Source organism: Perissodus microlepis, chromosome 9, assembly GCF_051167445.1.
Source record: "Perissodus microlepis isolate ML-2025 ecotype Zambia chromosome 9, ASM5116744v1, whole genome shotgun sequence".
In the NCBI taxonomy this organism is placed as follows: Eukaryota; Metazoa; Chordata; class Actinopteri; order Cichliformes; family Cichlidae; genus Perissodus; species Perissodus microlepis.
In genome coordinates, this window is record NC_140469.1 from 10338171 (window position 1) to 10410259 (window position 72089).

The 72089-nt window shown below is 42.2% G+C and overlaps 4 protein-coding genes across 4 annotated transcripts; 1 reads left to right on the forward strand and 3 right to left on the reverse strand.

Annotated features, from left to right (window-relative positions):
• Positions 1–10504: 10504 nt before the first annotated feature.
• On the forward strand, positions 10505–20262 carry LOC146380026 (uncharacterized). Its single transcript, XM_084938969.1, has 2 exons — positions 10505–16958; positions 17044–20262. The coding sequence occupies exon 2, from the start codon at positions 18417–18419 to the stop codon at positions 20259–20261; it is 1845 nt and encodes a 614-aa protein (XP_084795095.1). The 5' UTR covers positions 10505–16958; positions 17044–18416; the 3' UTR covers position 20262.
• Positions 20263–28369: 8107 nt separating this feature from the next.
• Positions 28370–29211, reverse strand: LOC146380027 (cystatin-A5-like). Its single transcript, XM_084938972.1, has 3 exons — positions 29072–29211; positions 28872–28967; positions 28370–28700 (listed from the first exon to the last, which is right to left on the reverse strand). Exons 1-3 carry the CDS (start codon positions 29144–29146, stop codon positions 28539–28541), a joined length of 333 nt encoding a protein of 110 aa, XP_084795098.1. The 5' UTR covers positions 29147–29211; the 3' UTR covers positions 28370–28538.
• Positions 29212–50799: 21588 nt separating this feature from the next.
• LOC146380028 (cystatin-B-like) lies at positions 50800–52888 on the reverse strand. The gene is made up of 2 exons (XM_084938976.1): positions 52212–52888; positions 50800–51356 (listed from the first exon to the last, which is right to left on the reverse strand). Exons 1-2 carry the CDS (start codon positions 52311–52313, stop codon positions 51228–51230), a joined length of 231 nt encoding a protein of 76 aa, XP_084795102.1. The 5' UTR covers positions 52314–52888; the 3' UTR covers positions 50800–51227.
• A 1739-nt stretch (positions 52889–54627) lies between these two features.
• Positions 54628–56505, reverse strand: LOC146380029 (uncharacterized). Its single transcript, XM_084938974.1, has 2 exons — positions 55080–56505; positions 54628–54988 (listed from the first exon to the last, which is right to left on the reverse strand). The coding sequence occupies exons 1-2, from the start codon at positions 56436–56438 to the stop codon at positions 54824–54826; spliced, it is 1524 nt and encodes a 507-aa protein (XP_084795100.1). The 5' UTR covers positions 56439–56505; the 3' UTR covers positions 54628–54823.
• Between the last annotated feature and the right edge of the window lie 15584 nt (positions 56506–72089).

Here is a 72089-nt window from a genome sequence, read left to right on the forward strand (position 1 = left end):
GCCCACCTCTCCCTGTTAATGCCCTATCTGGGCCCCCTGGCAAAACTTTGCTAGATCCGCACCTGCACAGTTACCAGCTGTCAGCTACCTAAAAAAGGATCCTGGGGTTATTTGTCTCTCAGAAACAGTTCATAACTTCCCTTCAACTCATTTATGTCACCTAAAAGGTAAACCTGTTTCTCCATCACCTGTTCAGCTCTGATGATTCAGTAAGGACATCTCCTGGTTTCATCTTCATGTTTCCCTCTCACCAGATAACCAAACCGATATCATGACCAGCAGCTTTTTTGCAGCTGTGGCTCCAGCAAGCATCAGCTGATACTAGAAATTAATATTAAATAAATTCTAACAACAGCTGATCAAGCTTAAACGTGCTGCTGTTGTTTAGCGCGACATCCGCTGGTTTCCTCTTTCGGCGCAAAGTGGGCGATAAACAAACAAGAGAGAAAAGCCGATCAGCTGATCATTGATCAGTTTTCATGATTGAAGTAGAAACGGGAGAGGGAGGGGGGAGAATGAAAGAAGAAGAGGCAGCTGTGCAGCAAAGACACAGAATAACTCCAGCTTTGTGCCTTTTTCATTGTAGCTGAATTACGGGACAAACTGTTCCTTTTCACCTCAATAAGAAACGCGTAATATTTTCTCTGAATACCAGACGGGACGGTTGGCAACTCTAATAACTTATGAACAAAATAGAGTTCAACATCATTAACTTCATAGCACCCACCCAGCTGTATAGAAACTCCGTCATGCTAGCTAGTACGCAGTACGGAAAAAGTCAGAATAACGAAAATAAACTCCACCTAAACTTGGTTTATATCTGACCCAGATAGACTGCAGGACATAACTTCTTACCTGAAGTTCAGTTCACACTTGGACCGGCGGCCGCCTCGGGTCTCTTTTCCTTCTGCGTCCCCTTTCCCTCCTCCACCTGCTGGCCTCCACCACTTGCTAATGTTACTGAATCTGTGGAAGCTGCGCGATAGCCACCACACGAAGTAACGAGTAACGACCCTATCTAAATCCCAGTAACGACTAACGCGTTCCTGATTTTGGCATAATAACTAGTTACCGTGCTCGTTACCACAATAATAACGTAGTTACTGTAACACGTTACTTAATAACGCGTTAGTCCCAACACTGCCAATAGATGATAAGAAATATACTCTTACTAATTATTAGAGTTGAAAAGTACTTTGCTAAGCAAAATTCAATGAGGTTAGGCTGGAGATTGAGACGTTAACATAAAAGGTTCAGTTGGTGATGCATGAAAGAAAAATAATTTTCTTCTACAAATCTATTGGAAAATTCTGATTGTAAGGAATGAAAAATATTCAAAGAGTGAAACTGTTAGAAAAGTGAAGGTTTTGTGCAGCTGGGTGTTGCAGCCCCTTTAGAGGAAAATGTAAACTTGGTTTAACGAGGTTAAAAACAGAAACTGGGATGATCCAGACACATTTATTGTTTCTTTAATCCCCACAATAGTTTGAGTTTGTGCTAAAATTTCTTAAAAAGCTGTTTTGAGTGATAAGTTAGGCTTTTAATGTGTTAAACTTGCATTAGATAAGACAATGTACCACTGAACACAGGAGGGATTATTGCTGAAAATGAGTTGAAAAGTACTTTGCTAAGCAAAATTAAATGAATTTAGGTTGGAACTTGAACTTTTAATATAAAAGTTTCAGTTGGTGATGTATTTAAGTTTCACACATTAGAAATCTCTGTTAATCATTTTTTTTGGTTTTCTTCTGAGTTTAGTGTTTATTTGTGAGCGTTGTTTTTATTTGCACGATTTTACTCTGTTTGTATCACCTGTTTTTAGTCTTTTATTTTTACATTGTTTAAATCCACTGTGGATTTGCTGGGCATGGGACAAATGAGCTGATAGTGATCACCTGCTGAGGCATGTGTGTGTCCAGTGGTGTCCTTTCTGCAGGATCTAGGACTGAGCAGCTCCCTCTGCAGCTGGATCCTTAGCTTCCTGTCTGACAGACTCCAAGTGGTCAGACTGGGCAGCATCACCTCATCCCCCATCACACTGAACACTGGTGCTCCACAGGGGTGTGTACTGAGCCCTCTCCTGTACTCACTCTACACCTACGACTGCACGGCCACTAGAAACTCCAACATCATTGTAAAGTTTGCAGACGGCACTACAGTGGTGGGTCTTATCACCAACGATGATGAGACGGCCTACAGGGAGGAGGTGAGCGCCCTGACCCACTGGTGTCAAGACAACCATCTCACCCTCAACGTCGCAAAGACAAAGGAGTTGATAGTGGACTTCCAGAGGTGCAGAGAAGTACACACCCCCATCACCATCAACGGCGCTGCTGTGGAGAGAGTGAGCAGCTTCCGCTTCCTTGGTGTACATCTGGCTGAGGATCTTACGTGGTCAGTACACACAAACAAAACAGTGAAGAAGGCGCAGCAGCGCCTCTTCTTTCTCAGGAGACTGAAAAGATTCGGCATGAGCCCCCGCATCCTCAGGACCTTCTATCGCTGTGCCATTGAGAGCATCCTCACTGGATGCATCACCACCTGGTACGGCAACAGCACCGCTTACAACCGCAAAGCTCTCCAGAGAGTAGTGCGGTGCTCAGAACGGATAATTGGAGGTGAGCTTCCCTCCCTCCAGGACATCTACAGGAAGCGGTGCCTGAGGAAAGCAGGGAGGATCATCAAGGACTCCAGTCACCCCAGCCATAAACTGTTCAGACTACTTCCATCAGGAAGGAGGTTCTGCAGTATCCGGTCCCGTACCAGCAGACTGAGAGAAGCTTTTTCCATCAGGCCATCAGACTGCTGAACACTTCATAGACACCTCACCTTCAATACTGGAACTTCAACATTATGCACTTCATACTGTATATAAATGCCACTTGTTTTGCACAATATCCAACTACCAACCTCTGTATATTTTATATATTTATTTTATTTTTACTCTATTTAATTTGTAAAATATGTATACACACACACACACACACACATATATACACACACGTAGACATACATATTTAGTATACACATTCAGTAATATGCATACACTCTTATATTGTACATATATTTATTCATATAATTCTCAGATTTAGCCATTCTTATATTTGCTTGTTCTTATGTTATTGTACTTTGCACACCTCTGTTGCTTGCGAAGCTCGCACACAAGAATTTCACTCACATGTACTGTACCAGTGTACCTGCACATGTGATGTGACAATAAAAGTGATTTGATTTAAAGGTCGTATTAAAAGGAAGCAAGCTGAGCACTGGAAGGAGAGAGGCCCTAGATTGGAAGAGGAACGCATGAAGGCCAGGTGGAAAAGAGGGAGCCGCTGTGTGATCGTGGGGGTGCGACGCCTCATCTGGAGACCCGTCAGCGTGATGTGGTCACCCAGTCCCGACAGCAGGAACGGCGACAGTAGGAGACAACGCGTGTGATTGACATCAGAGCAGATGTATACCACTGCCTGCATTTGCGAGTAGTGTCTCACTGTTGTTCACTGGGTGCAGCCGTGTTGGGAGAGGGTCGCCATGGCTATAAGCCAGGGCAGCTTCCGGGATGATGGTTCTGGCTTGTATTTGTTTTAACTTACAGGTGATGGCATGAGGGGAGCCGCGGTGGTATTGAGCGACAGACTCCAGTGCAGAATGCGAACTGGGCTGGGATGTGATGGGCCCAGTGGACGGACGAGACTGGGACAGGAGGCTCCTCGTCTGCCTGGCACGAGGCTGGCGTGGAGCCCGCTCAGCAAGAGGAATTTCTGTCCAGCTCAAGAACACACAAGGAATATTCATCCTGGGTTGTGGGACTGGGTGGGATTTCTGTGCATGAAGAGAATTGTATTTTTACCAGTTTTAGAATAATCTTATCTAGTCTCGGTGGGAATTTTAGCATATTGAGAAAAATGTTGTTGTGAATTGGCTTGATTTAAATCAAATTGAACTGCATTCAATTAAAGCCAAATATAACTTGTAATCAAATCTATTCAAATGTAAAGTCATCTCACTCAATTTGGACAACTAGCACTAAAAAATACACTGACATCCTCTGTTTCCCAATTAGCAGATCAGAGGTTGCTGTTTTATTTGTGACTCAATACTTGAATGGTTTTATCCTGTTTATAAATAAACATTTAAAAATGACATTACTTCATTGTATGATTAATTCTTTGTCTGTGTCAGTCCTTTAAATGTTGTTCCTCCATAATTATTCTAGAGTCTTTACAGTGTTCAGTGACTGCTGTGATTTGGTGCTACATACATAAACTTGAAGTGAATGAATCCACCTGTTCACAGGAGATCACAGGAAGATGACACCAAACATCAGAAGATGTTATCGTGCGCCACAGTAAAAGGGTGGTTTCTTTGGGATTAAAAGCACATAATAAACTACAGCAGAAGCTCACATAAAGCAGGAACTAAGCAGGCAGCACTTCATCTGCTAATGCACGTTTTGCACTTTTATTGTTGTCTCATTCACTAACAGTTCAATGGTGCAAGATTACCATACACAGAATTAGGATATCTGCATGACACATCTATGCTGTACAGCGAATGGATTATAATTATTACAAATACAGTAAACATATTTACATTTTAGTTCAAGCTCCATACAACATAGATATTTACAAAGTATGAAAATGAAACCGGTCTGACAAGTAATAAACAGCGTTAATGACGTTTTTTTTTCTTTTCTTTTGGTGAACAAATCTGAAAGGGGGCGGGGTTAACTGATATTAATTGTCAGAGGGGGAAAATATCATGGCTAGTTTTGTTTGAAAGGCATCAGCGGAAAAACAAACACACACACAGAAAAAAGTGATGAGGTGAAGAAAGACACATTAAGTCTGCTGTCGTTTTAAATGTCACAAGCTACTTTGTATAGTCCTATATCCCTGATATTAGAAAAAATTAATGAGTTAAAATACACCTTTATTTTGATAGTGTCCAGATGGATGCCTAGCATGACTAATGAGTAGAACCCCCCCCCCAAAAAAAAAAAAAAAAAAAACCCAACAGACTTCTAATTCACTCAAATCGCTTTCTAATAAAGAGGAAGCACTAATGTAACTCACCTCCTCAGTCGAGGTGCAGGGGGTTACATTTTAGGTCTCCCCCCCCCCCTTGATTGATTGATTGATTGATTGAATCTTTATTTTGAACATGTTGAAAAAGTACAACAAAATAGAATTAAAAGAGACAAATGAACAAAGCAAAACAAAAGGAAAACGAGCAACCACAACTCCAAATAACGTTCATGTTCAAAAAGGAGCAGGAAGAAGCATAAGCTTATTTAATCCCACCACTTTTCCACTATCTAGTATCAATAGAATACCTCCTTGCAATTACATTATATGTTATGTGTAATTTTTTTTTTTTATATATGTACATATATGTTTCTATCTATCCATACATACGTGTATACACATACGCACATATACACATTTTCAATAACCCCATTAACACCTCAAGGATACACAACCTACAAATATATATATATATACCCATACCAACATACCCGTGCACCCGCACACACATGAAAATGTTAGACAAGAACACCCTATCAAATCTCTACCTTTTCCCTGTACCCTGTAAAAACCATATCCTTAAACCGCTTTTTAAACTGCGCCATGCTTGGACATTGCTTCATATCTTTACTTAGTCTGTTCCACAGCTTCACTCCACACACAGAGATGCAAAAACTTTTTAATGTTGTACGGATACGAGGATGTTTTAAATTTAATTCCCCCCTCAAATTGTATCCCCGTTCCCTTTTAGAAAACATTTTTAGAATATTGTCAGGAAGCAGGTTATTTATTGCTTTATATATAATTTGTGCAGTGAGAAAATGAACCAGATCTGTGAATTTTAGAATTTTTGATTTTAAGAATAGTGGATTTGTATGATCTCTGTAACCAGTTTTATGGATTATCCTTATGGCCCTTTTTTGTAATATAAAGATTGATGATAGCGAACATTTGTAAGTATTGCCCCAAACCTCTGCACAGTAATTCAAATACGGTGCAATCAGGGAACAATAGAGAATGTGGAGTGATTTGTGGTCCAGAATGTGTTTTACTTTACTCAAGATTGAGACACTTCTTGAAATTTTGTTATGTATATGATTTATATGAGACTTCCAGTTTAATTTATCATCTATAATCACACCAAGAAACTTATGTTCAAGTACTCTTTCAATTTCCACACCATCTAAATGAATCTGCACTTGTGCATTTCTAAGGGAATTCCCAAATAAGATAATTTTAGTTTTACTTAGATTTAGCGATAGTTTGTTCCTGTTAAACCATTTTTTAATTTTGCACATTTCTGAAGTAGGACATATCTCTTTCTGAAGAGATATGTCCTCTCTCTTACATTCAAACCCTCTCTTAGTTCACACTAGAACAGCCACACCATCATTTGGTTTAATATGAGTGGAACAACTAAACCGCACAGACTTTATTTGACCAGTTAGTTGAACCTTTTATTAATATGTGCAAAGAGCTGCAAACTAACATATATACACTGCAAACAATAAATACACAATCCAAAATAAAAACACCTCTGCAAATGAAGTGGAAACGTTTGCTCTGGCAGCACTTCGCATCAACATGTATGTGAGGTACTTTTGAGACTTGATCTGTGCATAGGTGCATCTTTGATGTGCAGCTCAGAGATCCACAGTCCAGCACGTTTCTGTTTCTCTGACCGTCAGGCTGGCTGACCCGAGGTCACGTCAGAGCTTTGTTTTTTATCTATATGTAACAGACAGTTGGTTCCTCTCCTTCCACGCATTTCATACGACACAGCAGGCAGACTGCTGGTTGGTTGACCAGAGTATTTTAATGTCTGTCATTAACACATCTCGAGAGGCGTAGGCGCCAAAAAGTGAATCCGGAGCCAAATGTAGCAGCTGCAGCACGGCACACAGAGCAAATATTTTCATGGGGTAGTATCAGAAATAAGACCTTTGAAAATGTATTCCCTTTAACTTCTTTCCTTCTATTAAACCCTTTGAGAAACAGCTATCCAGTGTACTCCTGATATGAGCTCTTATCATTTGTTCCTGATGCTCAAATACAATCCAGGACTCAACATATGTGGCTGTGTCTCTGTCCTTGCTATAGATATGTGTTAATGTGCAAAATAAGTTTAAAAAAATTAAGAAATAAATGTGAGTTAGAGCAAGCTAGAGGAGCAGAGAGGAATGTGTTAAATGAGGGTTAACTACCACAACAGACCGCATGTACAAATCAAGTTCTCCCTCTAGTTCGTTTTCATCCTCCTCGTCCTCCTCCTCATCTCCTTGTAACCCTGTTTTTACTCCTTGGGATGAAAAAGCAAAAAGGGGCCCGAATCTACTCCTGCAGGAACAATCGGTCATTTTTTTTTTAAACTGCTGAGATATGAAGCGATCCTCGCTTGTTTGTCTCTAGTTAGTCTGCAGTATTTATGTTAACAAGAATGCATGAGTATTTTACTGACTCACTAACTGACACTGGCACTATCGGGGGTTTAGAGGCGGCGTATGTACACAGATTGAGGAGGATCTAAGTATGACGTGGATGACAGTGGAAATCGGGCGTGGCCCTCCTGTCAAATTTCATTCCCACTTTGAGTTTTTGTTTCAAAGATGGTGCAAATCTCACTGCGAGAAGAAAAATACCCTATATATCTATTAGCAGCTATAGTTTAGGTAGCAGAGTATAAACTAACACGTCACTTGGAGAGATCTGTAGATTTTTCCTTCATGGTTTCAAATGTAAGCTGGCTGATTTGGTTAATTTTTGATTGTATAGGAATTTCTTTTATTTATGTATTAATCACATTATTTTATTGTACAATGTCTTGGTGCCACTGGATTTTAACATGTCTGACACCCATACTGTAAGACAAATGGTGGGGGTGTAGTAAGGAAGTTGGGGGAAGCAGACCACTCCACAAGGGAGTGTGAACCTTAAGGTGTGAAACAGCTGTGTACTGCCTTTTGTTCCTGGAGAAGGTATTTAACTGAGAGCCATGTTAGGCTCAGTGAGACTCTGCTGACCCTGCCCCGTGGTCATGTAGGCTCTCCACAAGCTTGGTTTTCTGTTCTTTGTGTGTTTGGATTAAAAAATGTTAGCTACCGCTCACCGCTTGTCTGCAGGCTTTATTTAAGCATGGCCTGCTGGTCTTCGCTGTATTCCACCTGTGCTGCGGAGAGGTTGAGGACGCCTCGCTCCACGGGGTCCTTGTCACCAAAGACCTACAACATCATCTTGCAGCAGATGGAGTCACTGTGCATCGTTCAACCATTCGGCACACTTTACACAAGGAGATGCTGTATGCGAGAGTGATGCAGGGGAAGCCTTTTCTCCGCCCACAGCACAAACAGAGCTGCTTGAGGTATGCTAAAGCACATTGGACAAGCCAGCTTCATTCTGGAATAAGGTGCTGTGGACTGATGAAACGAAAATTGAGTTATTTGGGCATAACAAGGGGCGTTATGCATGGAGGAAAAAGAACACAGCATTCCAAGAAAAACACCTGCTACCTACAGTAAAATATGGTGGTGATTCCATCATGCTGTGGGGCTGTGTGGCCAGTGGAGGGACTGGGAATCTTGTCAAAGTCGAGGGACACATGGATTCCACTCAGTATCAGCAGATTCTGGAGACCAATGTCCAGGAATCAGTGACAAAGCTGAAGCTGCGCCGGGGCTGAATCTTTCAACAAGACAACGACCCAAAACACTGCTCAAAATCCACTAAGGCATTCATGCAGAGGAACAAGTACAACGTTCTGGAATGGCCATCTCAGTCCCCAGACCTGAAAATTATTGGAAATCTGTGGTGTGAGTTAAAGAGAGCTGTCCATGCTCGGAAGCCATCAAACCTGAATGAACTAGAACTAGATGTTTTGTAAAGAGGAAAGGTCCAAAATACCTCCAACCACAATCCAGACTCTCATTGGAACCTACAGGAAGCGTTTAGAGGCTGTAATTTCTGCAAAAGGCGGATCTACTAAATATTGATTTCATTTCTTTTTTTATGGTGCCCAAATTTATGCACCATCGCCAAGATCTTTCCGTTTACACAGACCCTCAAGACCCTCTGTGAACACAGCAAAATGCCTTTGCATTATTTCTTTTAATCAAGTCTTATCTGATCATTTGAGGAAGAAAGAAAACACAAGCATCCTCAGTCTGTTTATAGTAAAACCAGAAACGATAAATTAACAATTCACTTTAATCATGCATTAACAATTCGTTGGCCGCTTAGAACAACATTTAAAAAACAAAAAGCCCATAAATCAGAGTATAAATCCCTTTGAGGCAATAATAATTTTAGGTTACTTTACAAAAGTAAAAAGAAAAAAAATGGTACATTTTAAAATCCTTTGTTTATGGACATAATTCTTCCTGTTGGACACAAGAAGCAGACTCCAAAAGAACTTTGAGACTCTGCAGAAGTCTGATTAGGCTGGTGTTCATGCAACTGGCTCACTGTGGTGTGATAATAGTGTGTTTCTCAAAGCATAGGGTGTAACAAAGAAATGGATGCCTCCTGATGGGAACAGTGAAGACGGTTTGGAAGTCCTAAAACCTCTTCCTTTGTAATGGGCAGCAGTTGGTGACTCCTCTTGTTACAGGCCAGTTATACCACAGACAATCCATTTAAAATTTTCACAAAATTGCTCACAATTGAGAAAGTTTCTTATTTCCTTCTGACTTTCCCATCTTACTCTTGTTTTTATGTTTTAAGTACATTTCCTGAAAAGTCCACCATTTCTATGATCAGAGATGTGAGCCTGATCTCACAGGTTAGGGTTCGGTAAATGAACAGTCATACCATTTATTTTTTTCATTCACAACATACTAGATATTATTCTTTGGTTCCCAAGGTGGACCAGCTCTACCAAGTTTAACCCTTCAATGCCTGTAACAAAAAACTGAATGTCTTTCACATGATCCAAAGTGGGGCCTTCAAACAGTCCAGCACCTGGAACTGTTTGTGTACTTAATAATATATTGCTGAGTTACAGTAGCTTGTGTTAGTATGTGTACACAAAGACATAAACATTCAATGATAAAAACACACAGTAGAATAAAATTGTAAGAAGTCATCAGTTGATGCAATTTAAGGACACTTGTTGTTCTGTGCAGTCTCACCTGGAGCTCACGTTTCTAGTTCATGCCATCATGACCAAAGATTCTTAAATTAATAGTTTAAAGATGTCCATGAATGCACTGCTAACTGCTCTTCAACCTTATAAAAATCAACATGCATTTTGAATAAGAAACACTTTTACAAAACCAAAAGCTTCACTATGTTTAGTGATTTATCTGTCTAAAAAACAGGTTCAGTTTGTAACTGAGAGAGCGGCTCGGTGGCGCTGAATTATATTTCCAATAGAAACACAATTTCATATGTTGTAGTAACAACAGACTGCCACTAGATGGCACCCTAGGCCTACTTTACTATGCTGTTCCAGTAAAAAAGAAAAAGTGACAGAGCCTAGTGTGGACAAGAGATATTTTATTTTGTATTCTTATGGTGACGATTTATAATCAGAACTATCATTGATCAATCATTCATCATTGTCGAACCAGTGGACAGAATAATCTCTGAATTATATCTATGGTAATCTGAGCAAAATATTAATGTATGTATATTATCATCACTTTAATTAGTCTATTGTTGTTCTCTATCATTCTTTCTATCTGCTTAAGCTGTTGCAAATGGTATCCATATCAGTGTATTCACACCTCTCGAAGCTGTGGGTCCAGTAGGGCCTTCTACATTCACTTACACACATATTCAGGCCTACACCAACATGCACATAGAGAGTCATGGAAAGTACGCACGTTCACTCCCGCACGTACTAAGAACAGGGAGGTCGTCTCAGGACAATCTCTCGGTTGGACACACAGTCTCACAAAATTGCACAACATATCACAAACTTGTTTGTTTCGAAAGTAGTATCGGATGTCTATATAAGGAGAACTTTGGAACTGTTATCATTTCCAGTAAGATCTAGCTGTGATGTCATCAGGGTAATATAAGGATGGAGAGCGGTCTGCTCGAGGAAGATTGGAAGATTGTAGGGTGGCTGTTGCAAGTTTCTTCCCACACTGTACTGTGTGTTTTAATAAAATAATTTGTGTTGACCCACTATGGACTTCCAGTCGTATGTCTCTTCCTCAAAAAAATCGAACCACGACAGTTTTGGTGCCGAAAACCCGGTTTGAGGAGGGACAAATGGAGTTTGGCTGAGGTATAGTGGTGTCAAACAGACGGACAGTCCGGAGGTCGACTGAGTGATGGGCCCCGAAATAGGAGGTAAGCACCACCTGTTGATTCAAGAAATATCCAAAGGTGCTAAATTGGAAATTAAGCTAAATTAAATGTTCACTCAGTAGAGCTTCTGGTCTGTGTCCGTGGTGATTTTGGGGTAATTAGTGATAAAAGTTTGGGGAATATTGGACTGACTAAATTTATTGCTGTTTATTTTGGGGGTGAATTTTGAGTTAAGAGGTTATGTGTTTAAGTCAATACGGTGTGTGTTTAAAGTGATGTGGGTTGACTGGGGAGGCCAGCCAGCCAACCAGTAGTTTAGGGTATTCGGTCTGATTGATCAGCAGAACGCGGTTCGGGCGTCGAAATAACCGCGGGCTAAGACCCGGGAGTGATGCTTATAATACACTTGAATAAATTGTCTTAGGACTGGGGCGCGGCCCCTAAGAGTGCAGTTGCTCAGCGTGTGGCGGCGACCCCTGATCGTGGACCCACGGTCAGGTTAAAAGCTCGGGTGGTACCCGGGGGATTTCGAGCCCCCCTTAAAAACTAAAGTGATCAAGGGGATCACTTTCCTTACTGCGCTGTTTGATTGACAGGGTGCGACCCGGCTGCGACTATTCAACGTCGGGGACTTGTGAACTTTAAGTAAAGCCAAAAGCGTGAACTGTGATATTTCACGTGGCTGGTGGAGGTCCTTGTTGCCTGGCGGGAAGCAGTTATAAATTAAGTAGGGCTTAGGAATCTGACCGCTTTCGGCGGGGGCGTCCTCGAAGCGGGTTTAATTGATTAGCAAGGCGCGGCCCTGGGCTGAAAGATGCTTTTAAATTAGTCGGTAAAACTTAGGAACACCGGTAGAGAAATGAAGAAGATAAGTTGTTCTGGCATATGGTGTTTTCATACGTTTATACGGGCCCGTGTATGTAAATAGAATGTAAATTACCCGTGCATGTAAATTACCCGTGTATGTAAATAGAATGTAAATTACCCGTGCATGTAAATTACCCGTGTATGTAAATAAAGTGTAAATTACATTGAGAGCGCTTATATTGTTTAAAAGCTTGCATGTACAGGCTTGCTTTTGTTTGTGGTAGAGAAAAAAGGAAAAGCGTCTCTCTCTCTCTGTCTCAAGAAGCTGCAGAGAGGGGGGCTTGGTGAAGTGCATGAGAGCCGCGTGGCTCTGTGTTCCTGAAAGAAAGAAAAGGTGGGGGCTGTGTGTGTGTGTGTGACAGGAAGTTTGCATGCCCATATAAGGAGTGAGCACCCAGAGAGAAAAACAGAAGAGGCAGACTCTGGCCACATGAAGCAATGGAGGCTTTAAGGAAAGAAATGAAAATGATATTAATGCTATGGTTTAGTGTGTCAATATATATAGGCCCCAAATAGATAAAGGTGGACTTTTCTCAACCTAGAATTGTGAGCATAGCAGCAAAACCATAGATTAACATAATTGGGAGAAAACAAGCCAAAGTTTGGTTTAAAATTTTACAGCTTGACCTCCCACTTGTCCCCATCCTGAGAAGAAGCTCAAAGGACAGTTAATCTTCTGATGAAGACCAACAGAACATCGTGGATTTGGGAAGAATTAATAGCAGGCAAAAGATAGTGCAACCGAACCGTTAACACCGAAACCAAACTGACGGGACCAGCAGCATGGAAGGAACTACGAGATGGAAACGTGCACTGTGAATGACAGGCTGGACAGTTGAACGGTGGGAAAGCACTGGACACTGATTGTCAGATTGACCATGCTTGGAGTAATCTTGAAAGAGACGACTGAAAGGATCAACAGAGAAGAAGAAACCACGTGATGAAACATGGACGGCGAAAGTGCAGGCTGTTCTTACCCTCCTCGACTAAATTGGTTTCAGTTATGTACTGAAATATAAGAATGGACACTAGAGGCTTCTTTCAAAGAAAAACTCAGGCTGGGACTTAATCCAAAAAGGAAAATACTGAAGAGAAACAGAGAAGAAACGGACTGTGTTTGCTGGAGACTTCAAGACAACAAAAGGACACTGAGAAAAGAGGACAGGGACCAGTGAGAGGTGAAGCCAGACGAGTTCGACTGCAAGAATACAGGGTATAATTGGATTGAAATGAAACCCTGAACTCATGATGGTGTTTAGAGATGTCCACCAGAAAAAAGGGAAAATGAAGAAAGAAAATAACTGACAACTACGTGAATGAATGGAAAACACACATACACAAAGTGTTACATGTGAAATTATTTCTGGAAAGAATCAGAAGTGAGATAGTTTTGAATTAAGAAATCAGTGAAATGATGTATGAATTAAACCTGATTATAACATACAGAGGCAATGAAGAAAGCAGCTTACACTCATTGAACATTAACAAAAATACATAGGAAAGCAATGAAGACCTGCTTACACTTATACACATGACATAAGCTGGTATTTCTGACCAGAGAGAGGGAAACGGGTAGTTTAAGTACTCACGATAATAATAAAATGTCTCAGTTGTGTTTCTTCAGGGGCGAAACAGACCTGGATCAATTCTCCACGTGCAGCGGTCGGAAGAAACCTATAGGTTAACTTGACTGGATATGATAAGGCAAGTTTCTGGTTGAATTGTCCACAGCGCCATGTCTCCATAAACCTGACAAGTGGGCCCTAACTTCTGGCTGAGGACCAGGAATGCTGTTAATAAGGTGGGAACTTAAAATTTGGGTTAGCAAATTTGGGTAGGAAAACTGACGGCTTAAGTGGAGAAATGTGCAGGAGTCTGAAACACTGCAAAAGCAACATATGCAAATTCACATACACAAGCAGAAAATGCATTAGCCTTACAAGGACAAGCTCATAATGATTAATGCATAGACATTGATTAAACCTGGCTACGAACACAAACATACGCAATGAAGAACAGCTTGCTGTTTGTATGAGTGATAGAATGGTGTGAATGTTTAATAGAATACATTTGAGTTTGAAGTAGAGGAAATACAAAGAAGCTATATGACAAAGGGAGTGAGTTATGAACAAAGAAAAAGTGATTAAAGTAGTTTTAACCATAGCAGACAGAAGAGGAGTGCAGATTTGCATAGGAAACTTATAGTTTGGTGATTATGTGTTGTCGTACGGGGGCGATTGTTGTGTGCAAATTGTGTGGTTTTAACAAGACTTTCGGTGTATTGAGGAGGTGTAATTATGTGAGTTGACCCGGGAGTGTCAGGACTGCGGGGTCAATATTTGTGTGTGTGAGGTTGTTGAGGTTGTGGTGATGGGTTGATTCTGTCAGTGAGGTTCGGGTTGTTGTTGTTTTTGTTTTTAATAGAGGGAGTTTTAGGAAACATGGACATGTCTGAGAGGGGCCCATTATTTTTGTAACAGTGCACTTAGAGAAAACCTGTCAGGTGATTTTGTTTTGTGTTTTCATGAGCTAATAATCAGCTCTCTTTTTATTCCTCATTTTTGTTCTAAGCAGGCCTGTAACAGTGGATAACAGCGCTGATAAATTCTCGGGAAGAGCAAATATAAGGTGGGCTTTCCAGATTACAACTGGCCAAGGGGAAAGCTACCTGTGGGGATCTGATCAGGTCGTAAGTCCCTGTCGAAAAGGATTGTAGCGATTCAATCCAGTCCAAAACATAAGGAATTATTTTCCTATCGAAAATAAAAAATGAATGAGCTAATTTTGCTGAGGGTGGAGAATCTGACGCGGGAGGCTCCACTATTAGCAAAATATGGTGTGACTACAGGTCAGTGAATGTGTGTCAAAATAAAGGGGGAATTTAGGGTTTAATAATTTAATTGTTAAATAATTTAGGATCATTCGATGACTTTTGGGTTTTTTGGTCATTTGGATATGGTAAACAGAAACTGTTATTTTTATGTTAAGGTTAAAGGATTAAAGTGAACTGAATCCTGTTTAGAAGATACAATGCCAGTGTTTTAAAGCTGTGTACAAATTTTAGAGGGAAATTGTGGGACACGTTGACAAAAAGATATGCTTTGGGGAAAATTAGTGAGGGTTGTAGGAGTTGAACAGGTTTGATTTCTTTTTTGATTTCTAGGAAGTAGTGGTTATAATGTAGGCTTACACATACAGATATTACATAGATTTATTTTTAGGATAAAGGGGAGAGCTTATAAGTAGAAATGATTTTTTATACATATTGCATTCTGTGCCTTTAAAGGAGTTGTGGCTCAATTCGTCTCTTGAGGGTCACGAGCTTTTGGCTAGCGCTATGATTGGCCAATCTACTGTGAGGAGGATATGAGTTACTGAGGGATTGCACACGCTTACAGACACAGAGTCCAGAAACACACATGAGAGTATTGATTCCAGGCAAAAGGCCTGAAATTCGTTTAGCTTTTAACTGAACTTAAAGACGGACCAAAGAGGAAGGAAAGCATATATTTTGGTTACGTCTGATAAATTAGAATTAGAAGGTATTTTTACATTAAAAGGAGCAAAATGAAATAAAAAGAGTTATATCAAAACAGTTTATAACATAGGAAATGTGAGGTTAAAGGGAAGTTAGTGTCAACACACAGGAGTTGTGTCTAGGCAGCATTTAGCTATGATCAAAGTTATGCAGGAGTAATTGCTTATATGCTTAAACTCAATTGATTAGAGGGGAAATGGGGTTTTGTTTCCTTTGCAGAAGATCTCTGGACCACGAGAGAGGGTCAGAGCGAGGACACAATGTATTGCGACCTCTGGTGTTCCAGAGGGCGAGAGAGGGAGTGTGGAGCAGGGAAATTATTTTACTGCTATTGCTAAATAATAATCATCATCACCATTGCATTAATAATATAATTTACAGCACAGATATTGCATTCGGAGATTTATACAGTGTGTGTCTTTCAGAAAGACTAAGTTGCATTCTTTTACTAAGCTCTTAGTAGGGGTTCTTTTAAAGTTTTACTGTTGATTTTTGATTTATATTTTGAACAGTGCACTGATTTTTGTTTGAGAGAGTCTTTTCTTTAAGCAGATCTGCACATCGGAAATTACAAGCATTACACGTCGGCGAGAAAATTGTTGCAAGTGAGTTTCTCCACATTAAAATGGGCTCTGGAGAAAGCCACTTATTGGGACAATTAGAAAATAAGGGTCCCTGCCTAAAAAGGATTCAGCGAGGTAATCCGATCTAAAGTTCTTGTTTTTCTTTTTGAAATGACGTCATTTTGCTGAGGGCGGAAATCTAAATGCGGCGATGGTTTCCACTATCAGTTTTCTGGTTTTCTGGTGCTTGGCTCTTGACCTTTGTTTGAATAAAATAAAATTTGATATGAATCCAGACTGAAATTCAGAGTGAAGAGTTTTGTGTGTAGAGACTGCAAAAAAATTAAAGTAGACTAAAGCTCACCTGATTACAGATCTTCCAGATCTCTGGAGTGGCAGGCATCGTCTCTGTGAATCCTCCACTTAACACTTTAGCCATTCTGAAGGTTTGTTCAAATAAAGAGTAAAATATAAAAATCTGATAACACAGCTCCAACTACTGTATAGTCCAGTAAAGTCACACTACTTACATTTGGCAACCTTTTTATTAGGTACACCTGTTCCACTACTTGTCAGAGGAATCAGTCTTTACATCAGCAGCAACTCAAAGGCATGTAGACATGGCCAAAACAGCCTGCTGAAGGTTGAACTGAGCATCAGAATAAGGAAGAAGATGTCTAAGCGTGGCATGGCCATTGATGTCAGAAGCATGTGAGTATTTCAGTCACTGTTGATTTACTAGGATTGTGTGCAGGCTACATTTCGCACAGACTCATCAAAACATTTTACTTAACAGCCTCCATAGTCACCATGCCACAGTCCCAGTCCAGCAGAGCATCCTTGGGATGTGCGTGGAAGGGAAATTTGGATGAACAGCTGTGACACAAGACTGAGACCATGTATTTCTATTTGTTGCAGGTAAACCTCTTACAGTGTGTTAGTTTAATTGCTCTTTCATACATATTAGAATATACGATTGAAAACATTAATGCAATGCTGGACAGTATTCCGAAAAGTGAGCAATCTCAAATTGTGACTGAAAAAAGTACAAACTGTTCTGATGATTTGTCAGTGTATAAAAGGCCCCAAAGTTCATAGGATAGTTTTACTGGTGTTTATAAGTTCATGTAATAGCCAGTCTTCTGTCAGTTTGGGCCAGCCCACCTTCTAGTGACATCATCCGGTTAGTAAGGTGGGCAGTTTAATGTCGGATGAGCAGTGCTGGTCCGGAGGGGGTGCACTGATTCCTGGGGAATGTTAGGTGTGTGTAAATGACAAGTAAGTAGTGACCTGTGTTGTATTTTGCCTTTGTTTGTGTCAGTACTGTAGTATGTTACCATTTAGGAGCTAATGTAGTCCGTAGTTGCAGCGGTAGGCCACGCACGCAACGCGTGAGTTCACCCTCATTTCATATGCTAATTTATGTTGTTAGCTTACCCCGGTTTAGCTTTGTTGACACATGTACGGTCGCTCATATGTCCATAATGTCATTCCTGTGTTATCAGACCTTCTCTGTATGTTGTATGTGATGCTTGTGATTGTTTACTTTGAAGTAGCGGAGTTTGTAGCGAACAATTAGGTACGTGGATTAATAAAATAGCGAACGTAGTTTGACCGGAAGTATAGCGTCCCGCTTCCCCTTCACAATAAGAGGATTATAATGGTGGGCGCTTTTATTTTGTACAACTACCGGAAGTAGTTCCTGTGTACTGACGGTTGCTTAACCTCGAACTAATGCTATTTAGTTGCATAGTGTGAGCAGTTTGAAGTGTATTATATTTTTCTGATCTTTATATGTGATTATGTTAACTATGTTGTATTATGTTTATATTTGAGTATTTGACTTGTCTATTCTCTTTAATTATCGTTATTTCCCTTGTTTATTTCCTTTGTAGGAAACCACACACACACACACACACACTTATGTACACCCGCTGTGTTTACAGCCCCAGAAATTGAGTGGTGACAATAAAGTGCCTCAAACGGAACCTCAAGCTCCCTCCTTCTTTCATACTCTGGGACAATTTGGCCTTAAGTGGTGTTCTGGCCGACACACCGGGGTGACCGTAGTGCTCAAAGACTGAATCAGTGCCACAGCCGTGCCTATCTTTGATATCTCCACTACATTAATTGGTCCTTCGAGCCGGAGGCACTAGGTTTGCCTCAGAGATGGAATCAGGCCCAGAGTACGAGGCTCGTGGCGCACGCCCCAAACGACATGCTCGCCCACCTGTGCGCTATGCAGATTATGAGGTGGAGTACCCAGGCTACATTAGCCAGGCATATAGAGAGGATGTAGAGCTCAGACACCAAGAGGACAAGGCCAGGATGACCTCCCTCATTTCCCCCTTTAGCTGCAACCTAGCCAGCCCTCAGTGGAGGCGGGATGCTATTCTCCATGAGACGGCCTCGCGCTATGGAGCTCAGAGCCAACAGCACATCCAGGAGAATCAGCTAGCCCCCCAGCTGTATCCAGAGAGATGGCATGGGGAACAAGCCTATGATCACTCTACTCCTCTACCCTTCGTGCTCCCCTATACACATCCAAATAAGGAAATAAGTGCAGAGTTAGAGGATATCCGTCAGGAGCGCCACCTCATCCAGCAGACCCAGCAACGTATGTCCTCAGATCTGGTCGAACTCAAGGCACTGCGGGCAGAAATGAGACAGTTAGTGGAAGCTGTCCAGAGCATGCAGGGCCCATCTTCTCTCCAAACCAGTAAGTTAATGCAGTCACCGCTACCGGGTGATGCACCAGAGATGGAGGAGGATGATGACTGGCCTGCCCCACCACCGTGGCCAGATCCAATTGAGGAAGCACCACTGCCTAGTGACCCACCAGTGTTGAACCCCCATCACCAAGATGCATGTGTGTTTCCAGCCATTAAGACAGAGGCAATGGCAATCCCACCTGCTAATATGGTCGTGGACCACCCAGGACAGAGTCTGTCATCAGATCCTCCACCAGCTCTCAGGTTTCCAGATAAAGCCTCCCATAATTCACCTCCTTGGTTCAAGCCGGTTCATCTTCCACCTCGCTCAGGCAGTTTCCCACTGGGTGGGTCCAAGCATCCGTGCGCCGCTTATGGGGACAGTAAGACTGAGCATGACTGTAATCCAGCATCCCCTGAGCAGCAGTTCAATCTGTCCTCTCCACAGCCACTGCCGGACAGACCGAATCCGGGCAGGACTCCTATCACCTCAGAGACAGTTTACCGTGGTCCCCGCCCAACAATTCCCAACTTCTCAAGTCGAGACCCTAGTGAGTTTGCTAGGCTTAAGATGGCATTGGGGAATCTTCTACCTGAGGACGCGACTGAGCTGTTCAAGTATCAAGTGTTAGTTGATCACCTGCACCTAGAGGAGGCCAGATTAATAGCCGATGCTTACCTCAACTCTACCACACCCTTCACTGATACTATGGAGGCCCTCAATGACAAATTCGGCCAGCCACATCAGATAGTGCTGAGGCGTATTGCTGCGATGATGGACTCACCTGACATCAGACGTGGAGACGTCTCAGCATTTGAGAGATTTGCCCTCCAGATACAGTCACTTGTGGGGATGTTAAGGACACTAGGCCCAGAAGGAGAAGTGGAACTACACTGTGGTTCACATGTTGCTCGTCTGCTTAGTAAACTACCCCCTGAGCAGAGAGCAGAGTTCCGCCGCTGCATGTTCCAACAAGGTGTGAGGATGCATACCTTGGCAGATCTCGCAGGGTGGCTTAAGTACGAGTCCTGGTGCCAAGACTCTGAAGGGCAGCTAGCAGTGAAAGGGACAAAGGAGAAACAGTGGCCCAGGCCTGAGGTGCGCCAGGGTAAGAGATCCATCACAGTCCTTCATGGTGCTAAGGAGGTACCGACAAAGCCACAGGCTGTGAGGCCAGGTAGTGTGGCCAGTAAGAACAAGCCATACTGTCCATTCTGTAACACAGAAGAGCACTATCTCAGTCAGTGCACAATGGTATCCAAGGTTGACAAAGGACCAGCTAACAGAGTGGATAAAGAGTAACAAGAGGTGCTGGGGCTGCGCACGGTCACACCAGGCGGCCCAGTGCAATCTGAGGAAGACGTGCAGCCTCTGCCAAGGGAAGCACCTGCAGGTACTGCATGATGTCAATGTTAGAACACCTAAAGGGTCACTAACAACAGCGGTGGTGAGCGGTGACTCGAAGGCAGCGACCGACGTCCTGTATCTAGACAGACCCACTGAAGGCTGCAAAGTCCTTCTAAAGATCGTCAAAGTCTGCATTCATTATGGCAAGCGAACAATCAGCACTTACGCTGTACTGGATGACGGGTCAGAGAGGACAATGCTTCTGCCGGAGGCTGCCGAGAAGTTAGGCATGCAAGGGATCGCAGAGGATGTCCCACTGCGCACGATTAGGCAGGACGTGCAGACTCTCAGAGGTGAGTCAGTGTCGTTCTCTGTTTCTTCTCCATCAAGGCCCAGGACCAGGTTCAAGATTGCTGGGGCCTTCACTGCTGCACGCATCGGACTTGCAGGCCACACTTATCCCATGGAGCAACTCAGAGACAGGTATAAGCACCTGATTGGCCTTCCGATCCACACCTTATTAAATTTGAAACCTTTGCTACTCATTGGCAGTGACCATCCCCATCTGGTTACCCCCGTTGAACCAGTCAGGCTTGGACCTCCAGGAGGGCCTGCTGCTATTCGTACCAGGCTAGGTTGGGCGCTACAAGGGCCAGCAAGTATAGTTGGCCAGCTTACCCAACCGCAGCAGTGCTTACTGACGACTGTAGCACCTCAGGTCAGTGAGTTAATGAAACGTGGAGAAACTGTGGCAGGTCGACATCGTTCCATTCCGAAACGAGAAGCTTGTTACTCGTTCAAGGCAAGACCAAGAGGCCATACGCATTCTGGAGACCAGAACTGTCCGAATAGAGGTTGAAGGCATACGTCGCTATGCCACCCCACTGCTTCGCCGGAGGGGGATGCCTCTACTGCAGGCAACTAAAGACGCCGTCATGCCAAGTCTACGGGGTGTGGAGAGAAGGCTGGCCAAAGACCCAGAACGAGCTGAAGCCTACAAGGTGGAGATGGAGAAGCTTATCAAGGCTGGCTCCATCATTAAATGTGGCTCTGGGACACCTGTGACAGAAGGTCAGGAGGCGTGGTACATCCCTCATCACATGGTGAGCCATAATGGCAAGAACCGATTGGTTTTCAACTGCTCATTTCAGTACAGAGGACAGAACTTGAACAACTACCTGCTGCCTGGGCCCACCTTAGGTGCGTCGCTTCTGGGAGTCCTATTACGCTTCCGAGAGCATGCAGTTGCAGTGAGTGGGGACATTAAAGGCATGTTCCACCAGGTTCATCTCTTACCAGAAGATCGTGCCCTGCTCAGATTTCTCTGGCGAGACATCAGCGACGAGAGCCCTCCAGCAGTCTACGAGTGGCGGGTGCTCCCGTTCGGAACCACGTGTAGCCCCTGCTGTGCCACATTTGCCCTGCAGCGTCATGTCATGGATAACAGCCAGCCAGATGATGACGTGAGACTCTCAGTCGAAAGGTGTTTTAATGTGGACAACTGCCTTCAGAGTTTCCCAACCGTGGAAGAGGCAAGGAACCTTGTCGACAAGTTACGGGCCATCCTAGCCTCAGCAGGGTTTGACCTACGACAGTGGGCCAGCAATGAACGTGACGTCATCAGTCATTTACCAGAAGAGAGCTGCTCCGCTAGTGTGGAGCTATGGCTGGCCCAGAACAAGGTAGATACCCCAGAATCTACCCTGGGATTGAGTTGGCTATTCCACACAGATGCCCTAGGCTACAAGCATCGTCAAGTTCCATATGCAGTCCCCACGATGCGCAATATCTACAAGGTCCTGGCCAGCCAGTACGACCCCCTAGGGTTCATCTTACCCTACACAACCAGAGCGAAGGTAATCATCCGCCATCTTTGGGACAAGCAAAGGGGTTGGGATGATCCACACCTACCTCAGGAGCTTATGCAGCAGTGGACAGCCTGGGAGGAGGAGCTGCAATTTCTACCTAAAATTACTCTTCCCCGACCATATGTGCCTAAGGAAGTGGACCCCTTCGGCTGTCAGAGAGAGGTGCACATATTTTGTGATGCCTCTGAAGAAGCTTATGGCTCAGTAGCTTACCTCCGGACCACTGGCAGAAATGGTGAAGTGCATCTGTCATTTTTGGTGGCCCGTTCCAGGGTTGCCCCTAAGCGGTTCCACTCCATGCCCCGATTGGAGCTCTGTGCTGCACTCACTGGGGCACAGCTCTCACAAGTGCTGGAAAGGGAGCTCACCCTTAGAATCGACCAGACGGTCCTATGGTCTGATTCTACAACAGGGCTGACCTGGCTGAGGTCTGAATCCTGCCGATTTAAGGTCTTCGTGGGCACTCGTGTAGCCGAGATACAAGAGCTGACAGACAGGCACTCCTGGAGATACGTCGACTCTGGAAGGAATCCAGCCGACGATGTGACACGTGGGAAGAAGCTGAAGGAGCTCACTGTACCAAATAGATGGAGCCAAGGACCATCCTTTCTCCTGCGCAGTCCAGACTCCTGGCCAGAGGATCTCACGGTTGACCAAGATGGAGATGCCTCGGAGCTGCGGAAGGCTGTGTTCTGTGGTACCACAGCAACTACTCCGTCAGGTCAGCCAACTTCAGATTTGAGCCGCTACAAAACCTGGAGTGAGATGTTAGAGGTTACAGCGCGGGAGCTACATGGGGCGGCCCAACCAGATGGTCATCCCACTGTTGAAGACTATCGCAAGGCGGAGAGGCTGATCCTACAGAGGGCCCAGATGGATAGTTTCCTGGAGGAGTACAACCTGTTGAAAGTCGGTAAGCCAGTTCCCAGGAGCAGTCGTCTTCTCTCTGTGTCACCCGAGGTGGATGAGACCAGACAGCTCATTTGTGTTGGAGGACGACTTCGTCGATCTGAAGATTTGGCTCTGGAGACACTCCATCCGATTATCCTAGACCCAAGCCATCCAGTGACCAAACTCCTGATCCACGACTTTGACCGCCGCCTCCATCATCCTGGCCCGGAGCGGGTGTTCGCAGAACTTCGGCACTCCTACTGGATTCTGCGAGGGCGTGAAGCTGTCCGGCGCTACCAACACCTCTGTGCTGATTGTCAAAGGTGGAGAGCTAGGCCTACAGTGCCAAGGATGGCAGACCTGCCAGCAGCCCGGCTACGTCTATATAAACCGGCTTTCTACTCTACGGGAATGGACTGCTTCGGGCCATTTGAGGTCAAGGTTGGTCGGCGTATTGAGAAGAGATGGGGAGTCATATTCAAGTGCCTTACCACCAGGGCAGTCCACTTGGATGTTCTTAACACCATTGATGCAGATGCATTTCTGATGGCTCTTCGGCGATTCGTCGCCCGTAGAGGAACACCTGCCGAGTTGTTTTCAGACCAGGGGACCAACTTCAGGCAAGGTGAGAGGGAACTGCGTGAGACCTTTCTGAAGATGGCCCCGGAACTACAACAGCTTCTAGCACCCCAGAGGATCAGCTTCCGCTTTAATCCCCAAGGTGCCCCACACTTTGGGGGAGCATGGGAAAGGGAGATCCGGTCGGTTAAGTATGCCCTCTATGCCACCGTTGGTGCTCAGTCAGTTCCAGAAGAAGTGCTTCGCACTGTACTCATCGAAGTGGAAGGGATACTCAATAGTAAACCCCTGGGTTATGTGTCTTCCGATGCCAGAGATGCAGATCCAGTGACTCCAAATGTTCTTCTGATGGGGCGGCCGGATGGATCGCTACCTCAGATAGTATACCCAGAGAGTGAGCTCCTCAGTCGCCGTCGCTGGAAGCACTCCCAGGTTTTGGCTGACCATTTCTGGTCACGTTTCATCCGTCAGTACATTCCCAGTCTGCAGACTCGCCAGAAGTGGCAAACAACGGCGGCTGATTGGGCTAAGGACTCTGTGGTGATGATCGCTGATCCACAGCTTCCCAGGGCTCTCTGGCCTGTGGGGAGGGTGATTAAAACTCATCCTAGCCCTGATGGACGCATCGGGTCAGCTGACGTGAAGGTGAAGGAGAGAGTCTACACTCGGCCAGTTGCCAGACTGGTTGTCCTCCCGGCGCTGCCCTCTGGAGAAGATGAGGACAGCTCTGCGTCGAACTCACCACAACCCTAGAACTTTGTTGCCTTATTGATGAGCAAATGTCTTACATACATTTGGGGGCGGCTGTATAAAAGGCCCCAAAGTTCATAGGATAGTTTTACTGGTGTTTATAAGTTCATGTAATAGCCAGTCTTCTGTCAGTTTGGGCCAGCCCACCTTCTAGTGACATCATCCGGTTAGTAAGGTGGGCAGTTTAATGTCGGATGAGCAGTGCTGGTCCGGAGGGGGTGCACTGATTCCTGGGGAATGTTAGGTGTGCGTAAATGACAAGTAAGTAGTGACCTGTGTTGTATTTTGCCTTTGTTTGTGTCAGTACTGTAGTATGTTACCATTTAGGAGCTAATGTAGTCCGTAGTTGGAGCGGTAGGCCACGCACGCAACGCATGAGTTCACCCTCATTTCATATGCTAATTTATGTTGTTAGCTTACCCCGGTTTAGCTTTGTTGACGCATGTACGGTCGCTCATATGTCCATAATGTCATTCCTGTGTTATCAGACCTTCTCTGTATGTTGTATGTGATGCTTGTGATTGTTTACTTTGAAGTAGCGGAGTTTGTAGCGAACAATTAGGTACGTGGATTAATAAAATAGCGAACGTAGTTTGACCGGAAGTATAGCGTCCCGCTTCCCCTTCACAATAAGAGCATTATAGCGGATTATAATGGGGGGCGCTTTTATTTTGTACAACTACCGGAAGTAGTTCCTGTGTACTGACGGTTGCTTAACCTCGAACTAATGCTATTTAGTTGCATAGTGTGAGCAGTTTGAAGTGTATTATATTTTTCTGATCTTTATATGTGATTATGTTAACTATGTTGTATTATGTTTATATTTGAGTATTTGACTTGTCTATTCTCTTTAATTATCGTTATTTCCCTTGTTTATTTCCTTTGTAGGAAACCACACACACACACACACTTATGTACACCCGCTGTGTTTACAGCCCCAGAAATTGAGTGGTGTCAATAAAGTCCCTCAAACGGAACCTCAAGCTCCCTCCTTCTTTCATATTCTGGGACAATTTGGCCTTAAGTGGTGTTCTGGCCGACACACCGCGGTGACCGTAGTGCTCAAAGACTGAATCAGTGCCACAGCCGTGCCTATCTTTGATATCTCCACTACAGTCAGATTCAAGTGAGAAGTGCATAAACGCTACATAGCAGGAGGCTTCTCTGCAGCTCATAAATGACAGTTCACTTGACCACAGTGCTGGCTGCTGAAGTACTGAGAGCACAGCCTATGAAAATCTGTACTAAATACGCCATTCTGGATTGCTCCCAATTTAACCTCTTTCATCTCTTTTTATAGCCCTGGTGATGGATACTTCCTTGTGTAGGCTCAAACTGATGTTTGAACGCTTGTGGTGATGTAAAATAAAAAAGACATTCAACAAATCTGTTTTGAAAGTGTAAGGAGTACACACTACACGTATTTTATTGTGTAGGCAGTAAAAGTAAAAAGTAGTCAGAAAAATATAATTAAAGTACGAAAACCTGAAAATTACTACAGTAACAAAATACTTATCATCTGTCTGTGTGTCTCAGTTGTTTAATCCCAGATGGTTATTACATATATTTATGCTGTATAAGCACTGAAAACTTACCAGGAGGTGGCACCAGCTCATTCCTGCTGTCAGGAATAAATAAAAACAATGCTGTGTGTTCAACACTGAGGATCAGGAAATTTTTAAATAACTCCAGAAATTCTATTAATAAGCATAATTTTCTTTCTTTTGTTAGATAGTTTGTCTTTTCCTCTTACTTGTCTCTCACTCTGTTTGGTCCTTGACCATTGAAAGGAAAGGAAAGGAAATCTGCCACCATAAGTACTTTGTGTGTTCTGACATTTTTGTTTATCTTTGTGTATCTGGGACGTTCCAAACTGACACCATGGTGCCAAAAACTTGATGGGGTGAAACATTTTTGACATTCACAGCACGATGACATCAGTTCTGAATCCCAGCAGGTAGTTAAGACAATAAGAAATACACAATAATCATTTATAAGATAATAAGATTTTGAAAAGCAAAGTCACAGTACTAACTGTGTAATCTATGTGTCATGAGTCGGTGACCCAATGTTTTGTGTTTTTAAATTATTAATAGGCTTTGTTCTCATTATTATTTAGAATTTCTAGTTTTCTGTGCCATCCCTGTGTTCCACGTTTAGTTACTCTTGTCTCCATGTTTCTTGTTCCCTCTGTTCCCCTAGTCCAGACCTTCCCAAAGTGTGGGGCCCGCCCCCTAGGAGGGGCACAGAGCCATTGCAGGGGGGGGGGCTCGGAATGAAAAGGAGGGAAAAAAACAAAACGCTTGGACACTGCTAGCACGGGGCGCCCACAGAAACGCAAAGCAGGAGATGAAGCATCGCTGAATATGTTTCCAAACCAACTTCATTCTAAGCCAAAGACTAGAAAATATGCTGAACCATATCTTCCCTTTGGCTTCACCTGCACAAGTGCCGAGGTAGGTCTCCGCTGCAGAATTAGTTTCCCCTGTGTCGGGAGCAGCGCTGGGCTGTTCAAATCACAGACTAACAGTATCCTACAGTTGTTTATGTTTTTAAACCCATTTTGCACAGAGAGGCATTTTTTGAAAAATGTATTGATAGCAATGTTGAATATTATTACACATGGAAAAAAAAACCCAACTACACGTAAAATAATCACACCGCGACGCCTCTGCCTTTCTAAATGGAGGGATAGTAACTGCGTGTGTATGTAAGCGTGTAAAACCTGAAGATAGTCAGATTAACAGTATTTTGTCTCTATCTGCCATTCTGCAATTCATCTCATGTAAACAATAACGTGGCGCACAGCGTGATGTGAAAAAAGGCACATGCCTTTGACGTTGCGTGACGAACTCTGTATTCCTCGTCCACACGTAAAAGAAAAAAGGAGTTTAAAAAAATCTCAGTTTTCGGTGATTCCAAACGCCGTTTACGTGTCGACGAAACAGCTGCGTTTTCAAAAATACCCGTGTAGGTGCGGACGTAGCGAAAAAGAGTTAGTAGTTTATTTTCTTACTACCTGTCGTTTATTGCAGATTACTTGTATTTGCTTAATTGTTTACTAAATGTTTGAGGTGTGAAATAAACCGCAATGGAGCAAAATATGGGTGTGTGTGGTTGGAGGATGTGTTTGTGTGTGTACGTGTGCGTGCGCGAGAAGGGGGCGGGGGGCGCGAACATTTTTCTTGTAAAACAAAGGGGGGCCCAGCAGAAAAAGTTTGGGAACCACTGCCCCAGTCAGTCACGTCTCCATGTCTCAGTGTCACGTGAGCGTCTTTGTGAATGTCTCTTGGTTCCTGTTTTACTTTGAATGTGAATCGTTTTGAGTTTTGCTTCCCCTTGTCCCGTCATGTCAGGTTAGAAACAGCTTTGCCTCCCTCCTGTTGTGTATTCCCTCATTACGCTCTGTCTATATATTGGCTGTGTTTTCCTTTGATTCTTGTCAGGTGGTCTGTTTATCTCTCCTTGTGGTCTCCAAGTCTCAGCAGACTTAGCAGACGTGACACTACGATCTTTACAAATCAATACCTGTTATTGCATTAACTGCTCCTACATAATGTTTATGGAATCAAAGTAGACATCTGTCATGCTTCCCTTATTTGATTTTTGCTGCATTACAAACTTCTTAAATTACCTTTATAAAGAAGAAGAAGAAGAAGAAGAAGAACAACAACAACAACAACGACAACAAAAAGCCCTAATATACTATATGCTAAATAAAATACTATTCACTTAAAGTAAATACAGAGAGTGAACTGCCTTGGTGGAGGTTTGCATTCTCTGAGTGCTCTTTGTTTATTAAGTCACTTCCTTTTTTTTCCACACCAAGATGAACATTATCATGTTTGTTTTCTTTTTCTTTCCTCAGGTTTTTTTTTTTTTCATTTTCCATGTCCTCTTAGTGTTTGTAAGGGATTTATTCACAGTATCAGCACCAAATATGACTTTACTGTCAAGAAACTGATTAACCCAAAATATTTGATAATTTCTTTATTATTCATGTGTGAATCTACTTATTCAACTTCACCCACTTCTAAAGTATACATTGTACCATCTCTGTCTTCATTCCTGTATATGTAATTGTATTCTCAGTATAACATTAAAGTTCACAGGAATGTTATTACAATAAAATGATAATAACATATTACATTTTGACGATAGAGTAGGTACGCTTTGGTGTGAAAGGTTCAAGGGGATCGTCTTTGTGGTGATGCTGTTCTACTCCAGTCAGGACGTCTTTTCCTCCATTACATGCAAGCTCTTGGAACACCATCAGATGAAGGTAACTGGTTCCGCCAACATGAACCTGCAGTCAAAGCAGGGAAAACCATGCTGTGTGTTCAACACTGAGGAATCTCAGGATAACATTTTAATAACACACATGGATGTCACAAAAAACTCTGTCAATAAGCAGCTTTTCTTCTTCTCCTTCAATGATGTGAAAAACACGTGTAATGATTTTCACAGTAATAATTACCTTGATGACATAGTTTGTTCCTGCCACGAGCTGACTCCTGTACTTCACAGCATGATATTCCACAAAATTCTCATGTGCCTCTAGTTGGTTTTTGACCTTTGTTTAAATAACATACAATTTACAATACAATCAGACTGAAATTCAAAGCAAAGATTTTTGTGCATAGAGGCTCTGAAAAATCAAAGTAACTTGAAACTCACATTATCACAGATCTTCTGAATTTCCTTATGAGCTTTCTGTGTTTCTGTCCATCCTCCGCATACGATGCCAGCCATTCTGAAGGTCTGCCGAAATAAACAGAGATGTAAACGTTTGCTTTTAGGTGTCTCTAATGTTCAATACAGGTGGCTGACACACATATTTATACTGGATAACAAACCCAGAAACAGTAAGTAAAGGGTGGGGCTAACTGTGTAACCACTGCCCTCACATCATTGTTACTCAACTAGAAAATATGTATGCCAAATTACACGAGGACTGCACCCAAAATCAGTCCCAACATGTCTGATGTAATGACGGATCCAAATTTTGAATTTCTGGTTCAAATTGTCATCATTTATGGAATCAGCCAGGACAAAGGTACAACAGTGAGTGTCTGCAGCCATCTTTGAAATATGGTGGAGGCTCTGTCATGGTTTGGGGCTGTATTTCACCCAGTGGTGTTGGAGAACAGCTTCCACTGTCAATGCAGTAAAACCTGGATAGAAAAACACACAGCGAGACACTATCAGTCATGGACCAGACCTCAACATTATTGAATGAACGTGGCATCATCTTCACAGTGAACAGAAGAGAAGGCAGCCAATATTCAAAGATATCCTTCATGAAGCCTGGAGAACTATTCGTGAAGACTACTTAAAGAAATTAAAAGAAATGACACAATGACCTTTGTAGAATTTGGAGTTTCAATAAATTACTGAGACTCGATGATTTTACGCATTATTTTCTGATAGAAATGAGGTAACCTAACGAATACTAGGAAGGTCAAGCAGTTTCTTTCATGAGTTTCATTTTTATATGAGTTTCATTTTCACTGGTCTTTCTTTTCATTTTTGAAAGCCACACTTCCCTTTTAACGAAGCAATCCTACAGTATCATGTTACGGCTCTACCGCTCAGGATCAGACAAAGCTGAACTGACTTTTCCCCCTTCACATGTAAGCATTTTCCACACCAGCAGATGAAGGTTACTGGTTTCTCTGACATGAACCTGCAGTCAAGAATACATAAAAACAATGCTGTGTGTTCAACACTGAGGATCAGGAAATGTTTAATAACTCCAGAAATTCTATTAATAAGCATAATTTTCTTTCTTTTGTTAGAGAGTTTGTCTTTTCCTCTTATTTGTCTCTCACTCTGTTTGGTCCTTGACCTTTGTGTAAATTAAGACTGCTTAATTAAGATAAATAGACTGCTATACCTCCAGCACCATCCTTAAAACCTTCTCCCTCACACAGAGAGAATTATGACCTTGTTTTCTGCCTAGCTGACACCTACAGATTTACATCCCTGATAAGCAGAAGGAGTCTCACTAGCTGTTTAACGTCTCCCATGAACTTACAATGGCCCCACCGTGTGTGTGTGTTGTGAGTACAAGAAAATAATTATTATAATATGATGTGTTAAATTTGTTTAGATCAGATGAATAGGAAAGGATTTGTCTCTGTGTTTCAGTTTGGTTTTGCTGTAGCCTGAGAGTGTGTGTAATTGTTTAGAGAGAAAGGAATTTATGGACACTGGGGGTCTGCCTGCCATAAAAGGAGACAGGAAGCTACAGTTGGGGGTTGCTGATGCTTGTACCTTTAATAAAACTCATAATTGTTATAAACTTAGAAGTAGGTTTGTAGGAGACTCTCCACGTGCTTATCTGTAAATGTAAGACAACAAGAGGCCAATGGCCCAGTGGATGCAGAGTGGGAGTCTCAGTGTTTGTAATATGTTAACTGTGTTTTCTATGTTGTGTAGAGGAATTTGGTGTAGCTTGGGTGAGATTACTTTTATGACCTCCAGGAAGTCACGTATACAGACACACACCCACACCCACATACACACAGGTACGCGCACACACTCACTCACGTGCACTCACATAGACACACGGGTACGCGCACACACTCACTCACGTGCTCGTGCATACACACAGACACAGAGTTTGCAGGACACCATGGGGGTTTTATGATAGGGTCGCTTCTACAAAACTGTGTTTCACAGACAAAGGAGTGAAGATTTGCAGAGGGACACCGGCCTTGCACATCTCCCCTTCTAGAAGATGCTTAAATGAAGATGAATAAAGATGAATAAAGGTTTTGTGAAATGACTACTGAGTTCCGGTGCCGTCTCTGGATGTGTGATAGAGCATACGGCCCATTTGTGGTGCACATGCATACAACTGGTGACTATGTGATTCTACAATCACTGAAGTGATATGGTTAAAACATGTGATCAATACAACAGAAAGGAAATCTTCCGCCATAAGTACTTTGTGTGTTCTGACATTTTTGTTTATCTTTGTGTATCTGGGATGTTGTGTTGTTGTGTATTCCCTCGTTATCCTCTGTCTATATATTGTCTTGTGTTTTCCTTTGCTCCTCATCGGGTCCGTCTGCTTATCTCTCCTCTAGGTCTCCAAGTCCCAGGTTTCCTCAAGCTTTCTGTATTGTTTTTCTATGTATCTCTCGTGTTGTGCAGCCAAAAATAAAGCCTTCCTCTTTGTTAAATTTCCACCTCTGTTTGTTTGCATTTGGGTCGGCATTCTCCACACCATCTGCATTAGAAGACATAGTACAAAGATTAACATGCCCAAATAACCTTTTTTCCATCCTCGTTTTTTCAAGTGATCATCTAGATTTATCTTATGAACAAACATGGTAATTGATTTCAGTCATCTGTCCACATTTGTACTTCAGCACAACAGGACTGTGAGTATTACTGCAGAATGCTTGGAAGTGTAACCAGAATCAGTTTACAGACAAGTACTGTCTTGTGTGACATTTGTGGTTATCTTTAGTTATCTGGGACATTACAAACTGACACTGTGGTGAAAGAATCTGGGGTTAACAATTTATGACTTGTTTGAACGGGGGAAAAAAAACTTGTTGAACTAGTGTAGGAGTGTTTAGCTTATTTTAGAGTTTAGAAATGTGTTATCATAGAATGTAGAACTATTGTAGAGATACTGACACTGCCCTCAATATAATAAAGGCCTGATTGTGTCATGAACTTAGGAGTAGAGTATAGGAGACCCTCTCCAGTTGAACTGTGAAAGTAAAACAGAGAGGATTTAATGCTGAGTGGAAATTCCCCAGAGAATGTTTGGGTGGGGGTCTCAACATTTGTAACTGGATAACTGTGGTCTGGAAGGGAGATGGGTTTTATGACCTCTAGGGAGTCACCTACACCCACAGTGTTTTAACTGTCACGCACACACATCCACACGCACACTCACTCATGTACACAGTCACACACGAGCACTCGCATAGACACACGTGGGAGCGCGCACATGTAGGCATTCATGCGCTCGTGCACATAGACACAGACAGTTTGCAGCACACCGTGGGGGTTTTATGATAGGGTCGCCCCTACAAAACTGTGTTTCACAGACAAAGGAGTGAAGATTTGCAGAGGGGCACCGGCCTGGCAAGTCTTCCCTTCTAGAAGATGCATGCTTAAATGAGGATAAATGAAGAAGAGTAAAGATAAATGAAGATGAGTAAAGATGAATAAAGGTTTTGTGAAAATGACTACTGAGTCCGGTGCCATCTCTGGATGCTCGAGGAATAAAAAGAACCGAGGTAAAACTGATTTCGCAACACTAGACATGCATAACATGATCACCTCCCTTCTGAATGCTGCACGTAGCTACGACAAAAAGAAATTCAGGATAAACATTTCCAAGAAAAATGATACTGGGAAGCAAATTCATATTACTGACTTTTATTCATTGTATGATTTAATGATAGCTGTGCTTTTATCTTCTTCTGCACTCCATTAATTTATTGGTTTATTTGTTTTCATCATGCACTGTTATTTGCACTTTTAAATGACTTTTGATTAGATTTAAAAAGTAATTATGTACACTACTGAACAAAAGTCTTGAGCTCTGTGCGTGTGTGTTTTATTATGTGGTTCAGGTTGGAAGTTTTTCAAGCATAACAAAGGCAGCGCATACAACAGACAACCTGGCCAAGACTCTATTTTAAATTGAATCTTTAGACACAACTTTATTACTAATTGCCTGACATAAAACAAAACATTGTTTTATACCCATTTCTTTGGTTTAGTATATAAAAGTACCATGGATAACACATTTTCAACAAGCAAAAATAAAGATCTTATTATTAAATTGTTTGCATAAATAAAGATCTGCCATCTAAAAACCTGGTATACAGCAGCATTGTGTGCAGCATGTCCTTAACCCTTTAAGATCTACCATAGAACCAAGTCCGCCAGAGCTTACTTTATATTTTTACATGCTGTAGTGCCATTTTTGGGAGCATTTCAAGTTGATATACATCAATACAACTGTTATAGCCCATATTTTAATAATATGTATGCATTAAGTCCATAGTAACTACATTAATTGCAAAAAAGTGCAATAAACTACAAAAAAATTGAAAATCGGTTTTGTTTTTTTTACATATATTACTATATTACTTGGAGAAATTTAAGAGGCTTATCCCTCAAAACTTTAAATACAAAAAAGTTGCAAAAAATAGTTTACAACAACAGGAAATTTATTTTGAGTGTCTTCATAGTTTTATTTTTGAGATACACCAATTTTTATATACTGCAGGAAAAACGAAAAACAATCCTATGATGCAAATTTGCAAAGAAAACAGCATGTGCATCCAAATAAACTATTTCCAGCAGTGCAATTCGAGTTCTAAGCATCCCAGCAACTATTCAGAAAAGCATAAAGTCAAACATGACTTATAAAAACACCAGTATAGGCTCTTAAGGCCTACAAGTAAAAAAACTACATTTTCCGCGAAAATGACGTCACTTCCGGTTTTGGGCAGAAAATGGTGGACATGCGATCGTTCGGGCTGACGTCTGTTTCAATGTGGGAAGTGTCACTAACAGCTGATCAGATCGGCAAAGCGTGTTTCTGGAATATTATGTTTTTGTTCCTGCAAGGGCTTTTTATGCAATTTTTGCAAAGCTTTATGTGGAAGGAAACCGTGACTTAGGACAAGCTGATGGCATAAGATGTAAGTACAACTCCTCCGGTTTCATATGCAAAAAAAATTATTGCGCTAGCTTATGCGGTTGCAGTGCTACCGGGATTTAAAAATAGTTACGCAAAAAAGAGCGTGCCCGCTCCGACCGGCTTCAAAGGGTTAAATTATTCAGCTACTAACCGCTTTCTGTTTTCAGAGAACAGTTAGATGTAGAGAAGAGAAACTTCAGCTCTTTTCGAGAACATGCAGATGTAGAAAAGGGAAAAACCCGTTGCTCTGAGTGACGTTGTTATTTTTGTACACACACACACACACACACACACACAGAAAAGTATAAATAAAGAACGCAGACAGTGATGAGACGCAGGTCGCAGATTGTGCATTCATGACTGCCCACGCGTGTAAAGACAACTGCAGTGTTTGTGTTTTCTAACTCAGGTGTCTTAGCTGAAGAACTACGGGGTGATTTAAAGAAATCCCCTGACATTTAAATTGGTCCTTCGAGCTTAGCGATGGAAACAACAGACACGTTCCCTTTCAGTCGATTCACTCGGTACAACACATAAGTATGGGATATCACGCCCTCGCGTGTCCTGGCTGAAGAAACCTTTAATCACGCCTTTAAGGCAGATGACGTGTGATGACACGCGCACGGCCCCGCCTGCACATATAGCCGCTGTCATCACAGTCATCCCTCAGTTCTTACGCTCTTCACCTCGCTGAGAACACCTCTGCTGAGTTGGGCTAGCTAGCTGCTGCTAGTTAGCTCCGTTGTCTGCCGACTTGAACTTAGCTTAACTGCCCCTGTTGGTGTTAGCTTCCACCGCGCAGTTGGTGTGTAGGCTGCCCGCGGAGCGCTAATTTCAAGTTTTCCCGTGCAGTGTTTTGCTTTGTGTTTTGGAATGGACTCCAAACCGAAGCGAGCAAAGCAGAAATCTTCTGTTCGCCCCTGTCCTCAGGGATGCGGTTTCTCTTTGCACGACAGCGACCAGCACGATGCCTGCCCTGTCTGCCTGGGGATCGTCCATGCTAGGAGAGCGTTGACGGAGCCCGAAGCCTGTGCGTTTTGTCGCCAGCTCCGGCGCTCGACCCTGGAAAGACGGGTGACGTTTGTGGAAAAAGTGCTGGGACGCTCGGCTGTCGCACGGCATGACCCTCTCCTTTCCGAGTCTGGAGGATTTTCCGGTCGATGTCCCTGCAATTAGCTGGGCTGACCACATGGAATATGTTGACGGGTTAGCCGATGACGAGCCGGAACCATGCAGGAGCGCTGACGGGCTTCAGCCTGGGTTGAAGCCCGCCAGCGCTCCCCAGGACGATGATGACGTGCTGGACATCGGCCTGGACATCCATGGTTTGTCGGAGGATGAGCAGGAGAGCTCATTGTCGGCCCAATGTACCGCCGCTGCTGCGCCGGTCGGCCACGATGACACCTCTCTTTTCTCCCTGTTTCGCCGTGTTGCTGAGAAGCTGCAGGTGGACTGGCTCTCTCCTCCGCCAGCTCAGAAGCCGTCGCGGTTCGCGGGGTTTTTCCTCCCACCGGAGCCCGCAACGGCCAAAAACTGCCTTCCCATGTTCCCAGACTTTCTCTGCGAGCTAACAGCATCATGGGACAAACCTCTGTCTACCCGCGTCACGGTGCCCGGCTATGGACAGTACATGGAATTGGACGGCGCCGAGGGGGCTGGCTTAGCTAACCCACCCCCTATGGAGCCGTCTCTGGCTGCTTATCTGGCCCCGTCCCATAACCATGGTGTCGGCGGCCCCTCAACTCTGCCGTCCAAGCACTGCGGATTCTCTGCTTCGCATCTGGAGAAGATTTATAGAGCTCAGGCCGGCACTGCTCGTGCCATGAGCTCTGTCACCATGCTCCAGACGTACCAGGCAATGTGCCTGGCGGAGCTCGGATCGCTGGTTCCTGATGACAGCCCGCTGGCACCTCTTCTTAACGAGGTCAGAGTCGCCACAGATTACATCCTCCGTGCGTCTCGCTGTGCAGCGCTCTCCCTGGGCAGAGGGATGGCTTCGACAGTAGTGGCGCAGAGGCACCTGTGGCTGACCCTCTCTGATGTCCCGGATAGGGACAGAGCTGTATATCTGGACGCACCAGTGTCTGCGGCTGGGTTATTCGGACATTCACTTGAAGCCATTCAGGCTAGATTCGATCTGAGGAAGAAGCAGACGGAAGCTCTGCGCGACATCATCCCCAGACGTCAGCCCAAGCCCAAGCCCGCAGCTAGCTCTCACAGGCCCGCCGCTCCTCTGCCGACTGGCAAGAGACCGGCGCCCACTGCTGAAGTGGGTGTGCCGCCAGCGAGAGCACATCCTCCGGCCCGAGCTCCACGCCAGTCGGCCTGGAGCAAAGGCCCACCCTCGGGCCCCCAACGGGACCCGACACCCAGGAGGAAGAAGCCTCAGCCCTCCTAACTGTGGTTTCGAGTGGAGAGGGGGTCCAGCAGCAGGGAGACGCTGTTTTTACCCCTCTGTTGCCGCACAAGAGGTGCCGCTTAAGTTCTGTTCAGGTTGTCAGCCCCAGAAGGCGCTGCACTTTCCTAACACTGTCTCCCAAGCACAAAACCCCTGCACACAAAATGCCTCAGGTAACTCCCTGTTCAGGTGTGTTAAATGTTCAGGTGACCACATCGAGTGTTCCCGCTGTTTTTCATTGTTGTGCCCCAGAAAAGGTGCCTCCAACAAAATGTATAAATGTACATGTTTCCATGTTACAATCAATAAAGAGTGTTGTTTATTCTCAAACAATCACAAATGCTCAGCCTGCAGGCAGAATGAGCCAGGTCAGGCAGGTGATGCAGTCCCCTGCAGACACACTGGGGGGCGACAACGCCCCGCCGACAGTGCTGCAGGTCAGCCGGCTGGCTGCTCACTTCCCTCAGTGGCGCGCTTGCGCCCCCTCTCCGTGGGTGCTGCGAACCGTTGCCATGGGTTACCGGTTGCAGTTCCGGGTCAAGCCGCCCCGTTTCCAAAGAGTCGTAAACACGACTGTCAACACCGAGGCGGCCATGATACTCAGAGAGGAAATAAAGGCGCTATTGCAGAAAAGGGCAATACGAGTGGTCCCCGCTTCGGAGACAGACAAAGGTTGGTACAGCCGTTATTTTGTTGTTCCGAAAAAAGGGGGAGGGCTTCGTCCCATCCTCGACCCGCGAGTCTTGAACACGTACCTACGAACGTACAGGTTCAAGATGCTAACACTCAGACAGCTCTTGAATGCGGTCGGCCCGGGAGATTGGTTTGCAACAATCGATCTAACAGATGCTTATTTTCATGTGGCTATACACCCGAAACACAGGCAATTTCTGAGGTTTGCATTCGAGGGCGTAGCCTACGAATACCTAGTGCTGCCGTTCGGGCTGTCGCTCGCTCCTCGCACCTTTACGAAATGTGCCGAGGCAGCGCTAGCGCCCCTCAGAGAGAGAGGAATCTGCATCTTAGCCTACCTAGACGACTGGGCTCTCGTAGCTTGCTCCAGAGAGCAGGCGGAGACACAGCTGTCGCTGGTTCTGTCACACATTCAGACACTGGGATTCTCTGTGAACTTTCAAAAGAGCTCGCTAATCCCGAGTCAGCAGATTACTTTTCTCGGTTTGGAAATATGCTCGCTTTCCAGCCGCGCACGTTTGACGCAGACTGCGTTTCCAGATGATATTAAGCTTGTTGGGCATGATGGCATCTATGATCGCCGTAGTGCCACTTGGACTGTTAAAAATGAGAGCGTTTCAACGCTGGACTCTCTCTCACCGTTTGTGTGCATTGCTTCACCTCCGGAGGAGGCTGACGGTAACTGCGTCTTGCATGCTAGCTCTCCGTACTTGGAGGGAGCCCGGGCTGCTGCATCAGGGCTCTCGGATTGGGAGGGTGTTGTTTCGCAAGGTGGTGTCCACAGATGCTTCCCTAAGAGGGTGGGGAGCGCTGTGCGAGGGTGCATCAGTGAGAGGGATCTGGTCCGCAGCCCAGCACCAGCTGCACATCAACCACTTAGAGCTGTTAGCAGTGTTCTTAGCTCTAAAGCATTTTCGTCCAGTCCTGGAGGGCCAGCATGTCTTAGTCAGGACGGACAATTCAACAGTGGTGTCTTACATAAACAGGCAGGGAGGAACACGCTCTCTTCCCCTGTTGAACCTGTCTCGCTCTCTGCTGTTATGGTGCAGTGTTCATTTTCTGTCTCTAAAGCCACCCATGTCCCGGGCCACCTGAACCTGGGGCCGGACCTTCTCTCCAGGGGGGGTCCTCTGGTGAGAGAATGGAGGTTACACCCTTTAATAGTGGCTCAGATTTGGGACCTATTTGGCAAGGCGCAAATAGATCTTTTTGCTTCCAGGGTAAATACTCACTGCCCCCTGTTCTTCTCCATAATCGACCACGATGCACCCTTGGGCTTGGACGCACTAGCGCACCAATGGCCAGACGTGCTCCTGTATGCATTTCCCCCAGTGGAAATGATATCTCCAGTTCTAGAGAGAGTGCGTCGGCATTCCCTCTCTCTGATTCTAGTGGCCCCTTGGTGGCCCACAAGGTCGTGGTATGCAGAGATAATCAGCCTGCTAGCAGCGAGTCCTTGGCAGCTTCCTCTCCGCAGGGATCTCCTCTCTCAGGCGGGAGGAGAAGTGTTTCGTCCGCGCCCAGATCTGTGGCGCCTTCATGCTTACCTGCTGAGAGGTTAAACTTGATTGCTAAGGGTTTGCCACCTAGTGTGATAGCGACAATTCAGAGCGCTAGGGCCTCATCTACTAGAGGCTTGTACGCTTACAAATCAAATCAAATCAAATCAAAATTTATTTATATAGCACATATTAAAACAACAGTGTTGACCATAGTGCTTCACAGTCAATAAAAACATGAGACAGTTAAAACAAACAATAAAAGAGGACAACAAACAATAGGTAACAACGCAACAAGCTAAAACAGCCAACTAGACAGAATCAAAAGCCAAAGTAAAAAAATAAGTTTTAAGACGTAATTTAAAAGACTGGATAGACTCGGCAGTGCGAATATGAACGGGGAGGTTATTCCAGAGTCTGGGTGCCACGGATGCAAAGGCCCGGTCGCCTCTCGACTTCATTCGAGTCCTAGGTTGTGCTAGGAGCCTATGGTTGGACGATCTAAGTGCCCTGTTGGGATTGTATGAATGGAGTAAATCAGAAAGATAACTGGGCGCTAAATTATTCAAAATATTAAAAGTGAACAAAAGAATTTTAAAATCTATACGATATTTAACAGGGAGCCAATGTAATTTGGCTAAAATTGGAGTTATGTGTTCATGAATTCTCGTACCTGTTAAAAGACGCGCAGCTGCATTTTGAATTAACTGGAGCCGGCAAAGAGAGGAGTGTTGGAGGCCCGAGTAGAGGGAGTTACAGTAGTCCAATCTGGATGTAATAAATGCGTGAACAAGCTTTTCAAGGTCCTTTAAAGGAAGGAACGGCTTTGCTTTGGAAATCTGACGCAACTGGTAAAAGCTGTTTTTTACCACAGTGGACACCTGTTTCTCGAGTTTAAAAGAGCCATCCAGGAACACTCCGAGGTTTCTTACAGTGGACGAAAGATGGCTAGCGAGAGGGCCTAGGGCATCAGCTAACTGGTCTAGCGGAGTGTGACTACCAAAGACTATGATTTCGGTCTTATTCTCGTTCAATGTAAGAAAATTATGGGATAACCAAATTTTAACTTCATGCAAACAGTTGAACAGAGGTTGCAAAGAAGCAGTCACATCGGATTTCAAAGGTAAATAAATCTGGATATCATCGGCATAACAGTGAAAGGAGATGTTGTATTTACTAAAAATTAATCCCAAGGGCAACATGTACAAAGAGAAAAGAGCAGGACCGAGCACGGACCCTTGAGGCACACCACAATAAATAGGGACAGAAGCCGAGGAGTGTTGCCCCATAGCAACAGAGAACGACCTCTCTGAGAGATAGGATTTAAACCAAGATAAAACCGTACCTTTGAGACCAACAACATGTTCCAGTCTTGATAGAAGAATGTTGTGGTTAACCGTGTCAAAAGCAGCAGACAAGTCAAGTAAAACTAAGACCACAGAATATCCAGAATCAACAGTTAAAAGAAGATCATTAAAAACTCTAAGTAAGGCTGTCTCTGTGCTGTGGCGAGGTTTAAAACCAGACTGAAACTTTTCATTAATACCATTTGCATCTAAAAAGGCCTGTAGTTGTTTTAGAACTACCTTTTCCAATATTTTGGAAATAAAAGGGAGTTTAGAGATCGGCCTGTAGTTGGTGAGACCAATTAGGTCAAGATTTTTCTTTTTCATAATAGGTTGCACAACAGCATGCTTAAAGACAGACGGTACACAACCTGATGACAATGATGCATTCAGCAGAGATAAGATACAAGGACCAATAACATGTAAAGCTTCCTTAAAGAAACGAGAAGGAAGAATATCATGCGGGGAACCAGAGATTTTGAGATGATCAATTATATCTTTTAAAGCAGAATAAGACACTGGCTCAAACTGTTGAAAGACAGTCAAGCATTCAGAGGATGGAACTGGGTCTAAAACTGATGATGGATGAGATGGATGAGAAGCCCTTAGAGCTGAGATTTTATCAGAAAAATACTTTAAGAATTTATCACAAAGAGTAAGGGAAGCATCCCTATAAGTGGTAGTGCGAGGGTTTATCACAGAATTAAAAGTATTAAAAAGTGCTCGGGGGTTGTGGCTATTAGTCATAATAATGCTAGACAAAAAGGCAGATTTGGCAGCTTTAACAGACTTTTGATACTTAGATAGACAATTATGGAGGATGTCCAGAGAGACGTGGAGTTTGTCTTTCCTCCATTTTCTTTCAGCACGACGACATTCACGCCTAAGGGCGCGAGTAGTATCATTTAGCCAGGGTTGTGAGGATTTGGCACGTTTAATTCTCAGAGGTGCCACAGAGTTAAGGATGTCAGCGCATGTAGTATAAAAGAGGTTAGCAAGCTCATCCGCTGATAAAACCCCATTACAGTTAGCATCAGAGAGGGGAGAGTCAAGGAAAGCATCAATGAAGTGGGCGATTGACTGGGAGTTAATCGTGCGCGATTGCCGCACAGGACCATCACTGTTCAAGTCCACAGCGCTCGCTACAGTATTAAACAAAACCGGAAAGTGATCTGAAATCCCAGAGTCCTCTATGTCCGTGATGCAAATATCCAGACCATAAGATAGTACCAAATCAAGTATATGACCTTTAGTGTGAGTTGGTTCACTTACCCACTGGGTGAAATTGAGGGTGCTAATAAGAGCGAGGAAATCCTTAGCTAGCGAACTGTCCTCACAGCAAACACGAATGTTGAAGTCACCAACAATTAATATACGGTCATAACGTGGCACTAGGCTCCCCAGTAGATCAGCAAATTCTGGAAGAAAATCCTTAATAAGTTTCGGGGGACGATACACCACAGCGCAGAGGATGGAGGGGATGCTTACAAATGGCGAGCCTTCGAGCAATGGTGCCAGGACCGCCACACTCTCCCATTTCAGTGCTCTATTGTGGATGTTTTGACATTCCTGCAGGAGCTGCTGGATAAGGGCCTTTCATTTTCGACAATTAAGGTTTATTTGGCAGCTATATCTGCTTGTCATATTGGCTTTGACGGGGTGACACTAGGTGCGCATCCCCTCGCCATACGTTTTCTGAAAGGAGTTCGCCGGCTGAGGCCCGTGCTTAAGTCCAGTGTCCCTGCTTGGGACTTGTCTTTGGTGCTGGAGGCCCTTTGTAGCCCCCCATTTGAACCCATTGAGTCTGTGGATATGAAATTTCTTTCATATAAGACTGCATTACTTCTCGCTTTGGCTTCGGCAAAGCGAGTGGGTGACCTTCATGTGCTCTCTGTGCATCCCTCCTGCACACAGTTCTCTTCTGATGGCCACAAGGTCGTATTGCGTCCAAATGCTGCCTATTTTCCCAAGATCATGCCTGCATCTTCTAGCTCAATGGAGTTTGAGTTGCTGAGTTTTTGCTCCCCTCCTTTTGCATCTGAGGAGCAGAGGAGGATGCATTCTCTTTGTCCAGTGCGTGTGCTACGCACCTACATTGAGCGCACTCAGAATGTGCGTTTATGTGACCAGCTGTTTGTCTGCTTCGCTAATCCAAATAGAGGTAGAGCTCTGTCGAAACAGAGGCTGTCCCACTGGATTATAGAAGCTATCTCACTGGCATACGGCACCAGTGGTCTTGCTTTGCCCCACGGGGTGAGAGCTCATTCCACCAGGGGGATGGCAACCTCATGGGCTCTTTTTAAAGGGGTGCCTGTAGCTGATATTTGTGCGGCAGCTATCGGTTGGACGTTACAGCCCCTTCGGTGGCTCATGCTGTCCTTTCTGCTGGGTCTACCACTCACTAAGGATGTGGTGGTCCGATTCGGTGGCTGCTCTGTGGGGCGTGTATATATGTCCCATACTTATGTGTTGTACCGAGTGAATCGACTGAAAGGGAACGAATAGTTATGTCTATAACTTCTGTTCCCTGAAGGAGAGGAACGAGGTCCAACACAAGGTGGCCCCACTAAGCAGTTTGGCTCGGTGAAGAGCGGCTATCGAACTGAGGGATGACTGTGATGACAGCGGCTATATGTGCAGGCGGGGCCGTGCGCGTGTCATCACACGTCATCTGCCTTAAAGGCGTGATTAAAGGTTTCTTCAGCCAGGACACTCGAGGGCGTGATATCCCATACTTATGTGTTGTACCTCGTTCCTCTCCTTCAGGGAACAGAAGTTATAGACATAACTATTCGTTTCTGTGACTCCAATCCAAGGTCTGACTGCTGTATCCTGACGTCGTGGGAAGCCAGCACCGAAGTCTGTCGACAGCCCTCTCCAGGTAGAGGTGAAAGACCTGGGACGTTAATTCGGGTCCAGGCCGGTGAACATTTCTGGTCCACGACATTGGGATCCAGCCAGACGATTTGATAACCAGCAAAAGACGACTGAGGGTGAGGAAACACTGTTTAGGTCTAACACGCCGCAAGGGTCTAAGTTTTGCGCAACAGGTCTAACAAGCCGCAAGGGTCTAAGTAGGTCTAACCTTCCGCAAGGATCTAAGTAGGTCTAACCCGCCGCAAGGGTCTAAGTAGGTCTAACCCGCCGCAAGGGTCTAAGTAGGTCTAACCCGCCGTAAGGGTCTAAACAGGTCTAACCCGCCGCAAGGGTCCAAACAGGTCTAACCCGCCGCAAGGGTCCAAACAGGTCTAACCCGCCGCAAGGGTCTAAAAGGGGTCTAACCCGCCGCAAGGGTTTGAAGAAATAATTCACATGTGAAATAGGTTGAGTTCGCCGAAAGGAACTAAGTTTAGACTGGTTTCAAAAGTAGCCGTGAAATACTTCGTGACAAATCAGCGCGCAAATGTCTATCTGTGTGTATGTATATGTGTTTTGGAAGTAAGTTGATTTTACAGCACAACATGTTGCTGAACTACTTCCATTGTTTTTTATTGTTTTCTTTGTGTATCCTGCAAAAGCCCACGTACCGTCTCATAAAACTGACACCGCTCCGTGAATAGCGCGGAGTAGAAGGGTGTGTCAGCCACCACCCCCGAGTCTAGTACCAGAGAAGGCTCTGCAGTTCTGTGAAAATGGGGAATCAGCCCACAAAACTCACTGCTGACGAGCAGTGGCTAGAAAAGAAATGTCCAGGCGCCGGACAAATCAGTGCTTGTAAATGGAGAAATCTAAGAAAACAAAATGTCCCATTTGAGAAGGAAAATGCAGCCCCTCAGCATTAACACAACTGAAGGAAGTTCTTTTGAAAGAAAGGAAAACGCGCGCAAGGATCACAATATTTCCAGGCCTGGAAAGAAGAAGCAGCTAGGCGAGATGAAAAGAAAAAAGAAAAAAACAAGAGAAAGAAGATAAACAGTCAGAAAAACAGAACTTAACTGCCAGTTTAGTAAGACCAGAAGACGAGACACTGTACAGTCATCGCAATCCTTTTGTTAATCCACCACCCATTCCTGCAGCCGCATCTACAGCACCACCCGTTATATACTCACCCATATTAGGAAGAACATAATAATCCCTCATCAAGTGAAAACTAGAGATCAAAGTAGTTTAAAGTAGTTTAAAAAGGTTGGAAACAGTCCCCACTGAATAGATATAAATACAAGAAGTACAAAATAAAATAAACAAAAGGCTAAATTACATTAGAACTTATCTTTAAGTCAGGTGTCTTAGCTGAAGAACTACGGGGTGATTTAAAGAAATCCCCTGTCAGGAACGAAGGCTGAAGTATGCCAAATTACACGAGGACTGCACCCAAAATCAGTCCCAACATGTCTGATGTAATGACGGATCCAAATTTTGAATTTCTGGTTCAAATTGTCATCATTTATGGAAGCAGCCAGGAAAAAGGTACAACAGTGAGTGTCTGCAGCCATCTTTGAAATATGGTGGAGGCTCTGTCATGGTTTGGGGCTGTATTTCACCCAGTGGTGTTGGAGAACAGCTTCCACTGTCAATGCAGTAAAACCTGGATAGAAAAACACACAGCGAGACACTATCAGTCATGGACCAGACCTCAACATTATTGAATGAACGTGGCATCATCTTCACAGTGAACAGAAGAGAAGGCAGCCAATATTCAAAGATATCCTTCATGAAGCCTGGAGAACTATTCGTGAAGACTACTTAAAGAAATTAAAAGAAATGACACAATGACCTTTGTAGAATTTGGAGTTTCAATAAATTACTGAGACTCGATGATTTTACGCATTATTTTCTGATAGAAATGAGGTAACCTAACGAATACTAGGAAGGTCAAGCAGTTTCTTTCATGAGTTTCATTTTCACCGGTCATTCTTTTCATTTTTGAAAGCAACACTTCCCTTTTAACGAAGCAATCCTACAGTATCATGTTACGGCTCTACCGCTCAGAATCAGACAAAGCTGAACTGACTTTTCCCCCTTCACATGTAAGCATTTTCCACACCAGCAGATGAAGGTTACTGGTTTCTCTGACATGAACCTGCAGTCAAGAATACATAAAAACAATGCTGTGTGTTCAACACTGAGGATCAGGAAATGTTTAATAACTCCAGAAATTCTATTAATAAGCATAATTTTCTTTCTTTTGTTAGAGAGTTTGTCTTTTCCTCTTATTTGTCTCTCACTCTGTTTGGTCCTTGACCTTTGTGTAAATTAAGACTGCTTAATTAAGATAAATAGACTGCTATACCTCCAGCACCATCCTTAAAACCTTCTCCCTCACACAGAGAGAATTATGACCTTGTTTTCTGCCTAGCTGAAACCTACAGATTTACATCCCTGATAAGCAGAAGGAGTCTCACTAGCTGTTTAACGTCTCCCATGAACTTACAATGGCCCCACCGTGTGTGTGTGTTGTGAGTACAAGAAAATAATTATTATAATATGATGTGTTAAATTTGTTTAGATCAGATGAATAGGAAAGGATTTGTCTCTGTGTTTCAGTTTGGTTTAGCTGTAGCCTGAGAGTGTGTGTAATTGTTTAGAGAGAAAGGAATTTATGGACACTGGGGGTCTGCCTGCCATAAAAGGAGACAGGAAGCTACAGTTGGGGGTTGCTGATGCTTGTACCTTTAATAAAACTCATAATTGTTATAAACTTAGAAGTAGGTTTGTAGGAGACTCTCCACATGCTTATCTGTAAATGTAAGACAACAAGAGGCCAATGGCCCAGTGGATGCAGAGTGGGAGTCTCAGTGTTTGTAATATGTTAACTGTGTTTTCTATGTTGTGTAGAGGAATTTGGTGTAGCTTGGGTGAGATTACTTTTATGACCTCCAGGAAGTCACGTATACAGACACACACCCACACCCACATACACACAGGTACGCGCACACACTCACTCACGTGCACTCACATAGACACACGGGTACGCGCACACACTCACTCACGTGCACTCACATAGACACACGGGTACGCGCACACACTCACTCACGTGCTCGTGCATACACACAGACACAGAGTTTGCAGGACACCATGGGGGTTTTATGATAGGGTCGCTTCTACAAAACTGTGTTTCACAGACAAAGGAGTGAAGATTTGCAGAGGGACACCGGCCTTGCACATCTCCCCTTCTAGAAGATGCTTAAATGAAGATGAATAAAGATGAATAAAGGTTTTGTGAAATAACTACTGAGTTCCGGTGCCGTCTCTGGATGTGTGATAGAGCATACGGCCCATTTGTGGTGCACATGCATACAACTGGTGACAATGTGATTCTACAATCACTGAAGTGATATGATTAAAACATTTGATCAATACAACAGAAAGGAAATCTTCCGCCATAAGTACTTTGTGTGTTCTGACATTTTTGTTTATCTTTGTGTATCTGGGATGTTGTGTTGTTGTGTATTCCCTCGTTATCCTCTGTCTATATATTGTCTTGTGTTTTCCTTTGCTCCTCATCGGGTCCGTCTGCTTATCTCTCCTCTAGGTCTCCAAGTCCCAGGTTTCCTCAAGCTTTCTGTATTGTTTTTCTATGTATCTCTCGTGTTGTGCAGCCAAAAATAAAGCCTTCCTCTTTGTTAAATTTCCACCTCTGTTTGTTTGCATTTGGGTCGGCATTCTCCACACCATCTGCATTAGAAGACATAGTACAAAGATTAACATGCCCAAATAACCTTTTTTCCATCCTCGTTTTTTCAAGTGATCATCTAGATTTATCTTATGAACAAACATGGTAATTGATTTCAGTCATCTGTCCACATTTGTACTTCAGCACAACAGGACTGTGAGTATTACTGCAGAATGCTTGGAAGTGTAACCAGAATCAGTTTACAGACAAGTACTGTCTTGTGTGACATTTGTGGTTATCTTTAGTCATCTGGGACATTACAAACTGACACTGTGGTGAAAAAATCTGGGGTTAACAATTTATGACTTGTTTGAACAGGGGAAAAAAACTTGTTGAACTAGACATGCATAACATGATCACCTCCCTTCTGAACGCTGCACGTAGCTACGACAAAAAGAAATTCAGGATTGACATTTCCAAGAAAAATGATACTGGGAAGCAAATTCATATTACTGACTTTTATTCATTGTATGATTTAATGATAGCTGTGCTTTTATCTTCTTCTGCATTCTATATATTTATTGGTTTATTTGTTTTTATCATGCACTATTATTTGCATTTTTAAATGACTTATGATTATTGATCCAAATTTTTGAATTTTTAGTTCAAATCTTTGTCAATATTTGTGTAAGCATCCAGGAAAGAGGCACAACAGTGAGTGTCTGCAAGCTGCACATATAAAAATGTATACTCCCCTAACAGAGATATACAATACACTTAAAACATGCTGTAAATGAAAGAATCTGTGAAAACTTGGCAATTTTATACCCAAACTTTTATTCTTTAAGCTGCAAAGTTTGTAGTTAATTCTCAGAAAATGACTCCCCCCCCACTGCCACTGGAAAAACAAAACAACCAAAGACAAAAATAAAATATGTATAATTTGATAGATATAAAATAAAATTAGAATATATGTAATTGCTTATCTATTACTACTTTAGTGTAGTGTGAATGGCCATGGGGGAGATCGTTAAAGGAAAAGCTATAAAACTAATCAAAATACAATAAAATGTCAAAATCTCTGCATTCGTTCACATATTTCATACCCATGCAGTGGGACAGATTGGAGTCTTTGTCAGGCAGATTCTGGTGCCTGGGTCATATGTTATGTTTCTGTTTGACCCCTTGTTCAACATGTTTTGTTGATACAATCAAGGTGCCTGAACAGGAGATGCAGTATACGTAAGCCATACAAGCCATGAGATGCAACTGAAATCTCCTCTTGAAACTTGAACCTGGAATGTTTAAAGTCAACCACTGAAGTTAGTTTTTCAGAATGTATGAAAATTGTTGTTTACAGCTGGATAACGTGGTCTACATGGAAACAATGCTTTTGCAAACAAAACGTGAAAAATAAAATGACAGTGCCATCTAGTGACATTTTAAGAATATTGACAGTTAAATGTTATCAGGTTTTAAATGGAACATGAAAAGACCGACATACATTAAAACACACTTGGAAAAATGATAATTGAGTAGATTTGTTTGATGGTTGTAAGAGTAAAAACATCTGAAGGTTCAGTTACTTTGTCTCTGTACTTTGGTAGCACTTATTAGCCATATATATCTATACAACTATAACTATAACTATACTCACAAAATGGGTAATATAATTACTATTTCTCCTTGTTACGACTGTTGTCGTAATTTTAATATGTAAATCTGAGTGTGCAGGTGATTCTCCATGATTGGTGCATCCAGGGTGGACGGATCGTACCGATTGGCTAATGACCGGGAGGCAGCGCATAAGAAGACACCGTCAGGGACTGCCAGGTCATCCATCCTCGGCCCATCCCAACCGGCAGACAGTGTGTTCACTGTTAGCAATGTTTGTTTAATGTAGGAGCATGTAGGGGTGGACCGCCTTTTTGTTTGATTACAGTTTTATCCTGTTTTTTTTTTTAGGTAGGGAGGTAAGTCATTGTCGTTTGGTTTAATTCTTTTGAATCGGTAAGTTTGATTTATCCCTGAGATAGCCTCCCTTTTTTTTGTTGTTTTGGTCTTGGGTTCACCCCGAAGTTATAATTCGCTCCCTTCCTTTGTTTCTAAATTCACTCATTGTAAATAAATCACTGTCAAAAAGTATTAATTGCGTGATGTGCTGCTTGGGGTCGTACGGGAATGGATCACCCCTTATGTTATGGTCTGGCTGCGCCTAGACGGGCCATAACACTCCTAAAGACTTTGTCACTAACTCATTGTCATATGGTCAACTGTGTTTAGAACTAGCTGACTATAAATAAATAAATAAATAAACTTTAATCAACAATGACACCAGCACAGCAAAGTTGGCAGTGTCATAAGATTGGTGCACCAGTCTTATGTAGTAAAATATTTCATATATATATATATATATATATACACGCATATATATATATACACACATATATATATATATATATATATACACACACACACACACACACACATATATATATATATATATATAAACACACCTCAGCTGTGGCTCATGAGGCAGACCTGCAACACAAGAAAAGGAGGAAAAAAACTCTTCTACAGAGGGAGAGCCACTAGAGGTCAGCGACCGTAACACCCCCCCACATAAAATATCACATACAGTAAACAGACACTTTTAACAACTGTCACCAAGTCTGTTACTGGGGTTAATACTGGGTCCTGGACAGTGCATCAGCCACCACGTTGTCCATACCTCTCTGATGTCGGATGTCTATGTTGTACTCCTGAGCAAGCAACGCCCATCTCATCAATCTTTGGTTGCGATTGTACATGTGTTTTAGGAATACCAGAGGGTTATGGTCAGTATAAACCATAACAGGGGTGGTGGTTGACCCCACGTACACGTCGAAATGCTGCAGAGCAAGCAACATGGCCAGGGTTTCCTTCTCAATGGTGGAATAGTTGAGTTGATGAGGCTTGAACTTAGCTGAGAAGTAGGAAACCGGATGACTGACACCATCAACTCCATCCTGTAACAGTACTGCTCCAGCGCCAGTAGCGCTTGCGTCCACTTCCAGCTTGAAGGCCTTGCTGAAGTCCGGAGCAGCCAGTACAGGGGCACTGCAAAGGAGAGACTTGGCACAGTCAAATGCATGTTGGCACTCAGCAGTCCATACGAAGGGTTCCTTTGGACTGCACAGATGAGTCAGGGGAGCCACTACTGTCGAAAAGTTCCGGCAGAAACATCTGTAGTAGCCCACTAGACCCAAGAAATGCCTGAGCTCCCGTCTTGTGGTGGGCACCGGGTAGCTCAGTACGGCCTCCACTTTTGCATTCACGGGGCGCACCTGGCCGTGTCCTACTTGTTTTCCGAGGTATGTCACTACCGCCTTGGCAATTTCACACTTTGCCAGGTTCAGAGTTAGGGAAGCCTGGGTTAAACGAGCAAAAACATCCCTCAGAGTACTCACATGATCAGTCCAGCAAGAAGAATATACCACAATGTCATCCAAATACACATTACAATTGTTAATGTCCGCTAACACAAAGTTCATAAGTCGCTGGAAAGTGGCCGGTGCATTCCGCATGCCAAACGCCATCACTGACTGCATTTACCCTCCTAAAATCAGTACAAAAATGAGGAGAACCATCTGACTTTGGTGTCAGCAGACATGGAGAGCTCCAAGAGCTATGGCTAGGTATCGCCAAACCATTTTCAAGCAGGTACTGTACCTCTTTTTTCATTAATTACCTCTTGAGTGGGGGGCACCGGTATGCGTGTTGCTTAATAGGGCACGCATCACCCACGTCAATGTCGTGCTTTAACACTGGGGTTCTAGATGGTACATCCCCAAACAGACTAGGGTGTGCTTGGATCAGATTTTTCACGTCATCTTTCTCGTCATGAGGAAGATAGGAGAGGTACGTGTCTAAGGCACTAAGAACCTCTGAGTTTGCGAGCCTGCCACTCTGGGTTTTTTTTTTTGTTTTTTATTTATTTATTTATTTTTTTTAGATGTCAAATGCCATTTATTTCCTCTATCCATGTTAGAATGACTTTATTAATGTTACTACATACAGCTTCTTTTTGTATTGAAATACACTATACAAAATGAAATATGGCCACAAATACCTTAGCAAATGAAATACTTTTTTTTTAAAATTACATTGAAATGATATTAAAGAACTCAAAATCAGGTTATCAGACCTTCATGATTAATTCTGTTACATCATCCAAAACTGACCAAGTTTATACAGCTATGCGACATAAATTACACTTTAAATACACTCTGTTCACATATGGGTCCCACATACACAGTCACACTCGTTTCACTCCTCTTTGATAAGTAAGCAGACCTGAACCACATTAATATGCAAAGTCTGCAAATGTTTTTAAATTGCAGAGTTTTTAATTTTTGTAAAACATTCCAGAAATAGGTCTTCCAAAAAAAAAAAAAAAAAAAAAACATGAAAGGACTATTTTTCTGCTGTGGTTTGAATAATCGGCTTTATTTTTTTCCACCCACCTCGTATTTAACTGATTCACTTTGCCTTCCATTATCTGTAGCTGGTTATTATATGTAAACAAGGAAAGCTTTCCCCTTATGAAGAGGCAGGTTATTAATGGATTACATTGAGAGGACAGGCTGTAGGCACTGATGCTTTCACTGGTTCATTGTCCCATTAGAAGTACTCAATACTGTCATTCTGAGTCTTGGGGTGCTGCAGATCAGTCAGCTCAAGCGTTCCTCCATAAGCCGGGAGTTTCTCATAAACACTGAGGTGAACATATTCGTTTCCTCCCACATAGACCTGCAAGGAAAGTTAAAGGAGATGCTTGATGTGCACATAGAAGTAATCCTGATCATTTTATTTTATCAATGTAAGCCACAGCTGTGGGCCAAACAACATGCTAACATGTGGAAAAGGAGAATCCACATCTTCATATATAGAGTGGCTGATTGTTGTAGTGTACACAAACAGAACATTTGTTGAGCTCTGTTCATGGCTGACAGAGTTTATGAAGTAAATATGTGCTTATGCTTCTTTATTTAAGCCCTAGTGCACAGGTGTTGAACTCCAGGCCTCGAGGGCCGGTGTCTTGCAGGTTTTAAGTGTGTCCTTGATCCATCACAGCTGACTTAAAGGGCTAAATTACCTCCTCAACATGTCTTGAAGTTCTCCAGAAGCCTGGTAATGAACTAATCATTTGATTCAGGTGTGTTGAAACAGGGTGATATCTAAAACCTGCAGGACACCAGCCCTTGAGGCCTGGAGTTTGACACCCCTGCCCCTAGTGCACGTTGTGTGTGACAAGCGATCATTCACAAAAACTGGAAAAACTGGAACTGCTCGTCCTGTGCCACACCAGGAGTGTGAGGTGCACTTTGTATGGAATTTGTGAAATTTGTGTGGAAACAATGATTGAAAGCCTCAGCTATGATGCTAGAAAATCAATAACAGTTAAAGGTTTGCACACGCCTTCTTTTAAAATCACTACATATGTGAAGAGATAGTAACTGAAAACCCCCCACTGATCATTGCTTTAGTTTTCACCTGACAGATCACATTATCAATCAGTGCTCTTTTTAATTATATTTTATTGCATGCAAGACCTCGGAGCTTTGTAGTGTTGCCACTGCTCACTGCTTGCATTACAAACATTACCTTAATGAAGTAGTTGGTCCCAGCTACAAGCTGTGTTTTGTAATTCTTTGCAGTGAAAACCTCGAAGTTTCTCCCGGTTTTCTGCTCTGCGAGAGGCTTCATCTGAATAACAATGACAGCAACATCAATATGAAGCACAGGCCCTGAATAGGTGATAAAGCGATAGATCTTTCAGCCCTATTTTACTTTTTCTGCATAGTCCATCATAGAAAATGTAATCAAATGGAAAAGCCTCTTTTTAAAACTAGTTTTATTAGTTTTGATCTTTTAACTTTATGCATCAAGCAAAAATTAAATCATATGCAACTTTGAAATGTTAAAATTTGTTTAACATTTAAACCTGTTTTCTGCGCATTCCAGCACATAAAATAAAATAGTTTTTTGTGTTTACATTCACTCTTTCAAAGATGCAAGTAAAACACAGCATAAAATAAATCAAATCAAAGACTCAGCGGTCCTGTTGCTCTATTTTCCCCTGCTTAGCAGGAGTGGGGCAGGCGGAGGTTTGCCCTGGTGCAGGTGTGCCGCATGTCAGTGGAAGAATCTTGGAGTTTCTCTGTGAATTTCGCATTCCCGTGGCAGCGTACTCGGTTCTTGCTCGGAAGTTTAGGGGGGTTTTCGCTGTAAAAAGAAGTTTTCTTCCACGCAGTGAATAGCGAACACTAATGTTTTTGTCACTTTTTAAGGAATCAAACTCAAAGTATGATCAGTATTTCCACGCTTTAAACGCTGCATGGTCGTTCTCTCTCCTGCACTGTCATGGTCCCCGTCAGTCAGTCAATCGGATTATGCGTTATTGCCCATCTCTGGTCCACATACAGAAAGTGTCATAGAAAGATTAAGGTATCATGCCACATTTGACCTCCGACCTCTTGTTCATGGTTACTAAATAGGGGTGGGTTTTTTTAATCGATTTATCGATTAAAATCGATTCTGGCTTGGATAACGTGAAATCGATTCATTAAAATCCTGAATCGATTTTTTTAATATAAATTTATTTTGCCCGAAATGCCAGAATCTCAGGTGAAAGATCACAAAATTTCAATAACCACCAAACAGCTAAGACAGTAAATGAGAGCAGGTACACGGATTCTGCACAAAGACGTAAACACACAGCGCAACCCGCGGATCAGAATCAGTGAGATGTCGCCTTTCTCAGCTGACGGCACGGACACGGTCGGGGCCGAAAGCCGACAGCTCGCTGATTCTGATGTTTCGGCGGGTCTGCGCTTTGTGTTCACGCCCTTTTTGCGCTGATTCTAAAGCTGTTAGTTTTATCTCTCTCCAAACAATATTGACTGAACCAGCAGCAAAAGAAGATCCAAACTACGCTTCACATGAACATCGTCATGAATTCACTCTGACTTTTGCTGTTTTGCTTCCACCACGATAAAATCACACTTCATGCACAGCTCTCTCTCTCTCTCTCTCTCTTTGTACTTCAAGAACAGTTTCCCTAAAAATCTGTTTTCTGCATTATTCGCTTGCTTGTTACGCACAAGTCTACCCCTGTTTACAGCACTGTCGGCCGCTGTTCCGAAAAGAAAACCTAATTTCTGCCGTTTCTGCCAATACTGAACAAATGTAAACTTTTTAAAATTATGCAAAATGCAAAACGCTGTGTCTGTAATAAAACCGCTGTAACGTCAGGGGTAACGTTCATATGTTGATTAATGGTTTTCTTTCATTTTTGATGTACTGCAGAATATTTTTATAAAATCCCAGGCCAGGAAAATCACCTTCATGTTTTTCTGTGTTTAATCTTCAGCTACTTTGACACAAAGGCATCTGCTGTGATGCTCACACCTTTGATAAAGTCTTGCGTGTGTCAGCTTCCTTTTTATAGATACAAAAATATGTAAATGTACTGATCTGAATTATAATATTTCTGACTGTCAAAATTTCCCAGATTCAAATCGAATTGAATTGAATCGAATCGAATCGAATCGAATCTAATCGAATTGAATCGAATTGAATCGAATCGAATCGAATCGTGGATCAAATCGATTCTGGACCCTGTGAATCGGAAACAAATCGATTCTAGAAATCAGTGACGATACCCAGCCCTATTACTAAATTAAGAGTCAAAGTGAAAGACAAATTTGAAACTTTGATACTTACTACCGTTGTTTGGAATAGATGGGAATATAGGGAATTATTTTTATTTGAAGACAGCGTTGTCAAGAGAGACAATGACCTGCCTAGTTAATAGGAAATATACTTTACTATGATATATAATAAGCTCATGTTATTCATGTACTTTATTATTAAACATTTAAACAATGCAATGAATGTTACACATGTAGTATATCTGTATAAATAAAAAAGAATTATGTCAAGTATAGTAAAGTGAGTTTCATCAGGACAAAATAAAGTGTTAAAGTGAATTTAAGTTAAAGCCTTTCAACTGGTGCGCTTGATGGTGTGGCTGTGTTGTACCTCAGTGAAATGGCCTTAATCCTGGGAAACTGCCTAAGAACACCCAGCTCAGACCCAGCAGATTTCAAATATTCCATCACCTCTGTTTCAGCAGAGTAGGTACAGTCGTCCTCCTCAAATGAAAAAAAGTCATCAGTGGAGTTAGCAGGGTTCTTGTGATCTTGAGCAGGTTATTAGTCTTCAAGAGACAACCCACGGCAATCTGTAGTAAGCATTGCCCTAACCATGTCTTTTTTCTCTTCTTCTCTGATCCAGCGTAACTTAAATTTAGGCAAAGTGACTGCAGCCAGGAGAGCTTCTTTATTGTCCATCATTGAGGAAAAGCACACCTTGATGGCCTATGAGAAAAAAACTACATCAGACACTTCACATAAGAGCATGATAAATAAAACAAAAATTTATTTTAGGGTAAGGCTATATATAGATTACCTTAACAATGATATCAGGGAGGGATGCTGTCAGCTTAAGCTCGTCCTGCAGTGCCAGCGTCCTGGACATTAGAATCTCCAGAGTTGGAAGAAGGATTCCAAAATAGCAGTTCTCTTCTCCTTGCAATATGTCTAGTGCAACAGTGAGTGGCTTCAACACGATACAATACTCCTTTAGGAACAGATACTCCCGATCAGTGAAGCATTTGATTCCAAACTGAGTGCAGACAGTATTTAATTCAGCAAGGGGAATGTCAGTGATCCTGGACAGAGCGTCGTGAAATGAATTCCATCGTGTTGAAACAGGTACTATGAGTTTTTTCTTGAAAAAATTATCTACCAACTCTGAAGCAACAGAAGAACGGTTTGCTTTTGTCCACATTGCAGAACACTTTGAAGTTGCACTTCTGTAGATGAATTTTGCCTCATTTGCTTGAAGCCATTTCTCAACATCATGAAAAATTAAGTTCAGTGTGTGTGATGCACACCTTAAGTGTGGAGGGAGAGAAAACTGTCCTTCAGATTCTGTGGAGAGGGTCTGCTCAACATCAGTAAATGTCACCTCTTCATCTTCTTCCGATTCCTCATCAGAGTCTGATTTTTGGAACATTCTAAAAGCTTTGATAAAATTGGACCCGTTGTCTGTCACGGTGGCTGTCACTTTAGAGTTCAGTCCATAAGCCGAATGTACTTGCTCGATTTCATTGCCGATGACATCATATGTGTGTCTCCCTCGAACTCTTTTACATGCTAGCGCTGCATCTACAAAAGTAGAAGGATCAATCCAGTGTGCCGTCATTCCGAGAAAACTTTTGTTATGGCTGGTCCAAATGTCAGCAGTCGTGGAAATATATTCCAAACTCTCGAATGTCTCTTTAAGCTCCATTTCCATGTCAGCATAACACTTATCTAAGTAAGTAGAAAACGTTTTTCGATCATGCAGTGCTGCTTTTTTGCCACACACAGGTATTTTGTTTAATATGCACCTAAAAGACGGAGACTCTACAGTACGCAGCGGTAGCATCTCTTTCACAACGTAGCCTGCAATCATTTTCTTAAGCTCACCTTCAGACACTTTCTGTGTTGCTGAAGTGAAATCAAGTTTCGTCTGCTTAGCAGGAGTTGCCGCGGTGTTATCCATGGATGATGAAGATGGCTCACTCAGAAGGCTTTGTCTGTGCTGCCGTGTCAGGTGCTTCAGCAGATTACTCGTGCTATTGACAGCGGCCGATAATTTTTTCTCCCCAGGACATAGCTTACATATTACCGTAATGTTCTTGTCTGCTTGTTTTAGAAAAGTGAAGTGACGGGAATATTTCCATTTCATAAAACAGGCCCTCGCTTCAGCCAAGTCCGACATCTTCCGCTGCACTACAGCGATGTTAAAGCGGCAGAGTTTATTTTTACCTTTAGAAGATAAATTATTGAAATTAAATAATGATTTTCAGCGAGTTTAGTTATTTTACAATGTAACGCAAGTACATTGTAAGTAACTGTATTTAAAATACCTAAAAATGAACAGCAATTAGTTACTCTACTTTTTCAGTGGAAAAGTAATTTAAATACAGTAACGCGTTACTTAGTAACTTAGTAACTTAGTTACTTGGTAACGCGTTAGACCCAACACTGGTCCACATGAACAGATTCAACTTTTGGAGACTCTTCCTGCATGGGTTGATTACCAAATAATTTTATGTGAAGGTTGTTCATACCATCTAGATATTGTAATAATCAAAGTTGTGATATGTCAGAGAACTGAAAAGAAGACACATTCACAAAAGGTAAAATCAGAAACTTTATTTCACGACCAAGATGGAAACGTCAAACAAAAATTAAGAGGGGAAGATTTATAATTCCTGGAAGACAACAAACACCATACCGGTTATATAATGTAAAATACACATGACACCTTCCATTTGCAGTGCATAGAGCAAAGAGATCCATCCACTGCAGATCAAACACATTCAAACTAATGACACTGCACACAATGGAAACCCATCGATCGAATTGCCGTTTAATGCTGTTTGTCACCTTCATGCTAAATTTCTGATTGCGAGAGACTGAATAATAGCAGTGACACAAGTCAGCACCGCCCTCCATCCTTTTTTCTCAGCCTGCAGAAGTGCCTTCTGTTGTTTGTCATTTGTTTCACCTTTTTTAATCCTCACTACCAGTTCTTTCCATGCTTTCATGGAGTTATGGTGTTCAGGACTATTGTCATGTGAGGTGAGAAGAGAACTGGCATGCTTCCAGTCTGTCAGTCTGTTAAATTAATGTTAACTTAAAATATTTCTTAAAATACTGGTGGCTGCAACTTCTTTGACATTTCTATGAGCATACATTTGCATTAGTGTACACAAGTTATTTGGAATACACAGGATTCATAGTGGCAGCAAAGCATTTGCAAAATAATATGCAACACACACTGAAATGGCCGCTATTGGATCTTCATCCTCGGGATCAGACATTTGTAGAAACACATATGTGGCTGAGGAGGTGGACGGCTCCTTATCTTGGGCAGTGCCAGTGGTAGAGGCTGCTCCAAAATATTTTGTGCCCCTGAATAGAAACCCAATATAAAACTCAGAAACATGCATGCATCATTTTCATAATTAAAACAAATATATAATTTTGCCCAATTTATCAAATATTCAGAATTATATGTATAACAAGCATTTTATTGACTATGCTATCACAACATCAGTGTTTGGACGTAATGCATTACTCTGTAATTACAGTAAGATAACTTTCCTAAATAATGTAGCCTAATAGTCTAAGGGATTTTATTTTTTGCTCAGTCAGCTAGATTTGTCATACATTGAGAATGGGAGTCAAATCAACAATACACTTTTTACAATGACCAATTAATATTAGAATAGAATAGAATAGAATAGAATAGAATAGAATAGAATAATCCTTTAATTGTCCCACAAGGGGAAATTTGGTTTATTATATTGTGCTGAAGATTAAAAATATCAGTGACTACTGTTTTCCCTATCACAACTAATGAATGTTATCTTGTTTGAGGATACATGTCATGCACAATACCTGCCATTATTCAATGACACATCTGCTTACCTTTATCTTTTGCTCATTTCTCCTCCTATTCTTTTCTCTTTTTTCTAAATTGAGCACCTGATGACTTTGATCTTTTCTTGTCCATTTTCCATCTGTGTTAATTTTACACTCCAGTATCAACACCCAGTAAAATTAAAAAATACAGAGCAAACCTGCTGTAACTGACTGAACCTGCAGGGCTAAATGCATCAAGTAACCACTAACGAAATGTAATCACTCTTTTTATTCTTTTTTTAAAAATTGGACAAACAGATCCTGTTAAGAAGGGAAAGCCTTTAAATATGTGACAGAACTGAGTCTGCTGTCTTATTAGAGCAAAAATAATAATAAAAGTACTTTTTTTCTGTCCCCAGTTAAAGTTGATGCAGTCAGAGCTGAACGTTGAAGAAGTTGTAAATGACAGAAGTCTGAAGCTACAGTTTGCTCGCTGTTCTCATCACTGACTCGTCCTACAGTCACACATAAATGAGCCGTCGTTATAGTGTGTTACTTACTGACTTTTACTCGGTTCAGGTTTTCAACGAAAGGTGCAGAATCCACTACACGCCTCCGAAGGTGAAATGAAGTCCTGCTTCATGAAAGGAGCTCTTTCACTCGAGGTTTAAATCCAGGCTGGAGCTGAAACTGTGAACTGCTGCTGAGTCCTCGCTGCAGGCTGTTCACCACCCAGACATCTCTGACCTCTTCCCCGACACACAAATATATTCCAGTGTCATTACTGTATTAATTTACCATCATTGTAAAACAGTCGCCCGTGTGCTTCTTCCAAGACAAAATTATTGTACAAAAAGAGTTTTTTAAAAATGGAGTCAAATGGTTGTCTGAGTTTGAAATCATTTGTTGACCTTAGACGTCCTTTTTACATGTATTGAATTCAAATGTTTACTATGCACTGTCTTCATCAGGAATTGGTTCAACAACTGCTGGGTTGATGGATTATTGTGACATTTTGGACGAGTCTTCATCAGTCCATCCCTCAGGATGAGATCTACAAGCTTTGATCATTCCTTAACTTTTCATACAGTGTCAAAAATCTGTCTGTCCAAAAATTTGATTTGGAACCAAGCACCAGCAAAAAGAACGACACTTCCATCAGCCTCAAGTGTACCTTATTAGAAATCGCCAATCCTCCAAACTAAGTCGTCTTTGTTAAACATGATCTGTTGTACTTGCTTAACAACAGGAGCTGTATTCATTACGTACGTTGGTATTTTACTTTTTAGTGCTTCTGCCTTGATCTGATCATTTTCTCTGATTATCAGAGATGTAAAGATCTCTCAACAAGGAAAGGACTAAAACTTCTATTTCACGGAGGACGTGTGACTGGTCCTGGTGTCATGGCTGACACGTTCTATCACTGTTTCCCAACTGAATAAACAGAAGCACTGCAGCGGTCTGTCTCAGCCTGCTGTCAGCAGAGTGATCACACAAGCTCCAGCAGTCCAGTACTTGCAGTTTGTTTCATTTCCACTGGAGGGCCCCACCTGATCACAAACAGGTATTAATGGTATTAATTATTGTTGGTTTAATAAAAGCTGAGTCTTCCTCCTCCTAAAACACTTGAGTAGATTTTTTTTCTAAAATTTCCACCATCAGAAATAAAGCAAGCAAATATATTTACTCTTGTGAGCTGTGTTTTCAAACATTTTTAGGCTGATGCAGATATTTCTTGAAAGCCTTCTTACTTTTATGAACATAAATTCTCAAATTTTCTTTGACCAAACCACACAGATGATGAACACAGCCAGTTAAAAATAAAAACATTGTGCTGTATGTTAAAAGACTTGCAGAGAAGTCATAAATATTTACTGAAGATACTGGGATTGTCATTCCATGAACAAGAATATAATCAATCAAAATCAAACTTGCAGTAAATTATTGTTACCCTCCTTTACATGCTCTCACACTCTGTCTCGCAGATGTATTCAAGTCCTGTAACTGCAGAACAACTAAAGTCATTTATGGGGAATTTCCATGTGTAAGGAAGTTGTGGAAGAGCAGTACTTTCACACTTCCAAAGAACAACAGAGTGTGATGAAACTTTCCAGTGAAACATTGGAAACAACGTCCTTATCATTTGTTCTCTCAGATAAAACAGTGCATGGAAAACTCTGCAAACAGCAATGCTTCCATGTATTTTATATCACGTGTGTAAGCAGGTGGAAATTGTTTACGAGTGTATAAAGAAACTGAATCAATAAATGCATCCAGGACAATTTGATAACTGGAGCAGAATATGTGCAGAACAGTACAGATGACAGCAGACTTCAGGAGGAGCCCATCTCCATTATCCCTGCTCACCTTACTCAGCAGCGTCCATTCATCCAATATAGACACTAACATCAAAGCAGTCCAACAGAGCGCTACAGGGCACTGTAATCCTCATGTATATACTCTCTATATAGTAACTACTTATTTTTTGCATATATTTTTTTCAACATCTTTCCACTCTGCAACATTGCACCATAAATAAAAATATGCTACATGTGCTGTTTTTGTCTGTGTCATGTTGCTACTGTCAGTATTGTCTACATACATCTCTACATACAGTTCGATTTGTCGGTTCAGCTTTTTTCAGTGAGATCCAGCACAGTCACCTGCTGCTGTGATTATTTTGTCTCATTATAATTTTTCTCCGTGTCATGTTTATGCTTCTGTAATGAGAGGCATGGGTGTCTTCTCTTTTTCAGATTATTCATGACCTAATATGAAAATATAAACTTTGAAGAATCAATGTTTTTGATGTAAAATCCACCAAGAGTTTTTCTGCACTTTTCAGGTTTAATTAAATATCAACTTTTTCTCCCACCAATGACATTTACTTCCTGTCAATAAAACCATGAATTCACATTGTCTATGAGAAATACGACTTCATGACTCAAGGAATCAACAATCAACAAAATATTTTGCGATGCTTTATTTGTCATTTAAAAAATTGTTCATTCGACTGTACAGTGCTTATTACTCTCAATAATTGTGGATTTAAAGCAATACACTGTTTAAATGTTATTGCATTGAATTATTTGATGTTAACAGAATAGTACTGTTTTTCCCCCATGAACAGCTGTTTGGTCGCATTGAGCAGCTGAAGTGTGATCAGATCAGAAAGTGTTGATTGGATCATCTTTGGTGCGGTTTTCCTCCACTTTAATCAGCTTAATCTCTTCTCCGTTAAATGGAGGGGCTTGAATGAGGTCCAGATGAAGGTAACTGGGTCCACCAACATGAACCTGGAGTCAAGAGAGATGAAATGCTTGTAGTGTGTTGAAGACTGAGGATGTTCAGGAATTTGAAGAGCTGCCTACACCAATGAGTAGACTTCCCAGAATGGAAACAGCACTCTTTGTGTGGTTTGAGAAAACAGTCAAGTTGTTAAGAACTATGACTGAGAAGAATCCGCCTGTGTACAGCAGCAGGCTGCCTTCCTAGAATTTGGATATCCCCCATGCGCTCGTCTCTGCATTATGTGCATTACCTCTCTTGGAAAATTAAAACCACAGCAGCTTTTTATAGTATTTTTCATTCACTATCAGCTTAAGATTATTCAAAACATGCAACACAGTCACCAATCCCAGCAAATTCACCCCTAAGTCAGACTGTACAATACAGAAAACAAAAGAGCTACATCTCAGACTCTACAGGCTTCAGTTAGCATGTTAAATGTGAAAGTTCAGTTAGAAAAAGACTGAACAAAAACGGCCTGAGTTGAGCAATTAACCAAAGTGACAAACATTGCTCTAAATAATACTCCCCTAATCCAAGTAGTCACCCAAACCTGGACGTGGATTTAGAGGCCGGAGGGCCATCTCACACATTTATTCAGAATAAAACAAGTTTAAATTAAAATTAATTGTCTTTTACATGTTGGTACAATGTTTAGGATGAGATGGAGATATAACACTCATGCACCCTGAAAATTATGAAGGTCTAAATATGTATCAAAGGGACTCACTGAACATCAGTGGATTTCTATGGGGCAAACGTACTTAAAGCAGCCACTGTGACCATTGCTGCAGAGCAGAATGAATGATACTGATGGGGACTGTGAGGGTTTGTAGTTAAATTCCTGCTCTTACAGGATCAGTGAGTGTCTGTTTAAAGATTATTAACATACTTTTACATCACTATGGAACACCAGCATTTCTGCAGAGGACAGAACCACCTGCCTTAATCTACCATGATGCTCTGCGCTATGTTGTCATGGCAATATGAAGTCAAATAAATACAAATGTAGAAAAATGCACATTTAAAGGAGGACAAGAAGACAGGCAACTGGAAGAGCTTTTGAAGCAGGAAAACTTTTTATGGATTTCTCTTAATTTAACTGGACATTTTGCGAATACAAGTCAAGGAGGAAACAAGGAGGCAGGTTGGATTATATCTGAGGACAGGACGCATGAAGGAGAAGCATGAGGAGAGAGAAAACAGCAGAGCGATGGTGGAGAGCTAATCGTGGATCAAGTCAAAGAAGCAAGCATCAAAACTGTGAGTAAACATAACACACAAAGAGTTAAAAATTACTGTGCTGATTAAAGAAACATTACATTTGGTTAGTTTGGGGTCTGGAGCTTCAGGTTTGTGGGTTCAGTTGGTCACAAAATTGAGGAAAGACAAAAAATGTTTCTTTTGTAAGGTTGTTGGAAGATTTTTAATGTAAGAAATATCTGGGTGTGCATCTGCTTTTATTTTAAAAAAAAAAGTTGAATTTTATTTATTCACATTGGAAAGGGAAAATTGGAGGATCAGAACAATAACGTGGCCAGATTTACTGTTTCCTTAATCAGAACAATAATTTTGATCTGAACTAGAAATTTTGAAATGGATTATTTTCTTTCTTCTCTACTGATCACTGTGTCACATTTTTAGTTACTTGTCAGTCTACATTAATGTTAATGGTAATTTTAAAAAATGCAGTTTGTTCGTAATTTTGTAGAAAAAGGCTCTGCACCTGTGAAGAAATTAGGTATCCACACCCCAAAATCACTGTAGATCAGAGTAGCTAAGCTCTGGTTAACTGCAATTAACAGGAGATGAAAAATATTGGAATGATTGAAAGAAACAAAGATTGCTTTAGGGTTTGAAGATTTGACTTTCTTATTGAAAGAGATGAAAACAAATCTATGTGTCACACTGAGAAAAAAACTGAAAGCTTAAAAGATCTTTCAGTTTTTTTCTCAACTGTTGTTATACAAATGTGCAAACTTGTTTTAATGACATTAGAAAGAAAAATCAGATGTTTAAAAAGGTAATAAATAAAATTGATTTTTATATTACTTGAAAAAATGATGTTGGTTAGCGCGGCTGTATTTTGAAAAATGCTGGGTCACCAGCAGTGTTGGGTAAGTTACTTTAAATTAGTAACTTAGTTACATTACTAGTTACTTCCATCAAAAGTAACTCAGTTACTTCAAGTTACTCGTTACTTTCAAAGTAACTAGTTACTAGGGAAAGTAACTTTGGTTTTACTCAGACTTCTCTTGTTAATGTGTTGCTAAATGGATACCCAGCAAGAGTGCCAGTCTTCTAGCTTGCTTACTTGCCACAAGTGCACTGTGCCACCTACCAAAGGAAAAAATAATGTGCATATTTCCACGAGAGAAATCCCACGCCTGGACCATCGTTGACCGCCGCCATGATTCTAGCCTACGTTACAGCGTCATGTGCGCTTTTTACATCCAACACAAAAACCGCAGTCGTGATGCTTTCGATTGTACTCAGAACTCAGAAATTCTGCCTTCCGAATAGGAAGATGTAGGTAACACCAGACTGCAGATGAGCTGCATACAGGGCTGGACTGGGACAAAAAATCAGCCCGGGCATTTTGACTAGAGTCCAGTGAAGTCCGGGACAAACTGTTCCTTTTCACCTAAATACGAAACGCGTAATAATTTCTCTGAATACGAGACGATTCAGTTTTTTAGGGAACGGTTGGCAACTCTAATAATTAACCGTATGAACAAAATAAAGTTCAACATCAGTAACATAGCACCACCCAGCTGTATAGAAACCCCGTCATGCTAGCTAGCACGCAGTACGAAAAAGTCAGCACAACGAAAATAAACTCCACCTAAACTTGGTTTATATCTGACCCAGATGGACTGCAGGTCATAACTTCTTACCTGAAGTTCAGTTCACCTGACACTCGGACGGGCGGCCGCTTCGGGTCTCTCCTCTTGCCTCCCCTTTCTCTCATCCACCTGCTGGCCTCCACCACTTGCTAATGTTACTGAATCTGTGGAAGCTCCGCGATAGCCACCGCAAGAAGTAACGAATAACGAGCCTATCTAAATCCCAGTAACGAGTAACGCGTTCCTGATTTTGGCATAATAACTAGTTACCGTGCTCGTTACCACAATAATAACGTAGTTACTGTAACGCGTTACTTAATAACGCGTTAGTCCCAACACTGGTCACCAGTAGGCTGAGATTTAATGTGATAAACTGAGGATAGGTAATATAATCTACACACTCGCTATTATTGTTGTAATACATACATCTCCTTTATTGTTGTATCCATACACCAGGTAATATTTTATCAAACATTAATCATAATTGGTGATCAATGCAAGTTTTAAGCAATGATATTTATTTGCATTCACAACTAATTTACAAAATATGAAAAGAATCTTGTTTTTCTTAAGAAAAAAATACGTTTCTAACTGACTTCAAACTTTTGAGCTGTAGAGGAGATTGATGAGCACGCAATAAAGTGAACTTGTTAGGGAGAGTTTGCAATCAACTCAATTTTTGATGATAGATACAGCTAAAAAATGAGCGGTTTTTTAGACACTGATGTGTGAACTGATCACATGGTTATAAACCAGGTGAAAATTGACTTCAAACTTTTGAGCTGTAGTGTAGATTGCAATGATAGTGTATAGTTATCTATTACAGAAGATTATATAAAAGTATGAGGACAGGGAGAGACTGTTAAAAAGTTATGAGCTGTCTTGATGCAGAGAAAGTGGAGTTTGTCATCCTTGAATGATGGGATTCAAGGATTGAATGATGCTCTGCCTCTGTGCTCAAGTTCAGACATAGGCTTTAAGCAACCATGAGCCACTGATACGCGTGATAGATTAATCAGCATGTATCAAGTGGGCTTGTTAAACAGCTCTGATAGGAGAAAGTCAATGAGCACGCAATAAAGTGGACTTGTTAGGGCCAGTTTACCATCAGCCTTGCTAAAGTTGAACTTCATTTGTATTTAAAGACAGACTTTGAAGAAAATTCTTATTTGAAACTGGTGATAAAATCCAGGTCAGATACAGTTACATACAAACATACAGTACACACTGCTGCTCAAAGGTTGGAGGTCAGTTAGAAAAGTCCCTGATTTTAATAAAAAATTGGCTTTAATGTAATATCACATGAAGGTTATCAGTAATGTTTTCACAGCTTTAATCAAATCATTCATCATCCATAAGTTGTTATGAAAAATTTCTCCAAGCATGCAGGAGCCCATTTTTAGAGACAATCACTCCTGTGTTATAATGTTAATTGAAGTTTATCAGGTCAGATGACCAATAGATGATAAGAAATATACTCTTACTAATTATTAGCAGGGTTTTAATAGTTTTGCAATTTTCATTAGTTTTTATTTTTATTTAGTTTTGACTTCAGATTTTCAATTTTATATCAGTTTTAATTAGTTTTTACCAATTGTTTGCTAGTTTAGTTTAGTTTTTATTTTTTTGAAAATCCTTAGTTTCAGTTTAGTTTTGATTAGTTTCAGTTATAGTTTTAGTTGTGTTTGCAATAATTAAGTGCAACAAAATCCCAGTTTCATCATATCAGTCATGCTCTTCTGCTTATCCTTGGGTATGTTGCTATTCCAGCTACCATACCCTGGACAGGTCGCCTGTCTATCGCAGGGCTAACACGCAGAGACAGACAACTCACATTCCCACCTATGGGTTCTTTAAATAAATAAATAAATTAGGGCAGATGAACAACCATTGATACCAGGCAACTATAAAATTTATATCTTGGCCCCAATGAGACTATTAACTCTTGCAGCACCGGGTGTTCGTAATTTTGGTTCAAGTGAATTGATAAACTTTTTGAAGGCAATTGACTCACACAGTTATGTAGATATCCCAGTCCTGTTGTCTCGGGATGCATCACGCTGCCTTGCCTGGGGTTAGCTTCTGTTTTCTGGGGATGAGGGTTGAGTGTGCTCCCTTCTCAAGGTAAGCTAGGTTAGCCTTCTTGTGTGAGCTTTTCAAGTGCACTTTAAGGTTTGTGGGATTTTTTTCCCCTTTAGAAATGTCCCTCATAATTTGTCTCTTTCCACTACAAGACACTTGCTTTATCCAAAACACAGTCATATTCAAAGTAATCCCAAATTGGACTCTGGCGCTTTCTCCTGACTTTTCCTGACATGATTCTGCGCGTGGACGGAGCAGCAACACAGACGACTCGACTAACGTACTTGCCACCTGCTGGCATAATGAGACACAGCAAGAAAAAAATCTGGAAACTAAACTTCATTTTTACCCTTGACTATTGTAGGACACGCACACATCAATGAAAACTAAAGACATTTTTGCTATAAATTCAGTTAATTTTAGTTAGTTTTGTGAACACTCATTACAGTTTTAGTTAGTTTTCCTTTTTTTGTTTTTATTTTTATTTCCGTTCCGTTTCTGTTTTTTCACTTCTAGTTTTCGTTATTTCGTTAGTTTTCGTTAACGATAATAACCTTGATTATTAGAGTTGAAAAGTACTTTGCTAAGCAAAATTAAATGAGGTTAGGCTGCAACTTGAAACGTTTACATAAAAGGTTCAGTTGGTGATGCATGAAAGAAAAATAATTTTCTTCTACAAATCTATTGGAAAATTCTGATTGTAAAAAATGAAAAATATTCAAAGAGTGAAACTGTTAGAAAAGTGAAGGTTTTGTGCAGCTGGGTGTTGCAGCCCCTTTAGAGGAAAATGTAAACTTGGTTTAACGAGGTTAAAAACAGAAACTGGGATGATCCAGACACATTTATTGTTTCTTTAATCCCCACAATAGTTTGAGTTTGTGCTAAAATTTCTTAAAAAGCTGTTTTGAGTGATAAGTTAGGCTTTTAATGTGTTAAACTTGCATTAGATAAGACAATGTACCACTGAACACAGGAGGGATTATTGCTGAAAATGGGTCTCTGAACACCTCTGTAGATATTCTATTAAAAATCATTCATGATTTGTGATCAGTGTTAATATTAGAATAGAATAGAATTAGAATAGAATAGAATTCAACTTTATTGTCATTGCACATGCACAGGTACAGGGCAACGAAATGCAGTTTGCATCCATCCAGAAGTGCTTTAGTGATATAGATATATTACAATATATATTAGCAATAATATAGATATGTAAGTATATTACAGAAATGGGTCTATTATGGTATGTTATAATGTACACGGTATGAAGTATGTTGTGAATATTCTATAACTATAGGTATGTACAGGCTGTAGTGAGTACAAGCTATGTACAGGCTATAAACAGGATATAAATATGAAAAACTATACAGAATATGAAATAAATAACTTTACAGAAATCTGAGATATACAGTTATACAGAAATGGGAACTATGCAAGTTGTAAACAGTTGTAGGGTTAAAAATTATCGTATATACAGAATGATTATTTACAGAGCTATACAGTAGTGCAGTTAAGATAAATTAGATATGTGGATAATTTCTACAGTATCTATATAAAGTGCTAGTGGTTGTGAGTGGTGGTTCAGTCCATGTTATTATTGTGTGTTTGAGGGTACAGTTGTCCATTGTGGGTGTGTGTATGTTCAGTCCATGTGTTAACGTGGGTCAGATGTCAGGAGGCAGAGTTCAGGAGTCTGACAGCTGTGGGGAAGAAGCTGTTCCGGTACCTGGTGGTCTTAGTCTGGAGGCTCCTGTAGCGCCTCCCAGAGGGCAGGAGGGTGAAGAGTCCATGTGATGGGTGACTGGGGTCTCTGATGATTTTCCCAGCCCTTTTCAGACACCGCTTCCTGTAGATGTCTTTTATGGCAGGAAGTGGTGCTCCGGCGATGCGCTGGGCAGTTTTCACGACCCTCTGCAACGCCTTCCGGTCCGAGGCAGAGCAGTTCCCGTGCCAGACTGTTATACAGTTGGTCAGGATGCTCTCGATGGTGCAACGATAGAAGTTCACCAGGATGTCTGAGGACAGGTGGTTCTTCCTCAGAGTCCTCAAGAAGAAGAGGCGCTGGTGAGCCTTCTTGACCAGCTTGGAGCAGTTGGTCGTCCAGGTGAGATCCTCGGAGATGTGGACTCCCAGGAACTTGAAGCTGCTCACACGCTCCACAGCCGTCCCCTTAATGTGGATGGGTGGATGTGGGTCAGCATTCCTCCTGTAGTCCACGATGAGCTCCTTGGTCTTCTCGGTGTTAAGCAGCAGGTTGTTTGTGTCGCACCACTCAGCCAGACGATCCACCTCCTCCCTGTAGGCGGCCTCATCGTTGTCACTGATGAGGCCAATCACCGTGGTGTCATCTGCAAACTTAATGATGGTGTTGGAACCATCAGCAGGTCTGCAGTCGTGGGTGAAGAGGGAGTAGAGGAAGGGGCTCATCACACAGCCTTGTGGTACACCGGTGTTCATTGTGATGGTAGATGAGCAGTGGTTATCCAGCCGGACATGTTGGGGGCGGTTGGTCAGGAAGTCCAGTAACCATTTGCAGATGAGGGAACTGATGCCCAGGTCTGTCAGTTTCCTGATGAGTTGTGAGGGGTGGATTGTATTGAACGCTGAACTGAAGTCTATAAACAGCATTCTGGCGTAGGTGTTGTTGTTGTCCAGGTGTGAGAGGACAGAGTGCAGTGCGATGGAGACTGCATCCTCTGTGCTCCTGTTCTGGCGGTATGCGAATTGGTGGGGGTCCAGGGTGGGGGGGAGACAGGATTTGAAGTGTGCTAGGACCAGCTGCTCTAAGCACTTAGTGATGATGGGGGTGAGTGCTACTGGGCGGTAGTCATTGAGGCAAGATGGGTTGGAGTTTTTGGGTATCGGGACGATGGAGGTGGATTTGAAGCAGGCCGGTACCACAGCGTGGGCCAAGGACAGGTTGAATATGTCTGTCAGCACTCCTGCAAGCTCCCCAGAACACGCTCTGAGAACACGCCCGGGTATGCCATCAGGGCCTGCAGCCTTGTGGACATTGATCCTGCTCAGCACCGCTCCTACATCGGTGGGGGAGAGAGTCAGAGGTTGGTGGTCTGGCGTCACGTCTGCTTTGGTTGTGGTTGTGGGGTTCCCTCGCTCAAAACGAGCATAAAAGTTGTTGAGCTCGTTGAGGAAGGAGACATCAATGGATGCGGGGGAGGGTTTGGTGGTCCTGTAGTCTGTGATGGTCTGGAGTCCTTGCCACATGCGTCGGGGGTTGGAGTTGGAGAAGTGTTCTTCTACCTTCTTTTTGTAATGGTGTTTGGCTTTTTTGATGCCCTTCTTTAGATTAGCCCTGGCTGTGCTGTAGGCGTGTGCATCTCCTGACCTAAAGGCGGTGTTGCGGGCCTTCAGGAGGAGACGAACATCCCGGTTCATCCAAGGCTTCTGGTTGGGGTACATGGTGATCCGTTTCTGGGTGGTGACACTGTCTGTGGTTTTGGAGATGTAATCCAGTACAGATGAGGCGTACTGGTCCAGGTCTGTGTGGGTGAACGTATTCCAGTCTGTGTTTTTAAATCTGTCCTGGAGCATTTAGCATTTATATGATTATTTACGCTTTTGATTAATTGCTGTGATTCAATCTGAAACCAAATTTGAGTCTATTCAGAAAACAAGACATTTCTAATGCACCTCAGACCTTTGAGCTGTGGTCTACATTGTAATTATAGTGTGTGGTTATTGATTAGAGCAGATGATATGAGACCATCAGGAGAGACTGTTAAAAAGTTATGAGCTGTCTTGATGCAGAGAAAGTGGAGTTTGTCATCCTTGAATGATGGGATTCAAGGATTGAATGATGTTCTGCCTCTGTGCTCAAGTTCAGACATAGGCTTTAAGCAACCATGAGCCACTGATACGCGTGATAGATTAATCAGCATGTATCAAGCGGGCTTGTTAAACAGCTCTGATAGGAGAAAGTCAATGAGCACGCAATAAAGTGGACTTGTTAGGGCCAGTTTACCATCAGCCTTGCTAAAGTTGAACTTCATTTGTATTTAAAGACAGACTTTAAAGAAAATTCTTATTTGAAACTGGTGATAAAATCCAGGTCAGATACAGTTACATACAAACATACAGTACACACTGCTGCTCAAAGGTTGGAGGTCAGTTAGAAAAGTCCCAGATTTTAATAAAAAATTGGCTTTAATGTAATATCACATGAAGGTTATCAGTAATGTTTTCACAGCTTTAATCAAATCCTTCATCATCCATAAGTTGTGATGGAAAAATTTTTAGAGACAATCACTCCTGTGTTATAATGTTAATTGAAGTTTATCAGGTGAGATGACCAATAGACAGTGTTGGGTAAGTTACTTTAAAATAGTAACTTAGTTACATTACTAGTTACTTCTCTCAAAAGTAACTCAGTTACTTCAAGTTACTCATTACATTCAAAGTAACTAGTTACTAGGGAAAGTAACTTTGGTTTTACTCAGAATTCTCTTGTTAATGTGTTGCTTCCGTAACTGGATACCCAGCAAGAGTGCCAGTCTTCTAGCTTGCTTACTTGCCACAAGTGCACTGTGCCACCTACCAATAGAAAGGAAAAGATAATGTGCATATTTCCACGAGAGAAATCCCACGCCTGGACCGTCATTGACTGCCGCCATGATTCTAGCCTACGTCACAGCGTCATGTGCGCCTTTTACATCCAACACAAAAACTGCAGTCGTGGTGCTTTCGATTGTACTCAGTACTCGGAAATTCTGCCTGCTGAATAGGAAGATGTAGGCAACACCAGACTGCAGATGAGCTGCATACATGGCTGGACTGGGACAGAAAATTGGCCCGGGCATTTTGACTAGAGACTGGCCCACCATTATAGGAAAAATCATAAAGCCTTTGAATGAAAATAAACACTGTTGTGACAGTGATGTACACTGTTTTGATGGTATATATGCATCAATCTATCAATCGTTTGTTGTAAGATTCAGATAATTATTTTTTAAAAGCGAGACATTTTAAATGAGAATAAGAAAGAAAAGTATTTCTTTGTGCCCACCTCTCCCTGTTAATGCCCTATCTGGGCCCCCTGGCAAAACTTTGCTAGATCCGCACCTGCACAGTTACCAGCTGTCAGCTACCTAAAAAAGGATCCTGGGGTTATTTGTCTCTCAGAAACAGTTCATAACTTCCCTTCAACTCATTTATGTCACCTAAAAGGTAAACCTGTTTCTCCATCACCTGTTCAGCTCTGATGATTCAGTAAGGACATCTCCTGGTTTCATCTTCATGTTTCCCTCTCACCAGATAACCAAACCGATATCATGACCAGCAGCTTTTTTGCAGCTGTGGCTCCAGCAAACATCAGCTGATACTAGAAATTAATATTAAATAAATTCTAACAACAGCTGATCAAGCTTAAACGTGCTGCTGTTGTTTAGCGCGACATCCGCTGGTTTCCTCTTTCGGCGCAAAGTGGGCGATAAACAAACAAGAGAGAAAAGCCGATCAGCTGATCATTGATCAGTTTTCATGATTGAAGTAGAAACGGGAGAGGGAGGGGGGAGAATGAAAGAAGAAGAGGCAGCTGTGCAGCAAAGACACAGAATAACTCCAGCTTTGTGCCTTTTTCATTGTAGCTGAATTACGGGACAAACTGTTCCTTTTCACCTCAATAAGAAACGCGTAATATTTTCTCTGAATACCAGACGGGACGGTTGGCAACTCTAATAACTTATGAACAAAATAGAGTTCAACATCATTAACTTCATAGCACCCACCCAGCTGTATAGAAACTCCGTCATGCTAGCTAGTACGCA

Bases quoted from the DNA above. Each gene is read 5' to 3' on its own strand.
- LOC146380026 (XM_084938969.1), top strand. From the start codon at position 18,417: ATGGAATCAGGCCCAGAGTACGAGGCTCGTGGCGCACGCCCCAAACGA.
- LOC146380027 (XM_084938972.1), bottom strand. From the start codon at position 29,146: ATGGCTGGCATCGTATGCGGAGGATGGACAGAAACACAGAAAGCTCAT. The intron at 28,968-29,071 runs GTGAGTTTCAAG...ATTTAAACAAAG, and splicing joins TTCAGAAGATCTGTGATAAT to GTCAAAAACCAACTAGAGGC. The intron at 28,701-28,871 runs GTAATTATTACT...CTTTGACTGCAG, and splicing joins GAACAAACTATGTCATCAAG to GTTCATGTTGGCGGAACCAG.
- LOC146380028 (XM_084938976.1), bottom strand. From the start codon at position 52,313: ATGAAGCCTCTCGCAGAGCAGAAAACCGGGAGAAACTTCGAGGTTTTC. The intron at 51,357-52,211 runs GTAATGTTTGTA...CTTTCCTTGCAG, and splicing joins GGACCAACTACTTCATTAAG to GTCTATGTGGGAGGAAACGA.
- LOC146380029 (XM_084938974.1), bottom strand. From the start codon at position 56,438: ATGTCGGACTTGGCTGAAGCGAGGGCCTGTTTTATGAAATGGAAATAT. The intron at 54,989-55,079 runs GTAATCTATATA...TTTTTCTCATAG, and splicing joins TCCCTGATATCATTGTTAAG to GCCATCAAGGTGTGCTTTTC.